Below are 72,089 nucleotides of genomic sequence, written 5' to 3' on the forward strand. Positions count from 1 at the left end.
TTTGGGAATACTGGAGATTGTTTTTTGTTATGAGAGACCACTTGATCTTCGGGTGTATGATGGCTGGTAAGGCACTAGCAAAAGTTAAAGTTTGGGAGGTGCCTCACAGAGGTTGCAGTGAATAGATATTTTTGCCTGTCTCTTATCTGTAAACATGTAAACATGTAACCCAAGTCTCCACGTAGCTACCAATCCTACCTTAATAAGCTTTCTAAAAGTAAAGTTTAAAATGGGGGACTAAAGAAAACCAAAAATATTTACCCCAAAATATACTTCTTTGACATCTTTCAAGATGGCTATCCAGAGGAGCTGCAGACAAGAATAGCCTTGAAAAGCTGCCTTTTGTGGAAGAAACTTATATCTGTAGAGTAAATCTGCATTGGTGAAATGAACAGCCACGCTTTCCCTGAGGCCGCCACTTATTTTATCCAGATCTAGAAAGGACTAACTGAAAATCTGACACTTTTGAATGTCTGGCAGAGAAGCTTTATCAGAGACTACCATCTATTCTTTCTGAAAGCTGCTACCTGTGAGGTTTTATCTATACAACAAGGCTATCTTTGCCCCATGCCCTTCTTTTTCCCTCCCTCCCATAACCTGTTTTACCAAGCTCCAAGCCCCTATTCTTTTTGTTACCTCAACATGATATAAAGGTGTCAGTTACTTGGCCCTTTGAGTTTTCATATTTTGTATGACTGCCATGAACACACATGCATGTTAGTCAATTTTGTATGACTTTACTGCTATTAATCTGCTTCTTGTCCATTGATTTTTAGTGAATCTTTAGAGAAAAAAGGGTAAGTTTTCCATTAGGTCCTACACAATTATCCACCAAACTTAATTGCTTTAAAATGAGAAACTGAATACATAGGTGTATATAACATATTTTGCAAGTTTAGCTGTGTCTGAGGCAGAAAATGGAGCAATACCTAGAAAGACAACAAAAGGACAATTCATTTATTTTCTTTTTTTCTCTTTCTCTTTCTCTCTTTTCCTTTTTCCCTTTCATTCTGTACTGGAGAGACTTAACTTGTGTTGAAGTCTAAATGGAAGCCATTTATGGATATGCAAAGAGGAATAGATAATTGATGAAGCATGGTAACAAAGATTATTTTCATCTGAGTACAAAGATAAAGGTAAGACTGGGTGAAGATTCAGCCATGTTTGAGAATTGAGTGACAGGCAGTCACAGGCAAGAAGATTCTGGAACAATACAGAAGTAGAGGCAAAAACTATAACTACTCATAACTACTCATATCTTTTGCCCCTGTAGACTATAACTAATATAACTAATAAAGCCTTAGAATTTCAAATTACCAAAACACAGGCCTCTTTTCCTTACTAGGTAAAATTTAGACTTTTTTTTTTTTTTTTTTTTTTTTTGAGATAGCATCTCACTTTGTCGCCCAGGCTGGAGTACAGTGGTGTGATCTTGGCTCACTGCAGCCTCTGCCTCCTGGGTTCAAGTAATTGTCCCACCTCAGCCTCCCAAGTGGCTGGGACTGCAGGTTGGTGCCACCATACTGGCTAATTTTTGTACTTTTGGTAGAAAAAGTTGCCATGTTGCCCAGATTGGTCTCAAACTCCTGGGCTCCAGTGGTCCCCCTGCTTCAGCCTCCAAAAATGTTACAATTACAGGTGTGAGCCACTGCACCCAGCCAATTTAGACTGTTTTTAAGGAAATATTGGTTTATTACTTTATTATCCTGTGTATAGAAAGCCTGAGAAATTAGAAAATGCACTCACTGAATAGGCAGAGGTGTAAACCATGAAGCAAGTCACTAAATTTCACTGAATTTTATTGGAATTCCTCTGAATTTTATTAGAAAAATATGAAAGAGGATAGTCAGTAAAAGCCTGGAAAGAGGCTACTGGAAGACAATAAAACTTAAAGATAGATAGAGTAAATAAAGCCAGACTAGGGGTTTTAGGTTTTTGAGGCAGTAGGGTGCAGCAAAGAGGGTAGAGTCAGAATATGGGATGTGATTGAAGATACTTGATCAGAGAAAGGTTGTGATAAAATGTTATGATACTCTGTGTGTGTGTGTGTGTGTGTGTGTGTGTGTATTTTAATAGGACAAAGGCGGTGGTTATTAGTGGATGATGAATTATGTATGGATTATCTGGAGATGGATATAGGTAGGTAACTATTGCAAGGGTCTGAGCAAGAAATTATAATTGCCTAGACTTACTCCAGATACCTAATCAAGCAATATTTACAAGGACCTTAATATTGATTACATGGTGCATATAAGATAAAGAGTCAAGTATTTCTTTTACATTTCTTACATTAAGATAAAATAGGTAGTTAAAATATAGTCAGAATATAGAAGAGGAAATTGCAAATTGGACACATTTTTGAAAAAAACAAATCTATGCTTACAATATTATCTTAAGATTATTTTAAAAAGTCATGTAGTCTGTTAATATACTTAAAAGATATGCATGTATTTTGCAGGTTTTACTTGTTTTTTTAAGTATTATCAATACACGGAAAATCCTATATTTAACTTCATGCAAAGATGAGCACTGAGTTTCTCAACAGGCACCACATAAGGGCTCAGATACACTAAACTAACCTTAAATTTTTCTCTTTCGTGCATAACTTGGTCCTTTTTGTTATTTCAGATTTTATTTGACTTTATCTTTTATTTATTTTATCAAACAATATGTCTGTAATATCATTTCCACAGAGCCATTTTATTTTGAAAGTGGCAAAAAGAGGGGCACATCCATTCTAGTGCTAATATTTTCTTATTAATTACTCTCTTCAAATAAGTTTCACGGGGGTTGATTCACTTGAATTTAAAACAGAAAATAAAAACTTCCCAGAAAACATACCACGTCCCTCCCTCCAGCTTGAGTGCTGCTTAGAAAATTGCTGAAGTACTTGGATAGAATGGAATACATGGTATTATTTCTCAGAAATTTAAAAATAAATTTGACAGTTAAAGTATTTGTGCCATTATGTTGACCTTTATAATCTAAACATTGGGAAATAGAATGTGTGATTATGTTTCAATTAGTTTATTGACAATTTACGTTACAGAAGAGGACAAAAATGCTTTTAAGAAGAGATAATGCAAAGGAGAGGGCTGACTATTTTGTTTTTAAAATCTTGTACTCTTTGTAACAGCCTAAAGAAATTCATATTTTACTCTCCTAGGTTATCAGGAGAACCACAATTAGAGAATTTTACTTTAATGGGTTCACAAATGATTCATAATACCCAGTATAATGAGGAGTTCAAAATAACATTACACAATCACAACTATACCTCTTATTACATTGACAATATTTATTTTACATTATAAAGAAACTCCAGACTTCCATAGTTTTTTGAATGGCTCTTAGATCTAATGGGGAAAACATGCCCCATTTCTACATGTGCTATATACCTACCAGAGCACCTCAAGTGTATCTTACCAATAAAATTGAAAAGTCAGGTGAAATGGAGATGTTTTTGCTTATTTTGTTTTGTTTTGTTTTTAATGCTTTGAAGATGTTTAGTCTACAATTCTGTTTTCTTTATGAGCATTTAAGTTGAATGGAAATGTAAACCCAAATTAGAGGCTGGTCATTTCATAGGGGTTATATGTAGGCTGCTACTAACACGAAACCTAGGGAGTTTGCTTTTAATTCCCAGATGCATAACAGAAGCTGGAGCTAAAGATATATCATATATATATACAAAGACAAATTTCAAAGGAGTAAAAAGCATAATAATAATATTAATCATAATAATATAAGGACCTATGAAGAAAACAAAGGAATTTCTTTTTATCTAAATCAAGGAAAGTACTCCCATTAAGTAGCATTTGGAATACAGAAGCAATGAAAGAGGAAAAAAAAAAGGATAAAATCATTTACAAGGCAAAGTCATCATAAATAAAGTAAAAAAGAAATAAAAATAAAATTAAACTAAAACATTTGCAATTAATGTCACAGACAAAGGATAATAGTCCAAGTTTAAAGAGTTTTTAATGCTTGAGAATAAAAGAATCAAAATCTTAATGAGATACACATCTGAGAAAGCAATTCAGAGAATTTTAAAGAAAACTACAAATGCCCTTTACATTTATAAAAAGATACATCTCAGTCAAAACAAGATACATATAAATTGAAACAAAAACAAGATATTAAATGTAACTTATTTTTTGCAAAACTCCAAAGTTTCATAGCATACTCTGCTGTGGGTGTGGGGAAACATGTATGCTTCTATTCTGGCAATATGAAATGATTATGCAAAATCTTGTTTTATAGTGGCATTATTTGTCATAACAAAAATTAGAAACAATCCATAAATCCATTAATAGAAACCTGAGTAAGTTATGGAGTATAACCACATATTAAACATGCAGTTGTAAAAAGTAATGAGAAGATTTCTTCTTGTCGTATGGATATATGGTTAAGTTTTAAAAGCAAGGTACAAAATAGTATACAAAGAGTTGTATTTACACATATACATATTTTTAACTGCAAAAATAAACATTACATTAACATTTGCAGAAAAGCATTTGCCGATAGCCAACACACTTTCTTGATCAAAACTCTCAGCAAACTAGGAATACAAGGTAACTTCCTAAATCTGAAAAAAAGTATCTACAAAAAACTCAGTGCTAACATCCAACTTAATGGTGGAAGACTGAATATTCTCTTTAAAAGATCAGAAATGAGGAAGTCTAGTCTCACAACTTCTATTCAATATTGTACTGGAGGTTCTAGTCAGTAAAATAAGGCAAGAAAAAAGAGGTACCAGAATAGAATTAGCAATTTTGTGGGATATAAAATCAAAATACACATTTTTATTTTTATACTAGCAGCAAACATTAAAAATTTTAAAATGCCATTTACAAGAGCATCAAAAATATGAAATACTTATAAATAAAAATGGCAAATTTAAAAGTCCAGTACATACATATATATGTGTGTGTGTATATATATATACACACATATACATATACATATATATACTATATATACATATATATACATATACATATATATACTATATATACATATATATACATATACATATAAAACATTGCTTAGAGAATTTAAAGAAGACCTAAGTAAATGAAGAAATAGACCATCTTGATGGGTATAAAGACCGAATATCACCAAGATGTCAATTTAACCCAAATTGATCTACAAATTTGATGCAATCCCAATAAAAAACCCAGCAGGGCTTTTTAAAAATAGAAAGTGACAAACTGATTTTACAATGTCTATACAAATTCAAAGGACCTAGAACAGTCTAACCAATATTGAAAAAGAAGAAAACATTTGGAAAACTAACACTACTTAATTTCTTTCTTTTTTTTTTTTTCTTTGAGACGAAGTCTTGCACTGTTGCCCAGGCTGGGGTGCTGTGGCGCGATCTTGGCTCACTGCATCCCCCACCTCCCGGGTTCAAGCGATTCTCCTGTCTCAGCCTCTCAAGTAGCTGGGACTACAGGTGCCTGCCACCACGTCTGGCTAATTTTTTGTATTTTTAGTAGGGACGGGGTATCACCATATTGGTCAAGCTGGTCTTGAACTCCTGACCTCAAGTGATCTGCCCGCCTAGGCCTCCCAAAGTGCTGGAATTATAGGCGTGAGCCACCACGCCTGGCAACACTACTTAATTTCAAAACTTACAGTATAGCTACCGTAATCAAGACAAAAATCAAGACAGTGTGATACTGGTATAAAGGCAGATGAGTAGAAAAATAGAATGCAGTAGGGCCCAAGAGAGATTTGCATGTATATCGATAACTAACATATTATTGTCAAAACTCTAACTCTACAGTATATATGGGAAAACATGCATTCTTCTACTCTGGCAGTATGAAATGATTATGCAAAATGTTGTTTCATAGTGGCATTATTCGTCATAACAAAAATTGTTATGACATCAACAAAAGAAATGATACCGGAAAATATGCAAGAAAACAACCTTCAACCCGTGATTTGCACTATATACAAAACATTAATTAAAAATGGATAATAGACCTAAATGTAAAATCTAAAATTATAAAACACCTAGAAGAAAACATAGGAGTAAAAACTCTGTCATCTTGGGTTATGAAATATTTATTTAATATAATAGTAAAACATGATTTATAAGAAAGACACCTTTTTTGTTTGTTTGTTTTTAGATGGAGTTTTACTCTGTTGTCCAGGCTGGAGTGCAGTGGCGCGATCTCAGCTCACTGCAACCTCCGCCTCCCTGCAACCTCCGCCTCCCAGGTTCAAGTGATTCTCCTGCCTCAGCTTCCCAAGTAGCTGGGACTATACCGGGCTAATTTTTGTACTTTTTTAGTAGAGATGGGGTTTCACTATGTTGGCCAGGCTAGTCTCAAACACCTGACCTCGAGTGATCCACCCTCCTCGGCCTCCCAAAGTGCTGATATTATAGGCTTGAGCCACCATACCTGGCCAAAAGACACTTTTAAGTGAGAGAAAAGGCTATCCACAAATAGCAGGGATATATTTGCAATGTATATATCTAATAAATTCTTGTATCCAAAACATGAAGAATTCTCAAAACACAATAATAAGAAAATCAGCAACACAATAAAAATGGGCTGAGTATTTGAACACTTTCTCAGAAAGATATGCAGATAGAAAATAAGCACATGAAAATGCTAAAATGCAATAGTCAAGCACATACCTATTAGAATGTCTAAAAGTTGAGAAAACATAATTTTTCTATACTGCTGTTGGGAATTTAAAATACTACAATCACTTTGTATAACAGTTTCACCGTTATTGAAAAAATTAAACGTACACCTATCATCAAATCTAGCAATTCTACTCCAATATTTGCCCAAAAGTAACGAAAGCATACATACATGCAAAATTCTGTACATAAATATTCTTTGCAACTTTATTTGTAATAGCCATAAACTGAAAATAATTTAAATGTCCATCTGCTGATGAATGGATAAAGAAATGTGATTCATCCTTCCTATGGAATACTACTCAGCAATAAGGTGCAGTAAGACATATTAATACAAACAGTATTGATCCATCTCAAAATCATTATGCCAAGTATCAGAACTCAAACACAAAAGACATGTACTATAAAATTTCAATTATATGCAGTTCTCTAAAAGGCAAAACTGTAGAGACAGAAAGCAGATCAGCAGTTGCCTAGCGAATGGGCATAGAATGGAGAAGGAGCTGGTGGCAGGAGTGTGGAGGGGAGAATTATACAGGCTTAAGGAAATTTGGGGGGATGATGTTTATGTTCGTTTTCTTGATTGTGGGGATGATTTCATGGGTGTATAGATGTGTTGAAACTTATCTAATTGTACACTTTCAAAATGTGTAGTTTGCCAAATGTTAACACCTCAATAAAGCCGAGAAAATAAAATAACAAGGAAAATGACACAGGAACTCACAAAAACCAGCTTCCAGTGGCCAGATATAGAACAATCTGATCATTGGAAAGAGTAATAGCTACAGTGGATTGACCCATATTGAAATAGAAAAACTCCTAATTTCAAAATGATACTCATAAAAGAGACAATGGGAAAAAAGGCAAGAAAAGTTGTTAATATTTATCCCATATTTTTTCTATGCAAACTATTTCAGGATAACCAAATAGATCAATCTGAGTATAAACAGTTATTACATATAGAAAGAAAATTTTCAGCTAATAAATGATAAATGTGAAATAACTGTTTCAGGCAAAGTTCATTAATGAATAAAATGTTAGATAAATGATCTCTGACAATCACTCCATGACTAACCAATCTAACTTCCCAATAAAGTAGAGGGCATGAGGATTCTAAAAAGATAATTTATAAAAGAACTTCTACTGCTCAAAATATCTATTTATGTTCTTTACTGAATAGAGTTGCTTTCAGCTTTCTTACTATTATATTTGTGTGTGTTAGTATTTACTAAATTGCTATACACATTTCTATCTTATATGCTGTAGAAATATATTTTACATGTCTTTCTAATATATGAAGAAATATTAAGTAAAATTTATAATTCAATTTAAAATAGAGTTTTGGAATAGAAGTGATTCTCCAAAAGATGATCTACTTGTTTTTCAAGAAAGTGAAAACTTTAAAATTTAGATGCATAAAAGACACTAAAACTGTGATTTGTTTTCAGGGAATTAACGAAGCATAGAGCAAATGTAATTAATTATTAAATTCAGTAGGAAATTAGATGAAAATATGACTCGTAATCTAAAAAGTAAAAGTCTGCTAATTAACACTCAAACTCAGAAGACACCTGAAATAGTTTCTTACAAATATGTCTTTATTGTATACACAATGAAGAAAATCCCATTTTTGTCAGGTTTGCCCTCATTTCTGGTAAATTATTTATATGTATTCAAATACACCAATTTAAATATTTCTATTAAAAGAGCCTGGGAAAATAATTTTTCATTACATAGAATCATAAAAGTGAAAGAATGTGTTCTTCTGCCTTGTTCGTTTATTTCCCCCATGAAACCTCATTTGATACTGTACTTTAAGTGGAAATGAATATCCCCAAACTAAGGAAAATAGGTCATTTGCAAGGCTTTTCTTCCAGTTTCATAAAAATCTGTAGTAATGGGCTCTGGTACAAAGGCTTCACAAACCTAGTGGTTAGAATATTTTTCTTTATTCTTCAAAAATACTTCCTTTTGCTTCATTTTGTGTGAAAATTGTGAAAGGAAAATAAATCTTAGGGCTCCCAAATCACTAAGCTAAACGGAAAAGTCAAGCTAGGAACTGCTTAGGGCAAACCTGCCTCTTGTTCTATACAAAGTCACCCCTCTGCTCACTGAGATAAATGCAGATTTGATTGCCTCCTTTGGAGAGGCTTATTAAAGAATGCAACCCTTTGTCTCTTATCTACCTATGACCCGGATGCCCTCTCACTGCTTCGAGTCTTCTGATCTTTGCTTCGAGTTGTCCCGCCTTTCCAGACCAAACCAGTGTTCATCTGACATATGCTGATTGATGTCTCAGGTCTCCCTAAAATGTGTAAAACCAAACTCTGCTCTGACTGCCGTGGGCACATGTCGTCAGGACCTCCTGAGGCAGTGTCACTGGTGCGTGTCCTCAACCTTGGCAAAATAAACTTTCTAAATTAGCTGAGACCTGTCTCAGATACTCAGAGTTCATAAAATCCAAAGTGTTTTTATATTCTCCTCAGTAGAGTTCAACAAATAAATACGGAATATCATAAGAATAATGAATACCGTTTGTCAATTATTTAATTTGTGACACACATATGCACGATATGCTCACCTTACAACAACCTCAGATGGACTTACCATCTCCATTTTATAGTGGGGGAGACTATACAGAAAGTCTGAGTAGACCCCCCCCTCCAAAATACAAAATCCAACCCCAACAGGGTTAGGAAACACTCTTCAATACAATTTTCAGCCACCATCGGGCCCTCACTCCTGGGTGGCAAAATTAATGTCTGTTCTTGACGAGACAACAATGAATAACAATACAGGTTTCGCTCCCTACACAGGTGGAATGAGGGAGCAGGCAGGTGACATATTATTCAAAAATTCCTCATCTCACTTAGGCTCCATTTCCTCTCCTATTAAATGCAATTAACAAGATAGCAGGGTTACTAGAAGAATAACCTTAGACGATGTGTGTGAAACGTCTGGCACATAGTAGGCACTCATGAAATTTCTGTTCTCCTCTATTCCATAAGTCTGTAAAAAGGAAGAGATTTAGAACAAAGGAAAGAATTCTGAAGGCAAGTTAATTTTTAAAAACATCCAGTGATGTTTATTTATGACCAAATTTCAGTTTAAAGAGTACAATACTTCACATTCTCAATAAAAAGTCTAAAAAATCACTAGTACACAAAATTCACTCTTAACAAAATTACTTTAATGACTGGTGGTAAATGCGCTCTTGAATATTGGATGATTTGAGAGTAGCAAAGTGCTTATTCTTACAAGGATCATTTGTTCTGTATTTGACAAAAACGATGAACATTTCATTCTGTTTTACTTTTAAATGGGTATTATTGTCTTTGATATTTGGCACTGTCAAGTAAAATGTCACACCAATCAGAAAAGCCCATTCATACTTAATAGGTAGACTGCAGAACAGAATGTACCTTTGACTGATTTACGGCTTGAAAATCCTACATAAACAATGTTGATATTTCCACTTTTACCAAGTATCAGCATAAGACATTTCACAACTGTTGTTTAAGCAAAACACAACTGTTCATCGCTATAAAAAACAGTAGCAAGTAACAGAATGTTAGTTTAAAAAAATACTGCGTATTTACTAAAAATGAGTAGTTGTTACAGTAGTATGTTTTAACCTTTAACTTGGTAAACTTTATGTTCATTAACCATCAAAACATACTGTTTGAATTTGAAGTTGTTGGAACTGAGGGCTATGATTTAGAATATTTTTGGGCAATGTTTACTAGTTGTATTTTTATGGGTGAAACTGATCATTAGAATATGAACCTTGTAAGTATAGATCCTAAATGCTCTTTCTTTGTCAGAGCCTTGATAGCATCTTCTCCTCAACTTGAATTCTGAATATATTGATGTTGCTTGTTCTCATTTAAATGTTAATATGGTCGATAAGTTTAATTGCATAACAACTTTCATATCAAGCTTATTTCTAATTAAGTACTTTAAAATAAAGAACAAACTTTCTAAACATTTTACAGGTATAATGTTGCTTTACAATCATGTGAAGAGATTTCAAATACCCAGAGACAAGTTCATGAGAAGAAATTGCCCTTATTCTCTCACCTTTAGATTGATGGGTTAGAAATTACACCTCTTTCTCTATGCTAGGACTGCTTTTTATGAGGGGAGTGTGTGTGTGTGTGTGTGTGTGTGTGTGTGTGTGTGTGTGTTGCTGATCAGGTTATCGGGACAGGAATTCAAGAGGAAATGCATTACCCTTGAGTTCTGAGGAACTTAGACAGATTTATGGAATATATTTGTGTGCTCAAGCATATCAAGACCTGCATAAAAACCAGTGCATTCCTGAAACTCAAAATCATTTAGTAATCTCTCTTACATCCCATCTCCTTATCAAGGAGAACCACCCCACAACCATCACTAAAGCTTCAAAAGCCTATCATTTAAAACAAATCTCTAAGCAATCCCTTGTTTTTAATATCAGAGGCTTATTACTTGTGCTTTAAATATAGACACTAATATGGAAATTTGGATTTTAAAAACCTTATGTTTATATGCACATATACAACTGAAGCAAAGGCTATTAAACATCTTTGGCTTTTTAATTGCAATCTCTCTGGGCTTTATGTCTTTTTTAAAGAAAATCTGGTAAAGCCAGCAAACAGGAGTGTCAAACTAAAGGTCAGACTAATACCTGGGAAGGTGCAGCAATGGATTTAATGAGGGCAAACTGATTAAACTAAGTCAGCTTAATTCAAAGCAGCAGGAGCAACAGATGCTGTTGCCTTTGTTTATTTTCCCTTGTTGCCAGATGGAAAAGGAAAAATAAATAGTAGAACAGAGAAGAAAGCTGCTGAGTTGTGTTTCTACTCCATCTTAGCTTGCTGCAAAATTTCAATATGCAAAGTGCTCCAGTGATCTAAGCAAAGTGGTTTGTTTTGGAGTGGACTTTCCATCCCTGGTAACTATCTCTACCTTAGAAATAGAAGTAGCAATAGGATGCAAATCACCTGTATAAAGCTCAGTTGTTTTATCTCATGCAAAATGAGGTAATTATAATATATTCAATTTTCTGAAAAGTCTTAAGGCAATTATGAATGTATGCATGCCAACACTAGACTGTATGCTTTTTGAAGGCAAAGATTCTCTCTTGTTATTACTATACTTTGAGCAACCTGCATTACACAAGCAGTAGATACTAGTGAGTAAATGGCTAGGATACAACATGGAATCAATTTTGTTTTCCCAATATTATTGAAGAATTCTTGAGTACTCATTTTATACTTGTCATAAGAGTCCTCTTATGCACTTCTTTTTGTAATAGTACTGCTGAGGCCATGTAACCTAAAGTGGAGTCTATAAATTATGAATTTAATAATTATTTATCCAGGAGCTGGCATAAGCCAGGAAGGTTTAGGCAATGGAGATATAGTAGTAAAGAAAACACTAAAACTCATGGAACTTATCTTAAAAGCAACGAACACAATAAACAAACAAGATAGTGTTTATCTTAGCTTGGACTCCCTAGGAAATGAAGTCAAAGAGTAATTACTGACTCTTCAGTGAGATGTGTAATACTACGGAAGAAGGAGTGAAGGAAAAGTTCAGTGTGTTGGGAGAGAATGGGAGCAAATACATGATGATGTGTTATCCAGCTAGCCACTGCTTCACTGTCACGATCATTCGTCTAGGAAGGATCGTTCTGGAGAGGATTGAGGGAATACTAGGAGCAGTCATTGGGAGATAGGAAGGGAAATTATCTGCCTATCTTTAGCTCCCTTACTGTTTCTAGCTTTCACTGGAGAAAGTTCCCCCAAGGGAGTTGTGAGAGTGGTACAGATTGTTAAATCCCAATTTCAGTACTTCTGGAATACCTGGCCCCTTGGAGCAGCTGCTGGGGAAGCCAGATCCCATGTCTCATGGTATGGAGCTTCTTTGGGGTTTGGTAATGACCATAATCTCTGTAGGTCATATTGGGAGGACATAGGTGCCATTATAAACACTTTATAAATGCAGTATTTGATCCAGCACTGAGCATGTAGCCCAAATCAGTGGGCTGATTCATTCCCTGGATATGTTATTCTCACCTAAGAGGGAGAAGTTTCATTTCTGAGGTTACTCAGGGTCAATGATGTAATCTTTGTGTTGCTATTGTGGGCTTTGATTTGTGAAATTTAGTATAGTAAATTTAGTATACTAAATTTTATGAAATTTAGTATAGATCTGGCAATAAATCAAATAAATAATTATAAATAAAGTATAAACACATCATATACCAAATAATGTCTCTCTGTCTGTGTTGTAGGCATTAACTGAAATAAAATCTTGGGATAAGTACTTAATAGCTTACCTTAGTTTAGTTTTGCACCAAAGCATTCTATAAACTCTAAATATTCAAATTCTGTTTTAAAAGTATTTCCTTAAATGTATGTAAACCACATACAATATATTAGTGCTGAAAGAAAAGAGGAAACTGAGATTTTCATCATATATCAGTGCAGAGCTAATAAATTAACATACACCAGAAGGTCTCCTTTCTTTTCTATGGCATCTAATTACTCTAAATATATTAGTGCATATATTTGCATAATTGTTTCACATATTTCTTAGCACTCTTAAGCATCCACTTAAAAGATGTACATATTATTCTATATCATTTAATTCATTGAAGATTTCAATCCATCCAACATGTAATTGAAAATATATACATTATTTGTATATGCTTAGAAATATATGCATATATATTCAAGCATTAGAAACGCATTGTGTTTGGTAATTTGAATATGCAAATTAGTCTTGATGAATGCTAAGAGGGTTTTCTATCCTGGCCTTGTTTGTTCAGATATTTTAACTCATTCATCTCCCTAAAAATCTCCTAGAAGATTTTATTGAAACTTTCCTCAAATATATTCCAAAGCTTATATGGTGGCCTACAGGACAGAATCCAACAGGAAGAGAGGCATACTGTATCAAAAATTACAAAACCAAAATTAAAATTTAAGCTTACCTTCAGAAATATAGACAAAAATGAAGGAGTAAAAGGAGAAAGAAATAACAATACATGTTAATAGGATACTAACATCTAATCACAAGTTATTCTCTCATACCAATTCAATCAACAAATTGGTACAGAAAATAATACCAGACACTTAGGAATGCTAAATATTTATAAACAAATTCAGTTACATATCTTCAAAAAGTTAAGTTTAACAGTTTAGTATTTTATCAGAGAAAATTGGAGAAATTTGTAGAATTTAACCAATAACAGAAATAATTCAGAAAATATTAAGAAACATTGTAGATTAAACTATGACAAATTACCTTGATATGCCAAATGTAAGAAAAAGCTAAGTATATTCAAGACACATATAAGCAACAACAAAAAAGATGTACGTATATACATAAAAGGCAACTTTTGAGAGTTTGGACCAAAATCCCAGAAGACACAATCCTGTATGCCATAATGCTGAATGTTGAAATCCTGAAAGATAAAAGTCTCTAAAGTCAAAAATCTCAAAAAATATAATCCCAAGAGATCAAAACTGCAAAAATATAATTCTGGAAAAATAATGTTTACAAGTTATTTAAAAGATATTTATTTACATTTTTTAAAGACAGTTTATCTGAAAACATAAAAACATGACAGAAAACTTTATAGGTCACTAAATAGGCAATAACAATGTACATATTTTTGCAAGCATAAACACTCAGGTATACTAAGGATGTTCCATGAGTATAACAGTTATGAGTAGACAAACTGTATTCATAAAGAGGTAGGTCAAAAAGCAAGAGGTATAAACACATATCACTGTGGTTGGTAATTATGTGCACCCAGCCTTATAATTGTGGTCATTTAAATATTCTGATAGATAATCTGAATCTTTTGACAAGATTGATCAAAAATCCAGATGTGTCACCATGACATATGCAATCACCCAAAGAACAAAGATCTCAAAAAATTCTGTTTTTCACAAATACAGATTCACAAAAAAAGAAATATCTCCCTGTGCTTAGAAATTTCGAACAGTTTTATGTACACACACAATGCTTACACACAAACTCAACATTGTGATAATGCACTTTTGTGGAGTCGAATCTGCCAAAAATGTATAAAGTTAATTAGAACTCTCTAAAAGTCTTGACACAACTTATACCTTCAGTATTGGAAATGCTGCAAAGATAAACTATATAGCCTAGCAAATTCGCACTGTGTGTGAATGGGCAGAAGTTGTACACAATTGAATAATTTGGCATGGACAATTTCTTGTATTTTACACCTACATTTTCACTTCTATGATCTTCTAAACACTTGCTGCACTTGTATTTTAGAGAGTGATTGTGGTCTATTTTGTAAGAATATGCTATCCATTTGAAAGTCTGGTTACTGCTCAGCTGTTGCAATTAAGTGATTTTCTGCTTTCACAGCACCAGTAATAATTAGCTTTTAAACTTTTATCTTTCACCATTAAGTAGCCTCATACACTTAACTTATCACCGCTTTTTTTGTGAGGGGGCAATTTCACGGTGTTGTAAGGAATACAATAAGAAGGAATTATATTCGACTTTCCCAGTACCAAATCAGTATTAGTCAGGGTTTTCCAAAGAACCAATAGGGTATGTATACAGATATATAAGGCAGGAAATTTTCAGGGGAATTGGTTCAGACAATTATGGTGGCTGCGAAATCCTATGACTGCAATCTGCAAACTGGAGACCCTGGGATATCAGTAGCATGGCTCAGTCCAAGTCCAAAGACCTCAGAGTCAGGAAAGCTGCTGGTGTAACTGGAAACCTCAGGACCCAGGGGGTCACTGGTATAAATCTTGGAGTCCAATGCTCAATGAGCCTGAAGTTCTGATGTCAAAGGCAGCAAAAGTCAGTCTCAGCTCTCAGAGAGAGAATTCACCTTCTGGATTATTGTCTTCAGGTCCCTGGCCAATTGGATGATGCCCAACAATACTGACAGAATACCTTCAGACTCACACCCTAATCTACCCTGGAAACACCCACACAGATACACCCCAAATAAAGTTTTACCAGGTTTCTATATATTCCTTAGTCAGTCAGGTTGACACCTAAAGGGAAGTCCACAAGTCCACCCCTTGTCAACTTGGCACCTGTATACATCTCCTTAACTCAAACTTAATATCCAAATAAAGACAATAACAAGGCAATAGTTTTGGCTAACATGATGCAATTATCCTGCATACAACCAAAAACACACTAATCCTTTCCCCAGAATTTAGCTTTAATGATTTCAACATTCAGGATTTTAATCTTTCAGCATTGTAATTTTTAGGATTTTAAAAACTAGGGATTTTAGACTTTAAGGATTTTGATTTTTTAGGATTTCAACATTATGGATTATGGCATTAGGAATTGTGTCTTTTGGGATTATGATCAGCACCAACCTTTTGGAACATGAGTTCCTTAAAAACAGCCAAGTTTGTATAGTACTTAATATAAGTATCTGCTATTGATTAAATCTTTGTGTCTTCCCAAAATTGATATGTTAAAACCTAATGCTCAATGTTATTGTATTTGGAGATGGAGCCTTTGCAAGTTGATTAAATCATGAGGGTGGAGCCTTTTTAAGTGGGATTTATTCCGATATAAAAAGAGAATCCAGATAGATCCCTCATCTTTTCTGCCATATGAGGACACAAGAAGAAGGCAGCCATCTGTGAACAAGAAAGTGGGACTTCATTAGACACCAAATAGGTTGGCACCTGGATCTTGGACTTCCCAGTCTCCAGACTGTGAGAAATAATTTTCTGTTGTTTGTAAGCTACCCAGGCTATGGTATTTTGGTATAGCAGCCTAAACCAATAAGACACCTGCAAAGTAATCAAATAAGGTTATATTGAAAACATAACAGAGCACAGAAGATCCTACATGAGTTGTTATTCTGAAAACCAAACTCCCCAAATTTTGAACTTTGGGAAATTTATGGCATAAAATTCAACAGCTATTTTTAAAGTTTGCTATATAATAGATAATTTTTTTTTTTTTAGTAAGAACAACCATATATAAATATATCCTTTTCCTTGTAAAAAGAACAAGTCTGTATATGTGAGTATACACACACATATATATAATATACACATACACACATATGTACACACACATATATATAATATATGCACATGCACATATGTACACACAAACATATATATATATATAAAATAACTTTAACGTTTTAATTTTGGTAGCCTGTGAAATCTCAATAATCTATACTGAGTTTTGCTAAAACTCAGAGTTAAAAAGAGCACAAGAAATTAGTCTGTAGAATTGTATTATTTACACTGATGTCCATGGTGACAAATCTTTAATATCCCAACAGATGGCTCTCCACAATTCCACCGTGAATGTGTGACTTTTCTAGTCACATCGATCCCCAGCTGTTGAAGTCATTTGTGTCTTACATTATTTTTATTAACCTACCCTGAATCTAGCCTGTTATGTGTTCCCCAAAACAACCGTACTGTTTTGGTTGCATATGTTCTTTTATTGGAAGTATCTAGGAAAATTTCCCCCCTACATTTTCCTTCCTCTTTTTTTCAATATTTTTAACCAACTGTAATGAATACTGTAGTTTCACGCAGAACCGTTTTTAAAAGTCTATCACTCTTACCCCAAATTCTGGAAATATAAACTGGTAACAGATGATAGCTCTGCCCCATGTTGAGGATTGTCTTTGGCCACGAGGAACCCCCTTGCTCAGAGGCCACTCACAGCCAATGACAGACTGATATAAAGAAACAAAAGGTTAGCCTCTGTGTTACAAATTGGTACAAATAAGTTTTTAAAAATTATCCCATATCCAGGACTCTGAATAATAACTAAACGTTCAGTCACAACTGCATTGAGGGTCAACTTCACCTTCTGTGCAGTCCAGTGTTCCTCACTTTCTTACAAATATGTTACACAAGACCAATCACTCCTCAATGAATATTCTTCATGAAACTTCTTATCTCAGAAGCCATTTCCAGAAAATCCACTCTAAGAACTTAATGTTCTAAGATATATGAAAAGCAGAGAAGGAGCATACTTTCTTACAAGTAAGGATTTTGCCTTAACCATGGCATAGAACTCTAATGAATCAAACTTGATTTCTTTTACTTATATCAGTGGTAGGTCTAATACTTCGAATTGACCCTAAAGTTGGTAGACTCTATTGCTCCATTCCTTTTAAGACCAAACTCAAATCTTATTTCTGTCTACTTTGCGGAATGGAAAAGCCTGTAGTAGGTAGAACAGACCAGTCATTAAGAGGCCTGACCTTGGCTGACTACTCCAAATCTTCATATGGATAGCATAACAGGCCTTATCACCTCTGAGTTGTTCTTACAATTCCAAGTATATAGAACAAAATAATCTTAAAGAAAGGGTGACAACACATTCGACCATGTCAGACGTATTACCCTGCTATTAATGTTTGGACCTCCAGAAATCTAGCCCACTCAATAAATATGTTTGGATTGCATAAAAAATCAGCACCACTTCTCTTTGGTAAAGTGGAGAGAAAATATGAAATGTTCCTAGCAACTATTGCTGATTGTAAAGTCTATTGCCTAGTGATTTACTTATAGGAACTGATATATTTTAGTTAGTATTATTTTTACTATTAAGGTAGATTTTCAGCCAGGCTGTAAGCACCTTTGGAAAAGGACCATGTCCTTCAACTTTGTTTCTCAGATTCAATAATAGCTGTGACATGCTGTAGGTGTTCAAGACACTGGTTTTTTTTTTTTAAGACCAAATAGTTAAATAAATAAGACATTTTGATAAAATATGCTTTTACCATGACAATTGATAATATTTCAGAAAAATCTAAAAATTGATCCATTTGTATGCTACTACTGACCTCCTAGCTCTGTACAGCTCTATTCATCAACATAGAGTCTAATCAGCTATAGATACAGCTATTTCTCCATTGTGTTTATAAGAATATTACTTAGAATCTTTATTAAATGTACGCTTAAAGTCAAGATAAATTATTACACATATCTGCATGTACAGGTCCACTATGAATGACCAAGATAATTGTGCGCTACATAGTTTCTTGGAACACCATGTAAATGGCACCTGTAAAGTTGTTCAAACAGGCAACCCTCTAAATACTCCCTTGAAATGTATTTGAAAAGACATTATGTTATTTTTTCTTATTATTCACAACGAATTCATGAACAATTCATGTTGACTAATAGTGACAAATGATGTCATTTCTAAATACTCTCATTATACATCAAATTTACCAGAATGAATACTTTGTCTTCTCAAAAATAGAACATGTGCTCATTATCAATATTAGGTAATCTTTTGTATTTCCCAAATTTCTCAAAGATTATTTAAAGTGATTTTATGGTTAAAATTACAATATATTTTTAAGCATCATGTAATAGAATTCTTCCACTTCTGGAGATGTAAAAGCATTTAAATGAATTATTTTCTCTTTCATGATACTTTAAAACAGACATTGTTAGTGTTTGCTTATAGCCTCTCAAGTCCTTTTGTCATTTTCATGCATTACTGGCTCTCAATGTGCTTTCAACCCCAAAAGCCAGTTCCTTCAGTCCTTTACTAGAGTCTTGGCATTAGAGTACTAGGTCTAGATTTGGAAGTGCCTGGAAACGTATGCCTACCCAGGGCAATCACTAACCAAAGCATGATGGTGCAGTGGAATAAATACTTCCATTTTCTTGTTCCTGGACAGGTAACCCCAAAATGCAGGCTAGAATTTCTGCAGAGTTCCTGGGGAATTGTGCCAAATTATCTAATATGGAATTTAGCTAGACATTACACTCTTGTTTGGCTTCCCATCTTGTTATGGGTTTAATTGTGTCCCTCAAAAAGGATACATTGAAGTCCTAATTCTCAAACTTTAGAAGACAACCTTATTTTGAAATAGGGTGTTTACAATGGTAAGCAAACTAAAATGATGCTGTTAGGGTGATCCCTAATAACTGACTGATAGCCTTATAAAAAAAGAGGAGTTTGGAAACAGACACACATACAGGGAGAATGCCATGTGAAGATGAAGGCAGAGATGGGGTGATGAATCTACAAGTTGAGGAAATTCCAAGATTGTCAGCAAATCACCAGAAGCTAGGAGAAATGTCTGGAACAGATTTACCTTCTCAGCCCTCAGAAGAAACCAACCCTGCCAACACACAATCTTATACATCAAATATCCAAAACTGAGACAATACATTTCTGTTGTTTAAGCCACCCATTTTGTGGCACTTTGTTGCAGCAGCCCTAGGAAGTGAATACACTTCGTTTTCTGCAACACGTTTCTATTCCCACCACTACTCCACCAAGAATCTTTCCTACCAAATCATTTTTATACAAATCTGCATCTCAGTATTTGCTTCTGGGGAACTCAATCTGAGACAACTCCAGGCTTCTATCCTTTATTATTAGTGTGTAAAAAAGATTATTAGGAGATAATTGGTGAAGACCAATCCTCTTACTGAACTAAGCAAAATTATTCAGAAATTGATCATTTAGCTTTGATTCTACCTTCCATAAATATTGCACTTTTCTCTCTAAGATGTGACAGTTACCTTGTTAACATATATTCTTTTTCTGTTCTAACAACAGAATTTAGCATTTTTCTCAGTAACTTCTTTCTGGATTTAACTTATTTCTATTCTTAAAATCTCTTGGTTTTATTTTGCATTTGTCTTGGTTTTGTGCCCTGCTTTTCATCTTTGGAAAGCCGCTTTAGATTCAAGCTTATTGTAGATTCCCCCAAACTATCCTATAGGATCCACTTGCTGTCTCCTACTGTTCTTAAGCACAATAGTTATCCAGAAATGTTTCATAAAAATGCATTTCAGAACATTTCAACACTCTTGCCACATGCTTTAGAGTTACCTAGGAAAATTGTAGGGTCACATTCAACTTTTTCAGCTTTCATAAGAATAGTCGAGAGTATGTCTTTGAGTCTGCTATGCAACTCTGTCCTTCTCCATTCTAAATAGACACAACCACTTTAATTGAAAGGTTTCCATCACTCTTACAACCTCGGCCAATTTTCTTTCCCTATCTGAATGAAATCCAGCAATTGCCTATTTGCTTCCTCATGCAAGATGAAATTGTCAGCAAGGTAAATAACAAATTTATTAGATGCCATCCTTTTAGCAGAATTAGATTTCAAACAGATGCTCAGACAGTTCAAGTTCTCCATTATTTGCATACAGATGGTTTTGTGTTAAGTTAGAAATCTTTTACAAGTTTTTAACCATAATCTTCATTTTGTTTGTGTGTGTGTGTGTATATATATATATATAAAATATATGAGCCATTCTTTCAAATCATACTTATTTTGTATTTATGTTGTATTTCCTAACAGCCAGATTTTGGTACAACATGAATCCACAATAATATTAATTCTCTTTATTTTTCTTATTTGTACTCCTGCTCATAGACTCTCTACTTGGCTTCACAAATCATGCATGTAACAATAAAGCATAAAATTATAAATGTTCTCAATATGTTCCTCCTCTGTTACTCCTTTTCATTGAATAAGTTAGAGACATGTATGTTAGTCAGCTTGGACAGCCACAGCAAAATAAGACGGAATGAATGGCTTAAACAACAAAAAATTATTTTCTCACAGTTCTGGAGACCAGAAGTCCAAGACTGGGTTGTCAGCCTGCTTGGGTTCTGGTGAAGGTTGTTTTCTTGGCTTTCAGACTGCCACTTTCTTGCTGTGTCCTCACATGGAGAGGCTAGAGAGAGCAAACACTCAGATGTTATCTTCTTATAAGGATAATAATCCCACTCTAAACCGAATAATCTCCCAAACACTATCGCATTGTGGTTTAGAGCTTCACCATATGAATTTTGGGGAAACACAAACATTCAATCCATTACGTAATGCATTTCTCTTCACATTTCTCTGCTCACCAAGTCATATTAATACTTACGCTATTAATATGCTATTGCTATGGTTTGAATATATGTGTCCCTCAAAATTCATAGGAGCTTAAGACCCAATGAAGTGGTATTGAGAAGTGGGGGTCTGTCCTCACAAATGGGATTAAGACACTTGTAAAAGGGTTTGAAGAAACTGTCTCAGTCATTTTTGCCCTTTAGCCTTCCACCATGTGAGGAAGCAGCAACCAGTCTCCTTGCCCATTGCTTTGTCATAACTAGAGTACCAGAAAACTGATATCCTCAACTATGAATAAAACAGCCAGCTTCCATTTCTTCATTCTTTCCCAAAGTTTTAGCTATCAGTCTGGAAAAATAATTAGTCCACAGATACTCTTAAGTCTTTCAGTTTGAGTTTTTGTTTTGTTTTGTTTTGTTTTTCTCCCAGGTCTTCAAAGGCAATAGAGATACATCAAGTTTCTCCCAAACAATTTGCTTATTTCAGGCATGGAGCAGCACATTTGGATAATGTAGAATATTGCCAGCCTGTCAGCCATATCTCAAGTTTATGTTTCTGAGGTCTTAGATATACACATAACCATACTTTTTTCCTATTTAATAAAGACCATCAATTACATTTATATACAGGTTGCATTTTTAAAAATTATTTCATTATGTTGTCTTGCCAATTAGATTGCAAACTCATTTGTATTATATCTAGCTAATCTTTTAAACCATAATAGGCACTTGCTAGATACCTGATTACTTAACAATACATGCATTTGAAAAACATACATTAATTCAGTGTACTATAAAACAAAGTTTCTGCGTCAATTGTGGTGGTACACATTTGAAATGGGATCTCTCATATAAAAAGTGAAAGAATGTGTTTCACTCACCATGGTTCTTTGCAAAAAGCAATCACTTTATAAAAGTTAACCATTGATATTCATAATAATGGTGCTTACCAAAATTAATAATTATTGAATAATAAATTTCTTTCAGCATAATTATTATTACTATTTTGTGATCAGTTGTTAAAATTTTGACAATTTAGTAAAGAGTAACTGCCACTTTGACTCTATATTTATCAGAATCCTTAAAGTGACTGAGGAAGGGAAGTGATATGCTCCCAGTAGCAGATGAGACAGACTATAAGGCAGAGATTGAAGGCAGGTAGTTTGTAAAGGACTTCACTTTTAAATGTGGATTTTACTCTAATACAAATGTCAATAATGCAGTGTGAAAGAGGAAATGCTTGAGGAATTCTGAATTCATAATGAAGCATCATCTTTCAACGAATCCACTGTGGTTAGACACATAAAACATCTGCTCTCTTTATAGATTCTATGCAGTGCCTGGACTGGCTGAATGTCTTGATTCTATGGTGCTTAAAGCAGAAAATGTCACTATGATTTCAAAGGGACTTAATGGTTAGAAATTGCTATAAATGATAAATTTCCACGTCACCTTAAAATTTCCTGCTTTGTTAGTTCAAGCCATGTCCTTAATGTAGTTTAATGCTGTTGTTATTATTATTATTTAATATAGTCAAGGTATGGACTGAACAAAACATACTTGCAAGTTTAGCATTTTCCAATCAATATTTTAAATTTACTTGATTAAGAAAAAAAGTGTGCTCTTCAATTATAAGAATTCTCTCAGTGCTTCCCGAGATGACTTTAATGTAACACATTTATCTGTATGTAAAAATAGATTCTCTGGTTACCAGAAATAAATTGCAGTATATCACTGGATTAATTGACATCAGTTTCTCAAGGTAAGATATGACATCTTGCTGACACAATATGAGTAAAAATTCTCAAAACAATTAGACAACATTATAGGAGGTGAAATATAGAAAGGTTTATTTATCATACATATTATGAATCAACATTGTATTTTCAGTTTATTTTTACAATAAAGTATATATTATATTTCTCTTCTTGTAAAATTGTGTTATATTAACATACACAAATAGATTCACATTTGAATGTCTTATAGGGTTCTCAAATATATCAAAAGAAAGAAATAAAGGAATGCCATAAGGTTATATCTCCCAGGTAAAATTTTCAATACTTGTCTGATAAATATGCATAAACATGTACATTGCTAATAATATATATAGTTCCATATACTTACAAGCCATGTGCTATAACTGAGAAGAAAATGTCTTCTTATGAGAATTATTTTGTTAAAATCAGTGGTTTCATTTTCTTCAAATCCAGGTTAAAATACAAAATTATAATTACAAAAGCACAGATTTAAAAATTACTTTTAATATTACATAATCTAATCACCTATCATCACAAAAATTAAAAAACTTGAAGCTCTGTGTTTTGGAGCTTTATATTTTATATCTTGACTCAAGATATCCAAGGTCACAGAGCTAGTTTATGATGGAATCATGCAGTAGCACCAAGTTTTCTATTTATTTCATTTTACTTCAAATACCATATTTTTTTCTTACAGGAAATGCTGTCTCTCTAAAACCTGTGTGTGTTGGCCAAACATGTGTCATCTGCCCATTTAAACATGTATTCCCTAATTTCATGCAAATATTTGTTTAAAAATTGTGAATATAATAGAAGTTCTTAATTTAACAAATATTCTGCATTGTGCGAGGCACTAATAATGTTGGAAAAAATGAAGGTGATCTTTGTGGTCTTAACACTTTCTACCTGAAGTAATGATAGCCTGTGCTATGTGATTTAGTTCATATGACCTTATTTTATTGATGAAGTGAAATAAGTACAGTTTTTCCCTTTTTATATGTAGGGATATACAACCAAAAATGGTTTCAACTTGTCCAAATTCGTATAGTTTATAAGTGGTGGACTGAGAATTCATCCTTCCTACACCTGCCTAGCCTTCCAAGGTTCATTGACATTAGAGTTCTTGATCTTCTTCACTGAGAACTTCAGGCCCTTACCAGCTGAAACAGAATAATAGAACTATTATGTATAACCATGTCTTCTACCCAGTTCTTTCTCACTTAATTGAATATAATTTCAAGCAAAACTACAAGCCCAGGGAGGATTATGCAATTCTTAGCTGCTTGGTCCATAGTACTTCTTTATGTCTCCTTCCCGGCTTGAAAGCTAGCACATAAAGATGAGAGGTGGGTTCCTGGATGATCACAAATTAATAAATTAATAAGTGCTATTGAGCTCCATCTTCATGTTGGTCCAGTCCAAAGGATCAGGTTTCTGGCAAGAATCATGTTTAGTAGTTACTTTGATTAGTACTCCAAATATGCTGCTCTAAGTTTAAAGTTCTGATGGGAAACCCAGATTGCTGTTAGTAGTGATCCTGGTAAGCTATTGCTGCTACTACTTTCTACTTCTATGCTTTCTACTACTACCATTAATTTAATAAGAGTAAAGTCCTCTTGCTTCTTGCCAGTATCCCTTTCCAGGAAATTTCTGAAAAAAATGGCTACAAGCCTATGCAAATTAAATGATATTTTTCTGTCTTTTGCATCTTAAATATCAACTAGAGTTTGTAACCCCTAATATGTGATCGGAAAGCCTCATTGACTAAAAGGCCATTGACAGTTTCTTGGATTATGGCAGGTTGCCATAGCCGTTGGAGATCACACCATGACTTGCTTCCCGACCACCTGGATTTTATGTGAAGTCACGTGTTCTTAGAAAAACAGACTTTTAAGACACTCTTCTGCGATCTGGCATTTTCAAGGTAAGCCTTAGATGACACAGCCTTATCCTGTGTCTATGTAAAGTTTATCCTCTCTTCACCAGCTCTGTGTTAGTGTGCTTACTCTGAAAGGACGGCAAGGTTGGCTTTCAGAGATGTGGTTGGGCACCTTGGTGTCTCTGCTTCCACAGACTCTGTTCCACTGTTTTGCACTGGTGGTTGTGGCTTTGTCTTCCTCATTCTAACTGATAAGGCATAGCTGTTCAGAATGGCTTAAGGCTAACTGCAGCATGGCTGGTTTACTTGCAGCTTTGTCTGAATCACATTTTATTTTCTGTTAACTAGATTGAACCACCAACCCACATCATACTACAATTAATGTTTTATTCTTTATTTCAAGACATTATGCAAAAGTATTCATAAAAAATGTTTTTCCGAAATTTAGATACAGTATATTTTTAGATTTATCCTGATCTTTAGCCTTGCTAGCCTGCCAAAGGTAGAAATTAAAGAAAAAAAAAATAAACACCTTTATTTTTACCAGGTACACCCAATCAAGACATATTCATTGCCCTGAAAGGAGATTACAAAACTCATTTTCCACATTTCATTCTCAGTGACTCCATGCTGGTTTTGAATAGTTGTTACTTTCCATAACAAAATTGGTTCTGAATTTGGTCTGAGATCAACATCACTCAGTAATCAGTCATCATAAGGAAATTTATTTCTCTTCCCTTTCTCCTCTTATTTCATAAATTATTGTTGCTATTGTTGTTAGTTTAAGAAACATCCTGTAATATATAGCTCCTTTTTTTCTCTTTAAAATTCTAGGTATCAATTACAGTAGCCTGACTGTCTCATGGGCAACCTCCTTCCTTGTTTTGGGATGTATTTCATCTGAGCCAGAATTACTAAACTTATTCAGAGCAGCTATTACAATCTTTTCACCTGCTTTAAACTTAAATTTCTCTCAACAACATTCATTCTATCCTTTCTAGTTCATAGATCACTCACAATGACAAGCAAAGAGAAGTAAAACAGAGTTGAGTGTCTTTGCCTTCTCTTTGTCACTTATCAACATTCAATCATTATACCTATCCCTCCCTTCTTTTCTTGATTACATTTTTAAAGCCCCTACATTTTATTACTTTTTTCTCAAAATATCTTGCAAAACTTTCTGCCTTGAAATTTTCACCCTCTTAGTACTTTTTTCTGTGGGCTTGTCCTGTCTCATATTCTACATATTCTATGTTGGCTATTTACCCCTCTTTACCATTTTCCTACATGACCTTTTATCATTGGAAAATTGTAAATTCTGGTATCTGATTTCCATAAGCACACAAAATGTCATATTTTAAAGTTAAATTGTGAATGCAGAGTTACATTTGGAAAAGATTGTCTGATTCTCTAATATAGCCCAGAGTAGCACTGACCCTTCAGGAGGCTCAGTTTTTAGCAGTGAGGGTGGGGGAAAGTAGGAAAGAGAATAGAGGTGAGGAGGGTGTGAAACAGAAGTTTTGGGGGTTTTTTTGTTTTGTTTTTCAATTTTTGGCTTTTTGTTGTTGTTGTTGTCATTGTTGTTTTTTGGGACAGAGTCTTGCTCTGTCACCCAGGCTGGGATACAATGGCGCGGTCTCAGCTCACTGCAACCTCTGCCTCCTGGGTTCAAGCGATTTTTCTGCCTCAGCCTCCCAAGTAGCTGGGACTACAGGCACCTGCCACCGCGCCGGGCTAATTTTTGTATTTTTAGTAGAGGCGGGGTTTCACTATGTTGGCCAGACTTGTCTCGAACTGCTGACTTCATGTTCTGCCTGCCTCGGCCTCCCAGAGTGCTGGGGTTACAGGCATGAAGATGCTTTAAGGAATATGCATTTAATAAAAGCTATAAGTGAGAAATACGAAAAAAATTTTCAAGCTATGAGATTTACATATATATGTGTATATATATACATATAAATTCTATATATCCATCTAGTGAATATCTTGATACATCGATCTTTATTAACCAAGAGGAATTATCTTCCCTTTTAAATTGTCCCAGTTACTAGAGTCATTTTTAAATAAAGATATTTTCATTTTCTTGCAATATTAGCTGCTAGTAAATAAAATATCTTTCGATTACTTTCCTACTACTACCAAACAGCTTCTTTTTTCGTGAAAGTAAACATAGGGATAAAAAGTTTTATCCTTCATGTTGTAAGTTTTGCCTTAGATATTCCATTGTAATGTGTTCTAAAATCGTTAGTGAAGATATTTTGGTAGACATTGGAAACTTATTTTCATTTCACCCCATAAATATATAACTATAAGTAAATATTTTATGCATGTTATATTTTAACTATGAATATAAATCAATGGATTATAAATAAAATATCTAAGCATATGATGAGACCATATGCATAGTTTTGCTTGTATATTTTATGTTTCTTCTTAGTTTACCATCAGTCATGACTGCTGAATACATATTAAGCTAAAGTTTCCTAAGTTTGCTCACAGGGTGTTTTATTTTTTAAAAGAAAATTTAATATTTAGCAGTCAGTTAAAATATTGATATTTTCTAAAGTTGAACCACATTTTGGTTAAAACACTTATTTTTCAATAAAATACAAATGAATATTTTTGTTAATTCTGAAAGTCGTGTAACCCAAGTTTTTGATTAGAGCACTTAAGCATGTTAAAATACACATTGTATTGTCATGGCTATTGGTTTCCATCATAGGGAAGAACTCAGTGGCATTTGCCTAGGGTGCATTCCATTGACCTACCTATCACTAAATTCTAGTTTAGAGCTGCAAACTGAAGTGTTCCCTGGTTTGGTAAAATTGAAACTGCATGTTTGAGCCATTTCAATGATTAGCCTACAAGAAATCTATCAGTCCTGAAATAAAAATGTACTCAGGCAGTACACTTACTGGAATACTAGACTCTAGGTTCCTTGAGCAATCATAACTCTCAAGTGGAAAGTTAATCTCTAGAAGTATTTTGTTCTGTTTTTGTTAGTTTTTAAAACAATTGTTGGAAAGCCATATCCTCTTTCCTGCCTTGAAGATGTTTCCTGGCTACAAGTCTAATCTTTTGCAATGGTGTTTTTGAGGGCATGCAAGGAAATGTGGAATCTTTATGGACCATTGTCCAGTCTGAATTGGCCATTCACTGTAGGAATATTACAGATTTGGATTATAGGAGCTCTAAGATCTAAGAGTCTATGTAACTGTGATGTTCTTCAACAGGTGTAAAAAATAAGTGGTCAGTATATGTGTGGAAATTCAAAGATATATAAGAAGCTAAGAGTAGAGATTATTCAATTTAATAATGATCATCATTATGCACCCCATACCAGTTTAGTTGTTGAGGCTGGCTTTGTCAGGAGCCCAGTTCTTTTCTCAATCAGATTCTAGCAGGGGTGAGAAAGAAAGTAGAATTTCTAAAGCCTGTGTGCCCAATAAGCCATACTGCCTCAGCTTTCTTGTTGGAGAGTCAAGAATCCGAGTGAGTGAAACTGTTTTATTATTTTTTCATTCCAAACTCTTTTACTAGAAACCAAACTTTAGAAAAATATGATTAAACTCAATGACTGTGAGGATATCTAACCTAATATGATTCTAAAAATTCTTTCTTATTCCCAAGTTTAAATCTATGCACCCTGTGGTGGAAAGAATTAAGCTCATTATGTTGTTTATTCCAGGTAACTATAAAAAATGGAAACTTCTAAATTTCACACCCAACAATTAGCTACTTTTCTATTCTTTACTACTGTGAGTATAATTGGATTTGAATGAATAGGATAAATATAAGAGCAATCTCTTTATGTGGTGGCAGAGCAAAGTCAATAACCTGAATCTAACATAAGCATTATAAATATACACTTTGTTAAAAATAATAAAATTATCAAGGCAAATATAAATAAATCCACATTAAGAGCAACATTTCCTGACTTAATCTCTACATCATTGTTTAACATATACTTTTTTATAATTGCAACATTATTTAATGCTCATTGAAACATTTTCTGTGCCTTTTCTTTTTGGTACTTTTTAAAAAACTTAGTTCATTACTAACATAATAAGCATTCAACACAAGACTATTGGTTGAGGATATTAACAAATATAATAAGTGAAATAGCTGGTACAACTGTAAAATTAAATTTGAACTATATTTTAAATATTTTCTAGCTATTTAAGTAAATCAAAGTTTAAAAATTCAACAAATTACGTCTCAGAGTACTGTGAGACGGTGATTCTTAACCTCCCTACTGTTTAAAGGAAAAGAGGCCCCTTTTCCTGCACGAGGCTAATCCTTCTACTCATACTTGAGATTCCATATCCTCTCACCTGTGTCTAAATTATTTCCACCTCTAATATTTTCTTTTTTTAATGTTTAAAATTGCCTAAGAAGCATCATTTTAACTATAGTATCAAAAACAAAAGCATTTCCCTTCCCTCATCCTTCTGGCCACAATCTATTTTGTCTAATTATTAAACTTTTAATCTAATTCTTCCTTCGTAACACCATTGGAACTGATTTATTAAAAGGCAAACCTGTCACAATGTTGCCAAAAGCAAAGAATACATTTCCATCCTAATCTGACCTAATCTGTCTATGGTCCTCGAAACTGAAGACCACTCTCATTTATTATGCTATTGTCTTTCACCTGGGTCTTTTGGCTGCCATGATATGTTTTTCCTGGGATTTGCCTTTCTTTTTCAGAGTCCTTCTTTGATTGTACAGAGTTAGGTTTGTTGGGTTTTGTTTTGTCTAAGATTTATCTATAAGCTTTTCTTCTTTTCTCCATTTTTCTTTTCTCACCGGTCTACTTTAATTTTACACTCCTTTCACTCGTGACTTCAATGAACTAGAAACCAATGATTTCTAAATCTGCAACTCCAAGCAAACCTCCCACTAGACCTTAGAAATTGTATTTTTGTTCTCTTAATAGATATCTCTATATGTGGATGTTACGTGGCTTTGCTCCAAAGTGAACTTATGGCCCTATAACATCTATTATTTTCCTTCTTTCATTCTTTTGCTAATGACAAGTGCTCACCTAAATTTATATTCCTCTCCTCATTCTTAATCACTTAAAATATGTTTCAGCCTCCCTTGTGCTTAGGTGTAGCCATAGGACTGATTTTCAGCTGATTTAATTTGAGAGGAAGTGATGTGTTCTATTCCCACACATGGTCCCAGACATTCCCAATGCATGCTCCTTCATTTGAATTTTCTTTTAGCTGGCAGGAATCTTGCGACAAACTTGATTGCCATAAATTGAAACTTTGGAAATCCCTGTCAACTTAGGAATCTAAATGACTGTTGAACAGAGCTGCCCCACGCAATTACATTTTATGAACAAGGAGTAACCATCTTATTGCACTTAAAGCCATAGTCATATGGGGGAATTAATTTACTTTAAATATTCTGAAACATAGAGATACTTAAGCGCAAAACTTGGATGTCATTACAAATCTTTGAATTTATGTGATCTAATCAATCATGTACATATAGGCACACACATATGTGTGCAAAAATGTAGCTATCTATTTATCAATTAATCATCTATTTATCCCATTTGCCCCCATATATTCCCATCATTATTTAACTCAGGTCCCCATCTTTTCTTACCTTAACACTTTCAATAGATTCTTAATAAGTCTCCCAGAATGTAGCTTTACCCCTGCTTACTCCCCATCTCCTTTCAGTGTTTTATTCAAAATATCATTTCTTAAATATGTGCTTAGTTATTTAGCTCACCTACTCAAAATATTTTTGAGAAATGCTTTGTAATCAGTATATTAAGGAGACATTCATACATTTCAAGAATTGCTTGAATTCTGATATTCAGATTTAAGCATGTGAATATATGATGAAACTTTTAAACATACAATTAAAGTTATTCATTATAATTTGCTATACTACCAACATTAAATTACAGTTACGTTGGAGCGTAAGTGAAAAGGTTTAAAGTAAGCCTGTAACATACCAAAGGAACACTTTCTTATATTATACATGAAAATTAATTGTCCATGTCAAGGTCTTTTTACTCTAACTTCTAAGTTACCCATCTCTGGAAGTTACTACTTAGGGACATATTATGGTTCAAAGAGAAAGGATTAAAAATAACTAGGACTGATCCAATTATATATATGGATATATATGCGTGTGTGTGTGTGTGGGTGTGGGTGTGTGTGCAGAAGGGAAAACAATCCTAGAAGTTCAAGCCCTCAAGAAGCAGCATGTTATGAAAAATTCATTCTTTAGAAAGGTATCCTTTGTATCACTGGTACCACAGCCTAAATTATATTATGCCATCTTCAAGTAACAGTTGAGGCAACAGAATAAATGCAGAGGAATCACAATGGAACTTATGTAATACAAATAACTATACAAACCAACACTTCTCTACAAATTACGTTTATTTTTTTCTAATTGCCGGTTAAATACAGTTTTAATTTTATGGATTAAGAATGAAAGATCATACACTGCAGCCTAGACATATACCTAGCATTTCAGTCCTAGTTTGTTCATGGACACAGATGAAATCAATAACGAGGTTTGGCCTAACAAATGCTAATGGAACTTCTTTTTAAAGTAGTTTTTACAGATATTAAACTCCATCTTGCACACTGAAGTCATCATACATACAGTGCAGAGTCAGAGATTTTATATTTGCCTTTATTCTTCATTTAACTTTTGATATGGGTTGGCTGTGCCTCCACCCAAATCTCAGTTTGAATTGTATCTCCCAGAATTCTCATGTGTTGTGGGAGGGACCCAGGGGGAGGTAACTGAATCATGGGGGCTGGTCTTTCCTGTGCTATTCTCATGATAGTGAATAAGTCTCATGAGATCTGATGGGTTTATCAGGGGTTTCTGCTTATGCTTCTTCCTCATTTTTCTCTTGGCACTGCCATGTAAGAAGTGCCTTTTGCCTCCTGCCGTGATTCTGAGGCCTCTCCAGCCATGTGGAATTGTAAGTCCAATTAAACCCCTTTTTCTTCCCAGTCTCAGTTATGTCTTTATCAGCAGCATGAAAACAGTCTAATACAACTTTTAAAACACTACTATAGTTGACTATTGAAACAAAAACAATAGCAAGCAGTAAGCATATTATGATTACAGTCCTCCACTCATTCACTGCTGCACATAAAATGCCAACTGTGAGTGTTATTCACTGGCCCCATTGAGAGGTTTGACACTGAACACCACCTCTAGCATGATGTTTATAATCCTCATATGCTTCTCCATTGTTATGGTATCATCTTTTCTCATTTGGATCAAAGTCCACCAGTTCTATCTGATCCATTTCATCAGTCTCTTCTACTTTCTTCCTCTAAGGTAGGAGTTTTTTCAGCAAAGAGAGTTCATCAGCTGAGAGAAAGCCATTCTCAGGAAAAGTTTACCTTCGATTAGATAATTTGGCAACTCTTCATATGGGCTACATAAATTGGCATTCCTTCATTGAGCACACCCAAGATATCTCCATGCTGACAATCTGACCTGGATGAGAGGTGATGACTATAGTTCAGTCATTAAGAGTGGAAGCTACAAAATGCTTCAACCAGCTGTATGTCCATACACATGAAAAGTTCTCCTCCTCATTGAATAAAAACAGTGTGCTCCTTCTGATCTAACACAATAATAATATCTCCTAGCTCCAATCCTGGTTCTTTGGTCTGCTTCACCATGGAATGTTACCTTCTGGCCATCTTTCACACCTTTGTCAATATGGACTTGCACAATCTTCTTTTTCTCTGTCTTTCTTCCATTGCAGCTTTTATATCTATCTTCAGGACTGATTTGTTCTCCATGGCCCTAGCACTCTATGCCCACAGATTAAATTTGCTAAACCATTCCAGGTCCTATCTGATGAATTCTTATTTGCATTCCAGTAACTATGCAATTGGGACAGCCCTCTACTGTTCCTTTCTTACCACTTCTACCTTCACATTTGTCACAAATCACATTTTTTTTTTGTTTTATTTGCAGAGCCAGTTTTCTTGCCACACCTCTATATAAATCTTCTAAGGTTATTGACAGCTGACACACATTTTTACCTTTCCTTTCCCTCTGCATACTTTCTCCTTCTCCTCCAAAAATCATATCAAAGATGTCCACAAGAGAGCCAAAAGCGCTACCTGCTCCACCCTCTTTAATTACCTGGCTTTCCTCCTTTGACATACAATTCGCTTTTCTTTGCATCAGAGAGAACTTGATAAGCTGGAGAAATCTGCCTAAATTTATCTCCTTCATTCAGGTTCTTATCAGAGTGGTACTTCAATGCCAGTTTCTGATAAACCTTTTTCTTATAATATTTTTGAGCAGCATTGGGTTTTACCCAAAGCATCATAGAAACTTGGTTCTTTCACCATTTTTTACTGGCAGTGAGTGGGCTGAGGTTGATGTGGAGGGTGTGCAAAGGAATGCACCTAGTAGTTGTGCTCAGAAGCAGCAGCCACCACTCCACCTCTCGCCAAGCGTTCTGGAAAGTTCCCTCAAAATATTTTAAATATTGTCACATTTTTTGATCCATCTATCTAGCGTGTATTGAGTATTATTACTTATACGTTTATACTTAGATTGACACATAAATAAGCACAATCCGTCATTTCAAGAAATGTACATTTTAATGGAAAAAAACCACATAACTATAAAACAACTGTAAAAACATAGATCCTTCCCTTTTTGTACATAACATAAAATCCAAACTTCTTGGCACGGCATGAAAGGACCTAGTGAAATTCTAGAAGTTATTAAACAGATGTTTTGGGAGCATTTGGAAGAGAAAGCGATGATCGTTAGGAGCCAGCATGGGCTCACAAAGAATAACTTCTTTTTTGATAGAGTTGCTAGACCGGCAAATTAGGTGAATTTTATAGACAAACTTTGTTGATTTCAACAAGCCATGTTTGTCCTTAGTAAAGCTCTTTCATTGATATCCTTAAAAGAAAATGGGAAAATATTAATTGGAAGGCAAAATATTAGAATATTAATTGATAATACATGATAATCAAAGGTCTTTGTTTGTTACCAAGTTCTTCCCACCTGATCTTATTGAAATTTTTAACAAGTTTTTGAAGTCATAAAAGGAAAGCTAAAACAATTTTAAGTAAAATGAAACTGATGAAAATTATTTTATTCTGCTTTTTCTAGCTCATATCTGTGGTAGTATAATCATTACTAGACACCACTATTTAAAAGGACATCTGCCTCAGTGAGGCTTGTGGCAATTCCACCAAGTGCTAAGAAACACTAAAGACAAATAATCTGAAGACAAAATGACAGATAGAAAACACTAAAAATTATTTTCAAATATTTGAATAATGTGGAAAGGCATAAAATGCAGGAAATGAAATGCAAATCATTTAAAAATAAATATATAAGTAAGCATTTTAATATTATGAGCATTTTTATAGATATATAAACATATATAAAACACAATTTTTGAAACTTAGTTATTATTTCATAATGATATTTTTTGACCCTTATAGTATGCAACCATTTTTTTCCATGTAACTATATATTTTTAAGAATATGCTTTTGACCAGAGAGGTTTTTAGCATGAGAATAGTGTGATCAAAATTTTTCATTATTAATATTAAACCAGGAGAATTCTGTGGAATGGAACTGATTGTAGAGAAATTGGTGTCAGGTGGACCAGTTGTAACTGTGCCATCCAAAATGGTAGACAATAGTTGCATGTGACTACTGAGAACTTGAAATGTGGCTAGCATGAGTAAAGAACAAATTTTTAATTTTGTTTAATTTAATTTAAATATCTACATGTGGTTAGCAGTTAGAATATTGGACAACAGAAATCTAGAACATCTTCATCAACACAGAAAATTCTACTGGACAGTGCTGGTTTGATACACATAAGATATACATGGAAAACAATGATGGGTTAGTGATAGAAAAGAAAGGGACAATTCATATATTAAAAAGAAATATTTAAATGGCTTATCGATGGGCCTTTATATTGATTCAAAATTGGGGTTTTAGTGAGCCGAAGAGTCCCCATCTAGAGTGCTGAACTAATAATGCTTGTGAAGAATATCTTTACAATATGCACTTTTAAATTACTTACTAAAAGTTAAGATTAAAAAAGCATTTCAGATATACAGTAGCAATAGGTAAATTTAGGCCTGTAATTGTAAAATTATTTAATATTTGGTCAATGTTTATTGCATTTGGGCTACTATAGAAGCACTTAATATATTGTTTTATTGAATTTTCACTTGCAATTCTATGCTACAGTATTATTTCAGTGCACAATATTACTATTGTTTCCATTTCAAATACGTAGAAACAAAGAAAAAGTGAAGTATCATATGGAAATGTGTAGAAACAATTAAAATGTTAAATATCGTGTGGAAAATTTTGAAACTAGATAACAACAAAGCAGGGATTTCAACTCTCATCTTTTTGACACTAGCATCCAAATTTGTAATTGCTAATCTCTTCTTCACGGTCCATAGGGTGCTGCTTGAATAGTCTGATCTAAAACACTCTTTTTTAGGCAAAGGCTAGTGTGATGAGCAGCCACCCAAAGATATGTGATGTGATCAGTTGATATAGACATTTCAAATGCTCAATAAACCTAAATTGATTAATTTTCTCAACATATAGTGTAAGAACTTACTTGCATTTTCATTATAAATATTCAGCATAAATCTATTGAAGCAAAAATATGTAATTAATATAAACTATACAGTAAGACATATAATATTAGTGTAATACTAATTACTTTAAAATAAAAATGAGCATTTTAAGTCACATTGTAACAACTTTATTTTTGTAAGTTCTGAGAACTCTAAACCTTGTGCATCAATAAAGGTTTCATCATGAATATACTATTTAAATTATTATTTTTAATTGAAAAATAATTGTATATATTATATATTTTTGAAGTACACTGTGATATTTTGATATATGTTTGCATTGCAGAATGATTAAATTAAGCTAATAACAAATCTATCACCTTGCATATTTATCATTTTTTGTGGTGAAAATAGTTAAAACCTACAACTTTGAAACATGCAATGAGTTATTATTTATTATAGTTACTATTCTGCGTGACAGATTACTAAATCTTATTTCTCCTGTCCAACTGAAATTTTTTTATCCTTTGATCAACATCTCCCTTTTTCCTGTTCAACCCCTCTATCCCTCTGATAAACACCATTCTACTCTCTATTTCTATATATTGAAGTTTTTAATTTCCACATATGAGTGAGACCATGCAGTATGTCTTTCTGTGCCAGGCTTATTTTATTTAGCACAATGTTTATATATGTTGTTGTAAATGACAGAATTTTCTTCTTTTATAAGGCTAAATAGTATTCCATTTTATGCATATGACATATTTTCTTTAATTATTTATCCAATGAGGTACACTGAGGTTGCTTCCACATCTTAGCTACTGTGAATAATGATGCAGTGGACATGGAAAGGCAGATATCTCTTTGGCAAACTTATTTCACTTCTCTTCAATATATACTTGGAAGTGAGATTACTGGGTCATATGGTAATTCTATTTTTAGTTTTCTGAGGAAATTCCATACTAGTTTCCACAATGGCTATATTACTTTACATTCCCACCAATGTAGCACAAGAGTTCCCTTTTCTCCACACCCTTGCCAACACTCGTTATATCTCATCTTTTCGATAACAACAATTCTAAAAGGTAAGTGTTTGTATCTTCTGATTTTAATTTGCATCTCCCTCATAATTAGTGATCATGAGCATTTGTATGACTTTTTTGGGAGCTGTCTATATAAGTTCTTTGCCGTTTTTTGATTGGGTTCTTTGTTTTCTTGCTGTTGAGACATTTGAGGGTTGTTTTTAAATATATTTTGGAGATTAGTCCTTTATCAGATGAGGATAAAGGGATGAAATATTTCCTCCCAATCTGTGGGCTGTCTTGTCACTCTATTAATTATTTTCTTTGCTGCATGGATGCATTTTAGTTTGATACAATCCCATTTACTTATTTCTGCTTTTGTTGCTGTGCTTTTAGGGTCTTATCCAAGAAATCTTCACCCAGACCAATGTCCCCCATATTTTCTTCTAGTAGTTTTAGAGTGTCAGGATTTATGTTCAAGTTTTTAATCCATTTTAAGTTGATTATTGTATATGGTAGGAGATAAGGGTCCAATTTCTTTCTTCTGCGTGTGGTTATCCAATATTTCCAATACCATTTATTGAAGAGACTATTCTTTCTCTATTGTATCTTACGGGCACCTTTGTAGAAAATCAACTGAGCATAAATACATAAATATGTGAGTTTATTTCTGGGTTCTCTATCTTGCATTATTGGTCAATGTGTTTGTTTTTATGTCAGTGCCATGCTGTTTAGATAAATATAGCACTGTAGTATATTTTAAAGTCAGGCAGTATGATGCCTCCAGCTTTATTCTTTTTGCTCAAGATTGATTTGGCTATTTGGGGTCTTTTGTGGATCCATATGAGTTTTAGGATTGTTTTTCCTATATCTGTGAAAAAAATGGCATTGGAATTTTGATATGGACTGCCTTAAAACTAAAGAGTGATTTGAAAGTATGAACATTTTAATAATATTTATTCTTCTAATTCATGAACATGGAATATTGTTTCATTTATTTATGTTGTAATCTGTTTATTTCAGCAATGTTTTATAGTTTTAAGTATACAGATCTTTCACCTTCTTGGTTAAATTTACTTCTGAGTATCTTATATTTTGACGCTATTGTGAATGGGATTGATTTCTTAATTTTTTTTCAGATAATTCCTTTTTAGTGTAAAGAAATGTAATTTCTTTTTTGTGTGTTCATTTTGTATCATGCAATTGTACTGAATTCATCAGTTCTAACAGTTTTGGTGGAGTTTTTAGGGTTATCTATGTATAAGATAATATCGTGAGCAAATAGTGGCAATTTCACTTCCTCTCATATTTGGATGGCATTTATTTATTTACTTATTTGTTTATTTTCTTTCTTTCTTTCTTTTTGTCTAATTGCTCTGGCTAGGACTTGTGGTACTATGGGCATCCTTGTCTTGTTTCTGATTGTAGTGAGAAAACTTTCAACTTTTAACCGTTGAATACGATGTTAGCTGTGGGCTTTTCATATATAGGCCTTATTGTGTTAAGGTACATTCCTTCTATGCCTAATTTGTTGAGAGTTTTTTACCATGAAATAATTGTGAATTTCATCACATGTATTTTTCTGCATCTATTGTGATGATCATATGGTTTTTGTCCTTCATTCTGTAAATATGATATGTCACATGTAACAACTTGTGTATGTTGAACCATCCTTTTATTTCAGGGATAAATTCCACTCAACCACGGTGAATAATCCTTTTAGTATGCTGTTTAATTTTTGGTTTACTAGTATTTTGTTGAAGATTTTTGCATTTAGTTCATCAGGGACATTGGCCTGCAAATGTCCTTTTTTGGAGAGTTTTTGTCTGGATTTGGTATCAGAGTAATGCTGGTCTTACAAAAAAATCTTGGAGGTATTCCCTCCTTTTCAATTCTTTGGAAAAGCATGAAAAGGATTGGCATTATTTTTTCTTTATAAGCAGAACTAAATTAGAATTCTTCCATAAAGTCATCTGGACCTAAGCTTTTTTGAATAGGTTTTTTTTATTATTGATTCAATCTCTTTATTCATTATTGGTCTATTTACAGTTACAGTTTTTATTTATTTTTGATTCTATTTTTTTAGGTTCAGTGTTTCTAGGAATTTATCTTTTTTTTTTTTTTTTTTTTTTTTTTTTAACGGAGTCTCCCTCTGTCACCAGGCTGGAGTGCAGTGACGGCGTCTCGGCTCACTGTAACCTCCACCTCCTGGGTTCAAGTAATTCCGTTGCCTCAGCCTCCTGAGTAGCTGAGACTATAGGCACGTGCCACCACGCCCAGCTAATTTTTGTGTTTTTAGTAGAGACAAGGTTTCACCATGTTGGCCAGGGTGGTCTCAATCTCTTGACCTCGTGATCTGCCTGCCTCGGCCTCCCAAAGTACTGGGATGACAGGCATGAGCCACTGCACTCAGGACATTTCTTCTAGGTTATCGGATTTATAGGCATATAGTTGTTCATAGTAGTCTCTTATGATCCTTTGTATTTCTGTAGTGTCAGTTTTTATGTTTGCTCTTTCATCTCTGATTTCATTTTTTTATGTAACTTTTTTTTTTTTTTTGAGGCAGAGTCTACTCTGTTGCCCAGGCTGGAGTGCAGTGGTGTGATCTCGGCTCACTGCGACCTCCGCCTCTGCGGGTTCAAGCAATTCTGCTGCCTCAGCCTCCTATCTGGGATTACAGGCATGCGCCACCATGCCCGGCTAATATTTGTCTTTTTAGTAGAGATGGGGTTTCACCATGTTATTCAGGCTGGTCTGGAACTCCTGAACTTGTGATCCACCCACCTCAGCCTCCCAAAGTGCTGGGATTACAAGTGTGAGTCACCGCACCCGGCTGAAATCTCTTATATTTTAACTTTGTTTCCTCATATACGTTTTTGCCTCAATCATTTAAACTTATCACCACTTTAATCCAACTCCAGAGTGTCCCACACATGTTAATGGATACTTTGAATTAATAATTTATTATACACTTTCCTTGTAAAAAAGGCTAATACATGTTTCAATTACATCAAAAAGAAATTATTAAGGATAAAAATTTTTTTTGAAGGGTGACATCTTTAATGAAATAAATAGGCTTCTTTGTCCTTATTTGCTCTTAACTATTGCATAGAACATACTCTGTAGGATTTGCATCTTTCAGAAAGTCTGTTTCATATGGATCTAATCATTAAAACATACATTTGGTTGGCAGAAACTTCTACTATTTATAGATAAACCCAGAATATAAAAAGCATTCATGTTCAGAAAAAAAGAGGTGAATCAGATGTTTGTTGATGTTATCAAAGATAGTAGTGATACTCTTCTATCCAATATCCACAGAAAAGGAGCTCCCTTTTTCCTATCAGAAATAAAGCTATAGACTATGCAGAGAAAAGAGCATTATAAAATTTGCTAGAATAAAAAGGGGACCAAGGGTTTTAAGATTCCATAGGAAATGATAGTTGGAATTGGTAAGAAGAACACTAGATAGGCAGGTTCTTAAAGTAGGGGAAAGTATTATTAAAATAATACCTAAAATAATTAAAAGAGAGGGGATAAGGACTTATTAACGTGAGGGCACACTCATGTGGGTATCATTCTGTAGACCTATGTCCTTGCCACCTCCAGGTAAACTCAAACAAGGTAAAACAAAGCCTAATTTATTGACTTGCCTTCTCTCAGCATCATGTAATTTTGGTACAATTCCAGCATGCTTAGAGAAATAAATATTTAAAATTGTACTTCTGTTTACTAGTGAAAATTAAAATTATTTTTCCAAACTTAAGAAACAGGCAAGAGTATACAACTTGGTGATTTTTAATATGTTTAGGAATTTTCTGATAGTTACTTGGGGGAAAAATAGGAAGAAAGAAATTTGTAGCTGGAATCTCTAATTAGCCTTATCTAACATTGTTAGAGAATGGAATTTTCTTGCTCACTATATGTGATCAACAGCCACAGATGCATTGTTTATTATTTGGAGTCCACTATATCTGACTAAGAGCCACATGTTCATTGTTTATGATTTCTGATTAATGGTTCACACATGGCATCCTCAGGCACTGGCTCCAAATTGTCATGACCTTGGTTAAGCCATATACCAATAAAGGTAGGATAGTTTTCTACCCCAAAATATAAATCAGTAGTCTGGATTTCATGATCTTATGCAGACAACTTATTTCATGGGTTCTAAAATGATTTTCCTACACTCTGTCAAAACATTTCACACTTTAGTCTTCTTGCTGGTTCCCTTGTTAGCAAAACTTTCACACATGCTTAAGATAAAATTGTCTAAGACATTTGGTTTAATAATGGGTATTGTGCATGGTAGTTTGCAGAACAACTCCTGGATAGTTCTCTAGGGGTCATAGGAAAGGGCATTGGCTGTAACTTCAGTAAATATATTTTGATCACAAAGAATAACCTTCTCCACACTGACCACCTAGTAACACCGTTCCATCTGACAACATAACCAAAAGCCTTGTCCACTTCTGTATATACACTCAACAGGCATAATAGCATTCCCAGATCAAATCTAAGATGCCCAGTTAAATTTGAATTTCAAATGCATTTTTAAGTATATTAGGTGCAAGGGGGCATACTTATATTTTAAAATTATTTATTGATTATCTGAAATTCAAACTTAGCATGCATGCACTGTGACAATACTAGTTGTACAGACAGAGAAGGAAGTAGCCTAGATACAGGTTATATTACTTACTCAACAATCTTTTCAGAGTGGAAGTTCTTTAAGAGATGTATTTAGTTGAAAAGTAGGGATAGGTGGAGCTAAAGATATTAGAACAGAAAGAGAGGCACCGTAAGGATAGAAAGCAGTTTGTAGGGGTTAGAATTGGTGACTTCCTTCGTGGGGAGAGTCAATTCTTACAGAAATTTAAATAGCATATTCAAGCATGGGCCCTGCAGCATTGGTGGTCCACATATTGTCAGAAACTAACAAACACATAATAATCTGCCTATGTTCAACTATATACTAACTGCTACAAATGGAGGCACTTAAATAATTTCACATGGAAATGATGAATTTAAATCAAACTAGACTTGATTCAAATTGCAAATATTTTCTTCGATTAGCTGGGAAAAATAGACTGTATTATCTAACCTTGCCAAACCTCAATTTCTCATTTTAAATCAGGGAAGCACTATTTCTTATCTAAGGGCTGTGAAAAGTTTTCCTATTAGTAATGTACTCACATTAGTGCCTGAGTTAATAAATTGAATACTCAATGCAATTTACCTAGTATTACTAAGTAGATGTCACTATAAAATATAAATAAAATGATATTGTGGCAATATTTTTATCTAAATAAATATTTCCAATGAAACAAGACTTTACCTTAATTTACCACAGTATCCTTTACTCCTAGGACACTGATTTGGGGCAGAGTAAATATTCAAAACCTATTTGTTGAAGAAATGCTTGTACTCAGATAATTCAATTTAAGCATCCGGCTTTCGTCTTGTGAAAACAACTTAGAACCATGTTCTATCATTTTGCCTCAGAAGATCTTTGCCTTTGAGCCTAGAAAAATTGTTTGTATAAAAATGTATTCTAATTTGTATACCTTCTTTAGAGATTTCCACTTCAGCTGGTCTGATTAAACTTCAATTGTTTAATCCACAATAGAAGTTGCAAAAATTCGTCTCTCGTTGTGTGTCAATATATTATGTGGAAAAAAAAATTCTATTTTTAACTTATTTTCCCTTATGGAATTTTGTAGCTACCTTATTCGCAAGCTATTGTGAACACAAAATGATAACTTTTCATTTTCAGATCAATAAAGAAATTATTATGGAAAGAGAAAGAATTTTTACTGCGATTATATAGTAAATTATAACCAAATTATTGCTAAAAACCATTGTTTTAATAGCATAATTATAATTTGCATTACTCATAATAAAAAAAGAAAATATTCATAAAATAAAATTATTTTTTACCTCCTAATTTCCACATTTAATTTGTTCTTGCCAGCATTTATGTATATGTTGACCATAACTCAGTAGCTAAAAAAGGTAAAAGAACTTTCTCTTTCACACCAACAGAAAAAGACTTCTAAATTAAAGCTATTTTTTATTTCCAGTCTTTTCACAATAGGAAATGATGATCTATTATTTCATTGGATTTGGGCTTTTGACAACAAAAGTAAAAAGAGATCTGGTAATTCAGGGAATTAAACTGTGTGGATGGGCAAGATTAAATTCTGTACCAAAAAGAAAAAAAAAGAAACAGCTAGAGAGAAATTCATATTGATATGAGACAAATGTTTTGATGAAGCCTTAGAAAAAAAAGAATAGACAGTAATCAAACTAAGTATCATTCATGCACTACACACAATGCAACCAAAAACAGATGTGAAGGGCTGATGTGACAGTAATACTAGATAATAAAGCTATTCAATGCCAACTCACATTTACCTGATTATTACTGGTTCTTTTATTGAATTATATATAAGAAAAGTATGTTGGTAAAGTACTAAATGTGTTTCAATTATTGAATTTGCTATCAATCCATCACCAAAAATAACCAACTGTCAGCATTTAAGTCACCTATAAAGGTGCTGAGTCAGAAGGGCACACTGTAAAGCAAAATAAATCTACAAGTAACAAAAGCTATATTATTGAAAAATAGTAATAATCACAACAATAGCTGAGCACTTTTTAAACGACTGATCTTATGCCAAATGCTTCCTTTTCATTTTCTTCGTTACTCTTCTCAGAAGCCTTGAGCTAAGTATTATTGTCATTTGTGTTTTTATAGATAAGGAAACTGGGTTAAAGAAGTTAAATAAATTACGAAATCTCACAGGAGCAAAAAGTAGAAGAGGCAAGATCTATATATAGGTTTTCTGACTTCCACACAGCTACACTATAGGCTCTGCTAGTTGGTCAGTATGTGATCATAACCTCACTCAATGTTCTCATCAGTGGAATGGGGTAAATGGTGATGCCCAGGTCTGGGAATTATTGTAGTAACAAATGAGAAGATATCAGAAGCTTGTGAATGTCTAATACCATTACATATATTTTTACTATTAGCAAACAGCAAGTTAAGGCAATGGGTTTGTTGAAAAAAAAATATGATAAGGCTTAGGCTTTATGATGCTTATAGTTGGCAATTTCATAGATAATTAAAATAGATAATAGTATGAAAGCTTTAAAAGAGTTTACAGGAAGGAGAAATTTGATATGAAAGACAGCGTTCAGGAAGAAAAAGAAAAGGCTCAAAGAGCAGGTAAGAAAACTTGCATGGGACAACTTAGGACAGTGTTCCAGGGCTAAGTAGAAATAGTGAAGAGAATTTATGTAACTCAGTGGCTAAGTGCAATATATGACAGCTTCTAATTCCCTGTAGCTTTACTAATATGGTTTAGTTTTCACCAATATAACAGGTGAAAAGTAATAGATAAAATATATTTCTGTAGTTTTCTTAACTTTTTTAGTGATTTTGCACATCTCTTATAGGATTACATTTCGTAATTAATTTTCTGTAAAGATGTCTGTCCATATCTTTGTTCCTTTTTGCTATTGGTTTGTCAAGTATTTCTTCTGCATTAGTGGGAGAAGCTTTATTAGGTGTTAAGATATTACTCCTTTGTGATATGATTGCAAATGTTTTTCTAATTCATACTTGTCTTTTGGCTATGCTTACATTGATTTTGCTACGGAATATAGACACACACACACAGAAACACACACACACACACACACACACACATATATATAATACATATTTTATTTATTCTGAGTTTTGTGTTATGAAGAGAAAAAAACCTCCATTCTGATATTTAAAAATACATACATATATTGTTTTATGACTTCTTCTAGGATTTTTGTGGTTTTATTTTTACATTTAAATATTTGACCCAAATGGAATTTTCCCTGGAATAATAGTATGAAATAGGATTTAAGTTAATTTATTTTCCATGGGTCTACACAATTGTAGAAATAGCACTTATTGTGAAAATAATACTTTATCTTTCACTAAACTCCTGCATGTATTTGGGTATATTTGTAGGTTTTCTCATCTTTTACAGTGATCTGTTAATTTATGCATCAACATCACAGGGTTTTAAAAAGCGTTATAACTTTATAATATGTGTTATAAGGTAGTAGTGCTAGTCTTTCAACGTTATGCTTTATTTTCAGAATTTTTATGGATACTTTTACTTGCTACTTAACCACAAGAACTTTAGATTTCAATTTTGAGATGCCAAAATCTCTTATTTTTATTTGGGAATTCCCTTAAATTTGCTAATCATCTTAGAAAGAGTTTCAGCTTTTTAATTTTGAGCCTTCTGCTTTTCAAATAGCATGTAAAATATGCAAATAGCATACCTAAGTTCTCTGGATATTTTCTCCCTCAATATCTGCATTCAAGACATAGTAAAATAAACTTGATCATCTTGCCTGATCATGGAGGCCCTGAGGTTTACCTTGATTTTGTCACTCTCAGCACCTGTATAACAAAAAGTCACTTTATTCATATTAGCAGTCTGTTGGGCTCAACAAGCAAGAACGAGATCAGCCTACAGTACAGACTGGGATATACCCTCAGATCCCTGAGCTGGAAGGAGAAGGGGCAAGAGAGGATTGGGGTCCAGAGCCAAGGAGGACTGAGGGAGACAAAGGCAGCTGAGACAAAATGACCCATTATCAGAAGCCTTACATAAAACCAAGAAACAAGCCAAACTAAATCCCCAGCAACTGCATTGAAGGAAGCAGAAGAAGTGCAATCAGGTGGCTTGGCAGGAGCAGCATCCACTTGTTCTTGGGCATTCTTCTCACAGTGTAGTTAAATGTACAGCAGCATACCCTAGTCCAATTGTGTTACTTATTTATTGTCTATCTGCCATACTCTAGAATATAAATATAATAATGAAGGAATTTTTTAGTTTGACTGCCCTAAATCTTCAGCAAACAGAACACTACTGAGCACTTAGTGCACACTCCAAAAATATTTTTGAAAGAAAACTTAACAAATACATACTGAATAGATAAATGCATAACAATTGCAGGAATAAAGGGAGTAATGTTCTGCTAAAAGTGTTATCTCTGATTATTGCATTTCATTAGTTTATTAGTGAGATGGACCATGAGAAAACAGAAGAGGAAAGCCCAAAAGGGCAGAGGTGTGGGCAGAGAAGTGTGTAAAAGTTGAAGCCAAACATGCAATTACTCTTTTCATTGAATTGCATTATGTTTAACTATGTGGTCTACGTAAAGCCAAAATTATTACTTGAGTAAATTTTTTTCTAATTTTTTAAGTTGTCTATATGTCCCTGACCATGGTATTTACCTGACAGAAAATTTTACTCCAATTTTACTGGGAGTTTTATGATCACTTAAGACCTTGACCTTTCACCATCTCTCCAAAAAGTGAATTAGAGTCAGCATTGACTTTGCTTGTTATCATTGAAAAAAATATGTTCCAGATAAAACTTTGCTTTCAGAGGCTAATGCAAGTTTCTTATTCATGTGTTCATTATGAGTGAACTTGACCATTGCAATAGTTTCCATAATCGCTTCCCTACCGTTAGAACAATTTTTGATTATATCACCACCCTCATGCTTCACTTGCTTAATTAGACCCTAGTGCATCAATGAGCTTTTTTAACTTTCTTCTGCAGAGGATCTTCTTGCCCAGGGCTAACCCCTGTCTCTAAGTTTTATGCTGTTCTTTTCAGCCAAGGCTTTTTATATTTGAGTACAGTTGCTTTCTAGACAATGTAAGATTTTATTGATAACAAAATGTATCTTTACCCATTTATTTAATACTGTCTGAGTGGGGAAGGGATTTGATGTTTATTGAATGACTACTATGTATAAGGTTGTGTGTCATGCATGTCACATTCGTGGTTTTACTTAAAATTGAGATATTATTTTTCTTATAGTAAACTAATAAATAATTGTTCACTGTAAAAATTTCAGGGATGCAAAAATTTACAATACAGAAAACAAAGTTAACTAAACTTCTATCCCAGCCCAGATTTAGCCATTTTTAATATTTTGAGGTATGATGAGGTAGAAAAATATAGTTTTTCTATAGGCATATTTAACACATGTATACAGTTGTGTTCTTATCATCTCATTTAAAGATGTCTACCATATTTTGAGGATTTTCACATTTTATTAATATATTTTTGAAACATCCTATGTAATGACAAATTCTATTGCAAAACATTTGTGCTCTTTCTAATGGGCAATTGAAATTGCAATTGATGGATTCAAAAGCATGAGTTCAAACAGAGAACACAAAATTGGGGGGATACAATCTAACATGGGCAATATTCTCAGGGTATGGTGCTCATATGTTATGTTTAGTTTACTTTAAAAATGATTTTAAAAGTATGATTTCTTATGCTGTACGAGAATTTTGCAATGCTCTGGCTCTGTGTCCCCACCCAAATCTCATCTAGAATTGTAATCCAAATTGTAATTCCCATGTGTTGAGGGGGGGACCATTTGGGAGGTGATTGGATCATGGGGGCAGTCCCCTCATGCTGTTCTCGTGATAGTAAGTGAGTTCTCATGAGATCTGGAGGTTTTACAAGGGGCTTTCCCCACTTCACTCTGCATCTTTTTTTCTTGCTACCATGTGAAGAAGAATGCGTTTGTTTCCCCTTCTGCCAGGATTGTAAGTTTCCTGAGGACTCCCAAGCCATGCAGAACTGTGAATCAACTAAACCTCTTTTCTTTATATATTACCCAGTCTCAGGTATGTCCTTATAGAAGCATGAGAACAGACGAATAGCATCCACTGTAATAAAGAAAATTATGAATCAAGTTTCATGCTTTAAGTAACTGATTTGTCAGTAACTAACTTACCTTCCATATTCTAACATAGACTATGTGTGTGTTTGTGTATGTGTGCTGGATGTATGTAAGTTTACAAATTATCAGCTAATCCCTTCCATCAGCTTAAGTGGGCAGTGATGAAGTATAGTCTTGTCCAATAGCAATAGATTTATAAACACGGAGCTCAGTTCTGTAGGGTGATTGAAGATGGGCAAGTGTGGAGTCACAAACATATTTAAATCCAGGATTCTTCAAACTCTTGCTTAAATTTCAGCTCTGTTTATTTTCTCAGTGGGACTCAGATACTCTTGGGGAATAGTATTAGCCAAAAGTTACTGTTATAGCAGTCACCAAACATAGAAAAGCCATTTTTTTTCCTCCAAGACTTGCATGGATTACAGCCCAGAGTTAGTAAGCAGGACAGAAAAAGTGTCCTCTGGCCCTTACCACATCTATCTTTTGTACTGTCCTGAGTCCATCCAGTAGAAGGAAAGGATCAGAAAAAAGAAGTAAGAGATCAAGTTGATACAGACCTCAGTGAAGGGTTCATCCCATATGATAATTTTCATTTGTTTATTTAGGTTTTTTATTATTCATAATTTAATTTGTTAAAAAAGAAGTTTAATTTGAAATCAGTGAGATTTGAAAACTTAAAAGACTACATATAGGAAAATGCTCAAGATACAGAAATTATAGATTAGGTGGAAAACTTCTCCACTGAAGAAGACAACTGCAGAATTTATTGGTAGAGGCTTAGGGACCTGGAAGAACAGGGCACATAATTTATGAGTTTGTTTTCTAGGACACTGTTTTGATAGTGGTGGCAGTAAAACTTTCTTTGAGATAAATTGGTAAAGCAGAAGGTTAGCTTCAATGTAATGCTGAATAAGACTTAGTAGACATGTTCTTAGCAACCTCAGAATGAGACTATCATTTGTAAAGCTTTATGTGTGACCTGCCTCAGAGAGGCCAGTATTTCCTAGAGTTTATTCTGAGGTAATTATTAGGAAAATTCTAAATTACTCTTGAGTAAATTATGAGCATAAACCTTTAAATTGGATAATTGTTTCAAAAGGCCAGGTTTTTTTTTCTCTAGTAGTTTTTAAAACTTGTCTCTCTTCATCACTATTATTTTCTTTAATATTTATAAGTAGATGCTGTGCTTGATAAGTCAGGCAGTTCTCAGGAATAATCCAGGTTGATAAAAAAAAATCCAGAATGAAGACATTACAATTACAATGAAGTGCACACAGAGTTATTTGGCAGCATTTTGGAAAATCTGACTCTGACACTTGAGGTTTCTCCCCTGCCGACTCTCTGTATCTACTGAATAGAAACAGAAGGAATTAAGAGAAATTGTCAGGAAAAATAGAAGCTGTTTGATATGACAGATTTAATTAGCTGACATGAGTACTATATACACTAGCACTTTTAATAACATGACCTTCACTTGTTCCTCAGGGGACACAACATAACAAAGAGAAAGATCTTTCCTCTAAAGTGACAGCTGTTGATAATGTTCTGTATTTACACATTTTTCTTCCCTCTAAAAAGCACAACATCTCCTTAACTTTGTGATATTCCTCTAAGGTTAATGGGTCTGAATTCACATTCCTAATAATTCAGCTTTTGCAGAGTAGGCCAAGTTCATTGCAAAGTCAGGGGAATTGGGATTTTTTCCAAATCTAGGGCTTGGAAAGGCCACAGAAGAGGAATAGAGTGAAAAGCCACTGAGTTAAAAGATTAACGTTGATCCTAGATTACCACAAAAGTCACCTAAATATTCTCCTAGTGTCTGTGCTACCTCCAGATTCTCAATTTACCTTGGCCTTTCTTTATTCTTTCTTAAAAGCATCTTTGATCACACTTGAGCCACATGTAGGGTTCCATAGCTTTCTATAACTAAAGGATAAATGCCACCTCCTTCTCCCCCTAGCCACTGCCTATCTTGCCACACTTCCACACTCCTCAATTATGGAAAGTCCCCACTTCAGCCAGGCTGCTCTATGATCTCTCAGTCTGACATTACAGCCTCCCCATTCTTTCTCATAAAACCACTCTCAAACACACCCATGAAATGCTTATCTGCTTCTTCATACACATACTTTTCACTGATATCTTCCCCAAATAGTCTAGGAAAAGTGATTACTTTTCACTCTGAATTTCTGCAACACTCTGTATTTATAGTTAATAACGTGTTTTACATGTCATAACCTGTTTTCTGAAGTCAGGGACAATTCCTAGTGCTTGAACTCTTGTTATTTAGTAATCCTCCAGTGGTTATATAAACAATCACTGGCATATTTACCACTGTCTTAGTCCATTTGAGCTGCTATGGCAAAATGCTGTAAACTGGGTACTAATAGAGTACATGAGCCATGGCAAGAAAAATGACAGAAATTTATTTCTCACAAATTCTGGAATTTAGGAAGTTCAACATCAAATCACTGGCAGATTCAGTGTCAGGTGAGGGTCTGTTTTTTGGTTCATACATGGCGCCTTCTTGCTGTGTCCTCACAAGGTAAGAAGTGAGCAAGGCAGCTCTCTGGCACCTCTTTGATAAAGGGACTAACTTCATTCATAAAGGCTCTACACTCATGACTTAATCACCTCCCAAAGGCCTCATCTCCCAACACCATCACATTAGTGAATTGGTTTCAGGATATGAATTTTGAGGGTACACAAACATTCAGACCATAGCAACTACCAAGTGTGAATAGTTATATGAAATTTGAGCTACAGATAATATAAACAACATGGGGAATTTATTCTAATTATCTACAAATTTGTACCCAACAAAGTCATGAAAGTCACTCAAAAATCATGATGTTGGTGCTTCCCTACTGACTTGCCAGTGTCCTTGCCTTCTTCTTGGGTCTTCCCTGTGTCTTGTTTCCTAGGACAGTAGCTGGACACTGTTCTCCATAATAACCATATCATCAGATCTTATAGAATCTACCTAATGTCCAGTCAGATATGCCTGGTATAGACCTTTCTGCTTAATGATTTTTTAGCACCTGAAACTTTAAATAGCTGGATAAAATAATTTAGAAAGAATAAATCTACATTGTGGATTGATTTTTTTTTCTTTCTTTCTTTTTTTGTTTTAGAGATGGGGCTTCACCATGCTGCCCAGTCTGGTCTTGGACTCCTGGGCTCAAGCAACCCACCCGCCTCAGCCTCCCAAAGTGCTGGGATTACAGGCATGAGCCACTGCAGCTGGCCTGGATTGAATGATTTAGAGCCCAATGAACAATTAACATATAAAGAAAAGTAATTAACACTCTCTGAGTATCAGTGTATTCTAGGTGATAAGCAAGGCTCTTTATGAATAGTTATCATTTACTCCCAATTTTTAACAATGAGGAAATTAAAACTCAGAATGATTAATCAACCTACCCAGTCACACAAAGTAGCAAGGCTCAGATTTCTGCTTGATATGCTTCTTTTAAAATAAGTTTCTGATTCTTTTGTGTAAATATCTAGGTGATGTGTGGCTGAGTCGTATGATAGATATGTGTTCAATTATTTTAGGAACTCTGGAACAATTTTCCTAGTGGTTTTATAATTTTACAGTATCACCAGCAGTTTATGAGTTTTCCAGTGCCATCATATTTTGCCAGAACTTTGTATTTTCAATAATTTAAAATTTTGGCCACTCTACTAGGCATCAACCTAAATAATAGACAAAGAGAGATTCTCCAAAGATAATCAGTTTATTTACGAAGGAGCAGAAGCATTGCCATGCAGAGTACATAAGCCATGGCAACTATAGGCACAATTGAGGAGATTGAGGCACAAGGAGGCTTTTAAAGGCAAAAGGAGGAGTCCATGTCAATTATTTTGCAACAAAGAGAGCAATGGTTAGAAGGGTTTATTGCAGGAGTTGACTGTCAGCTCATGAGTGGAGACTGTATCAGTCACAGGTTCTTATACTTATGGTTAAATGTCCTTGTGACTCATGTAGCAAGCTGCAGTTTGGAAAATCTTTGACAAAAGTTTTTGTTACAGGCTTATGTGCATAAGAACCTTCAGAGAGTCTTTACAATAGTTCTTATCACAGGCATGTTTGCATGAGGGTTTTCCCTTTCTAATCTCCTGACTTTGAGTTTAACACAAGTGACTCCACGTTTATATTGATAACTTTCACATCGGTGTGGATTAGTATTTTAATGATGTTTTAAAGTGCATTCTTCTAGTGACAAATAATATTGATCATTTTCTCATATGCTTATTAGCCATTCATGTATTTTCTTTCATGAAATGCCTGCTCAAATCTCTTGGCCATTTTTATTGGATTGTTTGTCATATGTCCTCACAAAGACTTCAAGATGAATGTTTTCGCTATTTTATTTATAATTCCAAAAAACAATAAACAAACCAGATGTTCAATAACAGTTGAATTTTGAATGGACAAATAACATATAAGCTATATCCAGGCAATGAATATTAGACAATAACAAGAAACTAGTGATACATACAGCAAAAAATGAATGAATCTCAATATCATTGCACAGGGTGAAAGAAGTGATACCCAAAGAGAATATACTGTAGGATTCCACCTATATAAAAACAGAAGAACAAACAGCCAGATACAGATATATAAATACATAATTTCAAAAAGTGCTAATTAATTTATAGTGACACAAAGCAAATTAGCAACTGAGTGAAGTCCTAGTTAGCGGACATCTCGAGGGTGATGAACATGTTTTGTTATTTCATTGTAGCAATGATATTGAAGAAGTATACATCTGTCAAAACTCATCAAATTGTACACTTTAAGCAGTAGCAGGAATTATACCTCAGGTTAAAAATAAAGAAAAAGATAGATAAATAGACACATAGGTAGATAGATTAATACATACATACATGCATACATATCAGAGACAGATCAAACAAAATAAGATTCTAGTGTTATCATTCTCACTGTGTCGAAAGAGACTAAAGTGTGTCTATCCAGAAATAGCTCTACCCTGAATTTGATCTTATCTGTTGCTGCGTTTTGTATCCTGTTATTTCAATGCCATGTACTTATTTTCCTGTAATTCCCATAAACTAACTTATTAAAATTCTGTTTATGATTGCTCATGTTTAGGACATTAAGTTCAGTGTCAACATTGTTTTTAAAGTTGTAAGGTATTCTTTCTCTTTTTGTACTATATACTAAAAATACTCTATTTTAAGAATAGTATTTAAATGGTATTTAAATACTCCATTTTAAGAATGATATTCTCTGCTAATGTGTACATATAATACTCCTGAGAATTATCAGGAAATGGATTTTCTCTGCCATTTACAGTTCCAGGATGAGCAATTCTATATTCACAATGACTTCAACAGGAAAAGGACAACTTTTAGTTTCAGCATTATCTTAAAAAAAAAAGAAAGTCGTCCCTATCATGCAGTGATTATTGATAAGTTGACAAAGGAATAAAAACAGTAAAACACTAACCCACCTGCAGCCTCCTGAGCCTTAACAGTCTTATGTTCTTTTGCAGATATACTGGCACCATAAAAAGAATATTTTTAATGTAAAAATGTTTTTAGATTCCAAAGGCAAGAGTTTCTGATGATGAGATTCTTGTATCACTCAAATAATTTCATTTCTGTTCCATCTTCTACTCAAGGGCCAAGTTCTGCTCACAGACTGTATCCATCTTCAGAATGCAAAATACATTGCCAGAATTTTCTAAAGAAACTATGCAAAACATTAATATTAAACCAGTAACTCCAAACTAAAGACAGTCTTTGTCACCTCAATGAGATTGATTTTATGGTTATTATGACAGAAAATATGGAAACAAAAAAAAAACTACCAATAGCTCTCTTCACACTGTGAGAGATACCAACACTTTTTAACATATACAAAAAAAATCTGAAAAATAGTTATCTTTAGAATTGTTAATTTGCTTCAGAATCAGAAATAAACTGCAATACATTACAGAGGCCCGTATTAATGCCCCAGCATCATCACAACAGATACATCTCTCATTCCTATAAAGTTCTAATACCTGAAGGAAAAACATATTCAAGAAGAAATTTAACTGCAACTGAGGGGGGACTCTAGCTTAATCATGACATTTTGAAAATGAGTGTTCAACCTAATTCTTAATTAAATGAGACTGGGTGATTTCCACATTTTCACATGTAGCCATGGGTCAGCAAATCATTTGGAGGACCACCTCTAATAAATTAGTACAATACAAATATAAAAATTTCCACAAGTTAAACTTGGGTTCTTGTATTTTATGATCCTAATACTTCAGCCATCCTCATATGAGCTTTCTAATTAAAGAAAAAAAAAAAAGATGTGGCCAGGCGCAGTGGCTCTCACCTGTAATCCCAGCACTTTGGGAGGCCAAGGTGGGCGGATCATGAGGTCAAGAGATCAAGACCACCCTGGCTAACACGGTGAAACCCCGTCTCCGCTAAAAATACAAAAAAAAAAAAAAAAAAAAAAAGTAGCCAGGCGTGGTGGCAGGCACCTGTAATCCCAGCACTTTGGAAGGCCAAGGCTGGCAGATCATGACGTCAGGAGATCAAGTCCATCCTAGCTAACACGGTGAAACCCTGTCTCTACTAAAAATACAAAAAATTAGCCGGGTGTGGTGGTGGGTGCTGTAGTCCCAGCTACTCGAATGGCGTGAACCGGGGAGGCAGAGCTTGCAGTAAGCTGAGATGGCACCACTGCACTCCAGGCTGGGCGACAGAGCAAGACTCCATCTTAAAAAAAAAAAAAAAAAAAAAGATTCCATTTATCTGCTCTACCTCTGAATAGAGTGACAGTATCTTTTTTCTTTTGAAGGAGATCCATAAATTTCTGCATTTTATGGTTAACAAGTTGCAAGTTACCTCCTCCTTAAAATGACCCGTCTGTCTAGACCATAACATTTTTACTGGAGAAAATATTATCTTCAAAGGTGCTAATGAGAGGTGACAGCATGCTGGCAGCCCTCACAGCCCTCACTCGCTCTCGGTGCCTCCTCTGCCTGGGCTCCCACTTTGGCGGCACTTGAGGAGCTCTTCAGCCCGCCACTGCACTGTGGGAGCCCCTTTCTGGGCTGGCCAAGGACGGAGCCGGCTCCCTCAGCTTGCAGGAAGTGTGGAGGGAGAGGCATGGGCGGGAACCGGGGCTGCGCCCGGTGCTTGCAGGACAGCGTGAGTTCCAGGTGGGCGTGGGCTCTGCGAACCCCACACTCGGAGAGGTAGGCCGGCCCCACCGGCCTGGGCAGTGACGGGCTTAGCACCTGGGCCAGCAGCTGCTGTACTCAATTTCTCATGGGGCCTTAGCTGCCTTCCCCCGGGACAGGGCTCCTGACACACAGCCCGCCATGGCTAAGCCTCCCCCTCCTCCTCCCCCCTCCTCCTCCCCCCTCCCCCTCCCCCTTCCCCTCCCCCCCTCCTCCTCCTCCCCGTCCCCTCCCCCTCCCCCCTCTCCCCCCTCTCCCATGGGCTCCTGTGCAGCCCGAGCCTCCCTAACTAGTGCTGCCCCCTGCTCCACAGTGCCCAGTCCCATTGACCACCCAAGGGCTGAGGAGTGAGGGCGCACGGCGCGGGACTGGCAGGCAGCTCCACCTGCAGCCCCTGTGCAGGATCCACTGGGTGAAGCCAGCTGGGCTCCTGAGTCTGGTGGGGACTTGGAGAACCTTTATGTCTAGCTCAGGGATTGTAAATACACCAATCAGCACTCTGTATCTAGCTCAAGGTTTGTAAACACACCAATCAGCACCCTGTGTCTAGCTCAGGGTTTGTGAATGCACCAATCAACACTCTGTATCTAGCTACTCAGGTGGGAACTTGGAGAACCTTTGTGTCCACACTCTGTATCTAGCTAATCTGGTGGGGATGTGGAGAACCTTTGCGTCTAGCTCAGGGATTGTAAACGCACCAATCAGTGCCCTGTCAAAACAGACCACTCGGCTCTACCAATCAGCAGGATGTGGGTGGGGACAGATAAGAGAATAAAAGCAGGCTGCCCGAGCCAGCAGTGGCAACCCGCTCGGGTCACCTTCCACACTGTGGAAGCTTTGTTCTTTCGCTCTTTGCAATAAATCTTGCTGCTGCTCACTCTTTGGGTCCACACTGCCTTTATGAGCTGTAACACTCACTGCAAAGGTCTGCAGCTTCACTCCTGAAGGAGCGAGACCACAAACCCACCAGAAGGAAGAAACTCCGAACACATCCAAACATCAGAAGGGACAAACTCCAGACGCGCCACCTTAAGAGCTATAACACTCACCGTGAGGGTCCACGGCTTCATTCTTGAAGTCAGCGAGACCCAAGAACCCACCAATTCTGGATGCACTGAGGTACCTGGTAAGAGCAAATTAAATTCTGTAAAATGAAACATATTCTCATTACTTTATAGCATTTATACTGAAATATATAAATATTTCAGTTTACACTTTTTTTCAAAAGGCTCTTTGCCTCCATTCAAAATATCTTGCTTTAATGTTTCATAAGAGTATGCACATAAGTTTCGACTTATGATGACTTTTTTCCTAAATTTAAATGATGCAAAATGGTAGACTTCATCAATTTTGTTTCATTTTAACAAAAATATACATTTATTCAATTAAAATGGTTTTTATTCTTAACTTGAAGAGTTCAGAGAAAAATGGATGTGATTTACTTTTTAATAGTTACAGGCTATTTGTAATTCATTATGACAAAAAGTATACAGCTCCATTTATGATGATGAAATAAATTTCTCTTTTAAAATAAACTTAAGATTGTTTATCAATTCTAGTAGCCTTTTGGCAGAGTCTTTCATAGTGTTCTAAGAATAGAATCATATTGTCAGTGAAGAAATATAGTGTTACTTCTTATTTTGCTATTGAGTGTCTTTTATTTCTTTCTCTTGCTTGATTGTTCTAACCAGGACTTCCAGTACTGTGATGAATAAGAGTAGTAAGAAGGGGCATCTTTGTCTTTTTCCAGTTTGATAAACAGTTCTAGCGAGGTTTCAGGGCACAAAATTAATGTACAATAATCAATAGTATTTCTAGAATGCACATTTATGCACATAATGTCCAGGCTGAAAGTCAAATCAAAAACACAATTCCATTTACAATAGCCACAAAGAAAATGAAATACCTTCTAATACATCTAACCAAAACACTGCTAAAACAGATAAATGGTAAACACTGCTAAAACTGCTAAACAAATAAATGGAAATATATTCCATGTTCATAATTGGAAGAATCAGTATCATTAAAATGGTCATACTGCCCAAAGCAATTTAAAGATTGGACGCTAGTCTTATCAATCTACCAATGTCATTCTTCACAGAATTAGAAAAAAACAACTCTAAAACTCACATGGAAACAAAAAACAGTCCAAATAGCCATGGTAAGCCTAAGTAAAAAGAACAAAGCCAGAGACATCATACTACCCAACTTCAAATTACACTATAAGGCTACAGTAACCAAAACAGCATGGTACTGGTACAAAAAATGACACAGACCAATGAAACAGAATACAAAACTTAGAAATAAAGCCATACATCTGATCTTTGACAAAGTTAACAAAAACAAACAAGAGGGAAAAAACTCTCTATTCAATAAACAGTGCTGGGATAACTGGCTAGTCATATGCAAAAGAATGAAACTAGACCTTTACCTTTCACTGTATACAAAAATTAACTCAAGATAGATAGATTAAAGATTTAAATGTAAGACCTCAAAATCCTAGAAGAGAACCTAGAAATTACCCTTCTTGACATTGGCCTTGGCAAAGAGTTTTTTGCTAAGTTTCCAAAGGCAATTGTAACAAAAACAAAAATTGACAAGTGGAACCTAATTAAACTAAAGAGCTTTTGCACAGCAAAAGAAATTATCAATAAAGTAAAGAGAAAACCTACAGATTGGGAGAAAATATTAGCAAACTATGTGGCCAATAAAGGTGTAATATCCAGAATCTATAAGAAACTTAAACAAATTAACAAGCAAAAAATAAATAACCCCATTAAAAAGTAGGCAAAGGACATGAACAGACACTTCTTAAAAGATTTACAAGTAGCCAACAAACATTTGAAAAAATGCTCCTCACCACGAATCATCAGAGAAATGCAAATCAAAACCACAATGAGATACCATTTCACACCATTCAGAAAGGCTATTATTAAAAAGTCAAAAAATAACGGATGCTGGTGAGGCTACAGAGAAAAGGGAATGCTTATGCACTCCTGGTGAGAAGGTAAATTAATTTAGCAACTGTGGGAAGCAGCTTGATGATTTTTCAAAGAACTTAAAATAGAGTTACCATTTGACCCAGCAATCTCATTACTGAGTATATTCCCAAAGGAAAATAGATCATTATATCAAAAAGACACATCCACTCAAATGTTCATTACAGCACTATTTGCAGTAGCAAAGACATGGAATCTGCCTAGGCACCCATCAATGGTGGTTTGGATAAAGAGACTGTGGTATATATATACCATGGAATACTACACAGCTATGAAAAAGAATAAAATCTTATTCTTTGCAGCAATGAATAGAGCTGTAGGCCATAATCCTGAGTCAATTAATGCAGGAGCAGAAAAGCAAATACTGTATGTTCTTACTTACAAGTGGGAGCTAAAAACTGAGCAAACATGGACATAAATATGGGAATAATAGACATTGTGGACTACTACAGTGTGGAGAGAGGGAGAGAGCTCTGGTTTGAAAAGCTACCTCTTGAGTACTATGCTTACTACCTGGGTGCAATATACCCATGTAACAAACCTGCATATGTACCCCTGTATCTAATAGTTGAAATTAAAAAACAGTTAAATAAAAAATGTATTCAAGTTGAAAATAGTGGATTTAATATATTGCATGAATAATTGTAAATTATAATTTAATTGAGCAAATTACAGCCAGAGCTGTGACATGGTACAAAAATGATGGGAGTTTAAAAAACAGGGTTTAATAAAAGTCTCAATTTTAAAAGAAAACATATATATATATGCCCTATCAAAAGATTTCTCCCACATGTGAAGATATTCCAAATAATATTGTAGACTTTCAGAATTAAGTTTTAAACTCTACTTGCACTAGCATAATCATAATTTAAAATTTAATTCATGTTTCCTCCTTTGCTTTTTTTATTTTTTATTTTTTTGAGATGGAGTTTTGCTCTTGTTGCCCAGGCTGGAATGCAATGGAGAGATCTTGGCTCACTGCAACCTCTGCCTCCTGGGTTCAAGCAATTCTCCCATCTCAGCCTCCAAAGTAGCTGGGATTACAGGTACCCACCACCATGCCCAGTTAATTTTTTTTTATTATTTTAGTAGAGACAGGGTTTCACCATGTTGGCCAGCTGGTCTCAAACTCCTGACCTCAGGTGATCCAGCCGCCTCAACCTCCCAAAGTGCTGGGATTACAGGAATGAGTTATCACTCCCAGACCCTCCTTTGCTTTTACAGGAGTAGGTTTCAGTATCTTCCAGTTTGCAATACTAGTTTCAATAACTAAAATACACTAATGTTTCAAAACAGAAGTTTTTAGTGTTTCATTTGTGGAATATTTTGATGCAAAATATTTTAATTTATGTATTTATTTTTTAAAAACTCGTGAGATTTATTCATTTTTGTTGCTGTTAGAAATGCACTGAGCACTATGGTAGCACAACTGGAAGAGTAGGCAGATGGAGTGGATTTAGGAGAGAACTGATGTGGCTTGGTCCTAGATTCTCCTGCCGCAAACCCTAAGCACATTAACTGGAAAAGACAACACACACACACATGCACACACACACATGCACACACACACACACACACACACACACACACACACAGAAAGCCTCCCTATGGGAGAATAGTTGTTTAAGCCTCAATAAGCAGTGACAAAGTCCCCATTGATGACACATCTACAAGTATATTAACTGGTAGAGATTAGACATATAATTTAGATTTAAAAATTTTTTAACAAAACACAGGTAAAGTTAAAATTATTTGTAAATTTTGACAACCACAGCTTGTTGTGATTGGTGCAATATCATAGCTCATTTAGATACTTGCACCAAAGGCAATTCCAAGTACATCAATGTTTCATAGGTTTCTTAAATTAGTATAGACAATGTGCACCTATGCTATATTCTACTGAACTTGAAATTTGTATTTTCTTCACATATTTTTATTTTCAGTGATGAACTTTTAAAATGAATTTCTAAAAGGATTTACAGTAATGTCAGACATATCACCTTAAATGAAAAAAACATTCAAAAGTTTTGTATCTTTTCTGAGTTGGAAAGGGAAAAAATAAACTATTACTAGAATTAATTTATATTGTTTTTGAAGCTTCTGATGATACATATGAAATTCAACATCTAATTGCTCATGAAAGTTTTCATCTTCTAATGTAGCCAACACAATAACAGCTATCACTTATTTCACTTTTTCTATGTGCATAAAAACATTTGGGAAAAAAATAAATGAAGATGAAAATTGTACTTCCACATACATTTTATTTTATGTAAACAATAGCGTAATTTTAAAAATAAGTGAACTTAATTTAGAAGAATAGTCATTTGATCCCAATGAAAAGTCATCCTCCAGAATATGTCAATAAACCTTTTGCAGCTTCTTGTATTAAATTATCATCAGTGAGCACAGCTTTTTAAAAATAGCTACTAATTTCTGAAGCAGATGTTGACCCTGCTGCAGCAGATTCATGTTACCTGGTCCTAACCCTTGTAGCTTACAGCAAGTTTTAACAAACATTTTGTGCAAGTCATACTTTCGTCTTCATATTTCTTTTGAAAATGAGATAAACAGTAGGAAATAAATTAATTTTTTATTAAACATACATTTTGTTTCTGTGAGCCCATTTCTGCCAAAGAAGTACACAGCAAAAAAGTGAAATAAATAGGCTGAGATCCAGGAAATGCTGGTACATCAGTACTAGTTTCTATATTCTTATGGCAAAGCTGCTCAGCCTCCATTTCCCATACATATTCCCACATATTTGGGTCAATGGGGACCAAGAGGCTTCTTGTACCTAGCAGGCCATTGCATGGGTCAAGGTACAACAAGCTGTTGCACCGAGTGGCCACCAGGGGCAGCAAAGTGGAAGAATGGAAGAAGAAAAGGTTCCCACCCTCCTGTGCTGGAGGACTCTTCCTTTTAATAGATAACACTGTAAACTTTTTTTTGACAGAGATCTGTTAATCATGTTTTATCTGAAAAGGATCGGAAAAAGAAATATGGATTACCACTGGCTGTGTTTCATTCCGATTATATGTTAGAGAATGCTGTTTACACATGCAAGTCTCACAGTAATAGAAACCATTGGCGGGAGGAGCCAAGATGGCCGAATAGGAACAGCTCCGGTGGTCTACAGCTCCCAGCGCGAGCGACGCAGAAGACGGGTGATTTCTGCATTTCCATCTGAGGTACCGTGTTCATCTCACTAGGGAGTGCCAGACAGCGGGCGCAGGTCAGTGGGTGAGTGCACCGTGTGCCAGCCAAAGCAGGGGCGAGGCATTGCCTCACTCGGGAAGCACAAGGGGTCAGGGAGTTCCCTTTCCAGGGGTGACAGACGGCACCTGGAAAATCGGGCCACTCCCACCCGAATACTGTGCTTTTCCGACGGGCTTAGGAAACGGTGCCCCAGGAGAGTATAGCCCGCACCTGGCTCAGAGGGTCCTACGCCCACGGAGTCTCGCTGATTGCTAGCACAGCAGTCTGAGATCAAACAGCAAGTCTGCAGCCAGGCTGGGGGAGGGGCGCCCGCTATTGCCCAGGCTCACTTAGGTAAACAAAGCAGCCGGGAAGCTTGAACTGGGTGGAGCCCACCACAGCTCAAGGAGGCCTGCCTGCCTCTGTAGGCTCCACCTCTGGGGGCAGGGCACAGACAGACAAAAAGACAGCAGTAACCTCTGCAGACTTAAATGTCCCTGTCTGACAGCTGTGAGGAGAGCAGTGGTTCTCCCAGCACGCAGCTGGAGATCTGAGAACGGGCTGACTGCCTCCTCAAGTGGGTCCCTGACCCCTGACCCCCGAGCAGCCTAACTGGGAGGCAACCCCCAGCAGGGGCAGACTGACACCTCACACGGCCGGCCAGGTACTCCAACAGACCTGCAGCTGAGGGTTCTGTCTGTTGGAAGGAAAACTAACAGAAAGGACATCCACACCAAAAACCCATCTGTACATCACCATCATCAAAGACCAAAAGTAGATAAAACCACAAAGATGGGGAAAAAACAGAGCAGAAAAACTGGAAACTCTAAAAAGCAGAGTACCTCTCCTCCTCCAAAGGAACGCAGTTCCTCACCAGCAACGGAACAAAGCTGGACGGAGAATGACTTTGACAAGCTGAGAGAAGAAGGCTTCAGACGATCAAATTACTCCGAGCTACGGGAGGATATTCAAACCAAAGGCAAAGAAGTTGAAAACTTTGAAAAAAAACTTAGAAGAATGTATAACTAGAATAACCAATACAGAGAAGTGCTTAAAGGAGCTGATGGAGCCGAAAACCAAGGCTCGAGAACTACGTGAAGAATGCAGAAGCCTCAGGAGCCGATGCCATCAAATGGAAGAAAGGGTATCAGCCCTGGAAGATGAAATGAATGAAATGAAGCAAGAAGGGAAGTTTAGAGAAAAAAGAATAAAAAGAAACGAGCAAAGCCTCCAAGAAATGTGGGACTATGTGAAAAGACCAAATCTACGTCTGATTGGTGTACCTGAAAGTGACGGGGAGAATGGAAACAAGTTGGAAAACACTCTGCAGGATATAATCCAGGAGAACTTCCCCAATCTAGCAAGGCAGGCCAACATTCAGATTCAGGAAATACAGAGAACACCACAAAGATACTCCTCGAGAAGAGCAACTCCAAGACACATAATTGTCAGATTCACCAAAGTTGAAATGAAGGAAAAAATGTTAAGGGCAGCCAGAGAGAAAGGTCGGGTTACCATCAAAGGGAAGCCCATCAGACTAACAGCGGATCTCTCGGCAGAAACCCTACAAGCCAGAAGAGAGTGGGGGCCAATATTCAACATTCTTAAAGAAAAGAATTTTCAACCCAGAATTTCATATCCTGCCAAACTAAGCTTCATAAGTGAAGGAGAAATAAAATACTTTACAGACAAGCAAATGCTGAGAGATTTTGTCACCACCAGGCCTGCCCTAAAAGAGCTCCTGAAGGAAGCACTAAACATGGAAAGGCACAACCGGTACCAGCCACTGCAAAATCATACCGAAACGTAAAGACCATCGAGACTAGGAAGAGACTGCATCAACTAACGAGCAAAATAACCAGCTAATATCATAATGACAGGATCAGATTCACACATAACAATATTAACTTTAAATGTAAATGGACTAAATGCTCCAATTAAAAGACACAGACTGGCAAATTGGGTAAAGACTCAAGACCCATCAGTGTGCTGTATTCAGGAAACCCATCTCACGTGCAGAGACACACATAGGCTCAGAATAAAAGGATGGAGGAAGATCTACCAAGCAAATGGAAAACAAAAAAAGGCAGGGGTTGCAATCCTAGTCTCTGATAAAACAGACTTTAAACCAACAAAGATCAAAAGAGACAAAGAAGGCCATTACATAATGGTAAAGGGATTAATTCAACAAGAAGAGCTAACTATCCTAAATATATATGCACCCAATACAGGAGCACCCAGATTCATAAAGCAAGTCCTGAGTGACCTACAAAGAGACTTAGACTCCCACACATTAATAATGGGAGACTTTAACACCCCACTGTCAACATTAGACAGATCAACGAGACAGAAAGTCAACAAGGATACCCAGGAATTGAACTCAGCTCTGCACCAAGCGGACCTAATAGACATCTACAGAACTCTCCACCCCAAATCAACAGAATATACATTTTTTTCAGCACCACACCATATCTATTCCAAAATTGACCATATACTTGGAAGTAAAGCTCTCCTCAATAAATGTAAAAGAACAGAAATTATAACAAACTATCTCTCAGATCACAGTGCAATCAAGCTAGAATTCAGGATTAAGAATCTCACTCAAAACCGCTCAACTACGTGGAAACTGAACAACCTGCTCCTGAATGACTACTGGGTACATAACGAAATGAAGGCAGAAATAAAGATGTTCTTTGAAACCAACAAGAACCAAGACACAACATACCAGAATCTCTGGGATGCATTCAAAGCAGTGTGTAGAGGGAAATTTATAGCACTAAATGCCCACAAGAGAAAGCAGGAAAGATCCAAAATTGACACCCTAACATCACAATTAAAAGAACTAGAAAAGCAAGAGCAAACACATTCAAAAGCTAGCAGAAGGCAAGAAATAACTAAAATCAGAGCAGAACTGAAGGAAATAGAGACACAAAAAACCCTTCAAAAAATAAATGAATCCAGGAGCTGGTTTTTTGAAAGGATCAACAAAATTGATAGACCGCTAGCAAGATTAATAAAGACAAAAAGAGAGAAGAATCAAATAGATGCAATAAAAAATGATAAAGGGGATATCACCACCGATCCCACAGAAATACAAACTACCATCAGAGAATATTACAAACACCTCTACGCAAATAAACTAGAAAATCTAGAAGAAATGGATAAATACACCCTCCCAAGACTAAACCAGGAAGAAGTTGAATCTCTGAATAGACCAATAACAGGAGCTGAAATTGTGGCAATAATCAATAGCTTACCAACCAAAAAAAGTCCAGGACCAGATGGGTTCACAGCCGAATTCTACCAGAGGTACAAGGAGGAGCTGGTACCATTCCTTCTGAAACTATTCCAATCAATAGAAAAAGAGGGAATCCTCCCTAACTCATTTTATGAGGCCAGCATCGTCCTGATACCAAAGCCTGGCAGAGACACAACAAAAAAAGAGAATTTTAGACCAATATCCTTGATGAACATTGATGCAAAAATCCTCAATAAAATACTGGCAAACAGAATCCAGCAGCACATCAAAAAGCTTATCCACCATGATCAAGTGGGCTTCATCCCTGGGATGCAAGGCTGGTTCAATATACGCAAATCAATAAATGTAATCCAGCATATAAACAGAACCAAAGACAAAAACCACATGATTATCTCAATAGATGCAGAAAAGGCCTTTGACAAAATTCAACAACCCTTCATGCTAAAAACTCTCAATAAATTAGGTATTGATGGGACATATCTCAAAATAATAAGAGCTATTTATGACAAACCCACAGCCAATATCATACTGAATGGGCAGAAACTGGAAGCATTCCCTTTGAAAACTGGCACAAGACAGGGATGCCCTCTCTCACCACTTCTATTCAACATAGTGTTGGAAGTTCTGGCCAGGGCAATTAGGCAAGAGAAGGAAATCAAGGGTATTCAATTAGGAAAAGAGGAAGTCAAATTGTCCCTGTTTGCAGATGACATGATAGTATATCTAGAAAACCCCATTGTCTCAGCCCAAAATCTCCTTCAGCTGATAAGCAACTTCAGCAAAGTCTCAGGATACAAAATCAATGTACAAAAATCACAAGCATTTTTATACATCAATAACAGACAAACAGAGAGCCAAATCATGAGTGAACTCCCATTCACAATTGCTTCAAAGAAAATAAAATACCTAGGAATCCAACTTACTAGGGATGTGAAGGACCTCTTCAAGGAGAACTACAAACCACTGCTCAAGGAAATAAAAGAGGATACAAACAAATGGAAGAACATTCCATGCTCATGGGTAGGAAGAATCAATATCATGAAAATGGCCATCCTTCCCAAGGTAATTTACAGATTCAATGCCATCCCCGTCAAGTTACCAATGACTTTCTTCACAGAATTGGAAAAAACTACTTTAAAGTTCATATGGAACCAAAAAAGAGCCCGCATCGCCAAGTCAATCCTAAGCCAAAAGAACAAAGCTGGAGGCATCACACTACCTGACTTCAAACTATACTACAAGGCTACAGTAACCAAAACAGCATGGTACTGGTACCAAAACAGAGATATAGATCAATGGAACAGAACAGAGCCCTCAGAAATAATGCCACATATCTACAACTATCTGATCTTTCACAAACCTGAGAAAAACAAGAAATGGGGAAAGGATTCCCTATTTAATAAATGGTGCTGGGAAAACTGGCTAGCCATATGAAGAAAGCTGAAACTGGATCCCTTCCTTACACCTTATACAAAAATCAATTCAAGATGGATTAAAGACTTAAATGTTAGACCTAAAACCATAAAAACCCTAGAAGAAAACCTAGGCATTACCATTCAGGACATAGGCATGGGCAAGGACTTCATGTCTAAAACACCAAAAGCAATGGCAACAAAAGCCAAAATTGACAAATGGGATCTAATTAAACTAAAGAGCTTCTGCACAGCAAAGGAAACTACCATCAGAGTGAACAGGCAACCTACAAAATGGGAGAAAATTTTCGCAACCTACTCATCTGACAAAGGGCTAATATCCAGAATCTACAATGAACTCCAACAAATTTACAAGAAAAAAACAAACAACCCCATCAAAAAGTGGGCGAAGGACATGAACAGACACTTCTCAAAAGAAGACATTTATGCAGCCAAAAGACACATGAAAAAATGCTCACCATCACTGGCCATCAGAGAAATGCAAATCAAAACCACAATGAGATACCATCTCACACCAGTTAGAATGGCAATCGTTAAAAAGTCAGGAAACAACAGGTGCTGGAGAGGATGTGGAGAAATAGGAACACTTTTACACTGTTGGTGGGACTGTAAACTAGTTCAACCCTTGTGGAAGTCAGTGTGGCGATTCCTCAGGGATCTAGAACTAGAAATTCCATTTGACCCAGCCATCCCATTACTGGGTATATACCCAAAGGACTATAAATCATGCTGCTATAAAGACACATGCACACGTATGTTTATTGTGGCATTATTCACAATAGCAAAGACTTGGAACCAACCCAAATGTCCAACAATGATAGACTGGATTAAGAAAATGTGGCACATATACACCATGGAATACTATGCAGCCATAAAAAATGATGAGTTCATGTCCTTTGTAGGGACATGGATGAAATTGGAAATCATCATTCTCAGTAAACTATCGCAAGAACAAAAAACCAAACACCGCATATTCTCACTCATAGGTGGGAATTGAACAATGAGAACACATGGACACAGGAAGGGGAACATCACACTTCGGGGACTGTTGTGGGGTGGGGGGAGGGGGGAGGGATAGCATTGGGAGATATACCTAATGCTAGATGACGAGTTGGTGGGTGCAGCGCACCAGCATGGCACATGTATACATATGTAACTTACCTGCACATTGCGCACATGTACCATAGAGCCTAAAGTATAATAATAATAAAAATAATAATAATAATAATAAATAAAAAAAAAATAGAAACCATTGGCAAAAACAACAAGGAACAATTGGGAGGGGGACTTGGGGGAGCATCAAACAATCTGATATTGTACTTAGTGTATTGCAGCTATTAATAACATTTGGTTATAAAATCCCCCCAAAACACTGCGACAATGTTAAACAAGGTAGGATGAGATACTGGGACAATAGGTATAAGCTGTTTCCATCCTCAGAAAACTGGAATATGGCCACCTTAATAAGACCCAAAGCCTGAATTCTTCTCTAACTAGTTTAGGGTTTGTAATATTTTTTGATAAGCCCCTCCCTTGAAAAAGACTCAGTCTAACCAAATTTCTCCCAACTTACATATTAAATCCAAATCTGAATGGCTTCTCTTATGTATTTTGCCTTGCAAAATTGGCAGCACTTACATTAAATAAAAGTCCATACATTTCCATATATTTCATGTTTCAATTGATCTTGGCCATTAATATAATAAAAAGGAAAATTCCTGAGGATACTTCTCAGGATTTTACATCAATGTTTGGCAAATTTGCATACATTTATGTTAAAGTCTTGGCTGATTATTCAGACATTTTCCATAAATCTCCTTTAGTCTTATTAATAATATACTATACATGCTGCATCTCTAGGGATTATAGAATAAATTTTATGTTTTAATAGAACTTATCTAAAAGGTTAAATTTTAATTAGAGTCAAATACAGCAATTCTCTAGCTATTTGAGAATTCTTCTGGAATGCAATTCCCTTCTGGGATTAGGGACAATAAGAATAAATATGTGTTAACCCATGAGCGGAGATCTGCATTGCTCCTAACATAGTTGCTGTTACATTTTTCTTTGTTCTATGCTATTGTAAACTAGTGGGAATACTGATACTTCTTTCAGTTGCTCGAATTTTATCAATATAGTGAACACTTATTTATAGCCCCACTCTTCTGGCAGCAGCTCTGGTCCCACTCATAGTACAGAAGGTTTTGGGTAAGGATAGAACCACAGAAGCTATACTGTACAGTTTTCTCAAAGTTGATAGGCAGATGAAAGCTAGTTGATAGATACAGATTAGATTCATTAATTGATTTGCTTCAACCAATTTGCAATGGATTTTTTTTTGAGACGGAGTCTTGCTCTGTCGCCCAGGCTCACTGCAAGCTCTGCCCTCCGAGTTCACGCCATTCTCCTGCCTCAGCCTCCTGAGTAGCTGGGACTACAGACGCCCATTACCACGCCCGGCTAATTTTTTTTTTTTTTTTTTTTTTGTATTTTTAGTAGAGACGGGGTTTCACTGTATTAGTCAGGATGGTCTCGATCTCCTAACCTCATGATCCACCCACCTCGGCCTACCAAAGTGCTGGGATTACAGGCGTGAGCCACCGCGCCTGGCCTGCAATGGATTTTTATCACTTGCAACTGATAAAATTCTAATGATAATATGACTATATATTGTGAAATAGTGAATATTTTACCATATAATTCTTATTTTAATGTAATACGACTCTTCCTTGGGAGAAGAGCATAACAATAATGTAAAAAATAATAAACATTGCTTTAATTTCAATTCATGATACTTTAATTCAAAACTTAAACACATTTTGTTTGCATTTTGTCCTCATGTACATTAATTCTCTTATTAGGTAAATAGGAAGAGAAGAAATATTTTCATAGTATACTTCTAGACATTAACACTCAGATTCCTAATGAATCGTTATGACCAGTTCAATGTTTCCTTGGAAATTCAGACTTTACTACCAAACACGTTTTGATCTACACTGTGAACATTGGGCTATTCATGTAGAAACATAACCTGCTGTTTATTTGTTGGCTTCCTTTTGTCATTTCAGAGACAAATTATTACACATGTTATTTCCCATGTCCACAACTCCCTACAAGGTAAATACTTGAGAATTTGGCAGTCATGTTTTTTCCAAATGGACAGAAAACATACAATTGCAGATGGATTGGTTTGAACGCAAGAAGCAGCCATAAACTGCCATTCATGAGGATTGTACACACGTATCTATTGTACAGCCTAAACCAAAGTGTAAGCGTATCCAGTATTTCTGTTATGAAATTGCCCTGATTTCTTTCTTTCTTTTTTTTTTTTTTTTTTTTTGATGCAGGGTCTCGTTCTGTAGCCCAGGCTAGAGTGCAGTGGTGCAATCTCTGCTCACTGCAACATCTGACTCCTGGATTCAAACGATTCTCCTGCCTCAGCCTCCCAAGTAGCTGGGATTACAGGCACGCGCCACGCCCAGCTAATTTTTGTATTTTTTGTAGAGACGGGGTTTCACCATGTTGGCCAGGCTGGTCTCGAACTCCTGACCTCAGGCGATCTGCCCACCTTGGCCTCCCAAAATGCTAGGATTACAGGCGTGAGCCACCGCGTCTGGCTGCCTTGATTTCTTAAGCCCCCAAGAACTGTTAAGTAAGATTTTTGTACCTAGACATAAGTAGAATAAACCATTTGGTTCAGGTGATGGAGCTGTGCCTGGAGAAGGAGCAGCAGCCTTTGCCTTAATTCAGCAGAATTAAGGGTTTATTAATGTACAAGTATTTCACAAAAATAATACTGCTTATAAGACGTGTTGATTGAACTGATTGAAATATCTAGAAGACATGTCACGCAGAGCACACATTATGGAGATTTTGCAACACTGAATGGGAAAGCATTAAAAATGTAAAAGGAAGAAAAGTTGTGGGTTTCAGAAAGAATAGTTCCCATGAAAGGACTGCCCGACAGTACTTAAAAAAAAAAAAAAAAGAAAGAAAAAACAAAAAAACACATTTTGGTGTTTAACATTTTCCTTATGTTGTCAATACGCCTTATATTTGTCTATTGACAGAGTCATCGTCTGCCTCACAATGCAAGCTCTGAAAGCTAAGAACTGTTTCTTTTCTTCCTTTTTTTTTTTTGAGGCGGAGTCTCGCTCTGTCGCCCAGGCTGGACTGCAGTGGCGCGATCTCGGTTCACTGCAAGCTCCGCTTCTCGGGTTCGTGCCATTCTCCTGCCTCAGCCTCCTGCGTAGCTGGGACTACAGGCGCCCGCCACCACGCCCGGCTAATTTATTTTTAGTAGAGAAAGGGTTTCACCGTGTTAGCCAGGATGGTCTCAATCTCCTGACCTGGTGATCCGCCCGCCTCGGCCTCCCAAAATTCTGGGATTACAGGTGTGAATCACCGTGCCCAGCCTGAAAGCTAAGAACTGTTTCTGTAGGGCTTGGCAAGGAGCCACATTGACGTGGATATTTAATAAATGCCTTTTGATCAAAAGGAAAAGAGAAACAGTGGAAAATGGGGGTGAAGAAAACTACATAAGAAAAAACAAAGCAAAAAAATTATTGATTTACTTATTTGTAAAATCAAGGGAATGAGAAATATACTTTTTTTCTATTCTATGAACTAATGTTCAAATAATCTAAAGTGTTACATTTTTAAAGTGTGTATAAACAACTGACATAAGTAATGACTAGGTTGTAAAAAGTCCTTTATCATCTACCTAAGACCTAAGAACTATGCTGCCTCAAATTTAATAACCCAGGAAAATCTTGATGCTGCCAGCAGGTGCTTCCTCCATTTGACCCTGAGACTATCGTGATGGTTTTATGTACCGGAATACGCCTTTGTCAGCCTCCTCAGGTCTGATAATACTATATCAGTTTTGGTTCACAGACAAGCTTGCCATATCATATTTAGCTGCCAATATAGATGACCTGAACTCTAGTTCTTGTCAGGGCACATAATATCAGACTTGCTACTGCCTAATGTCAAAAGTTGGGTTAAGAGAAAATAACATTTAGGAAGGATTGCCTGAAGATTATATAGTCTATTTCTCTAGATACCATAATTCCTATGCCTGTATTTAACTCATCAGATATTTATATAGATGAGGACTATTGTATTGGTTCCCCACAGGACTAGTTTTATTAAATTGTGGTTTAGTATAATTCCGTTAGCGTTACAGTATAAGAAATAGCACTATACAATTCAAACCTGTGTTTACCAGTAGATGTAAATGAGGATTGTTTGTTAGGTTGCAGTGTCCTCCTTGGAAGCAACTTGGAAAACATAGTTTGCTCTCTACAGACGCTATGACTCATATGCTTATCCTATTTTCTCGTCTACTTTTCTACTATAGTATAAGGTTAGAGTCAAACTGTGACTCAAATTTTTGTGTTCTAGCCTCATTTCTAGATTTATTTATACCTCTATCCTGGCCACTTCTTTATAATACATATTACTATTTTGTTGAATTTTATGCATCTTGTGAACTTTCCTAATCTTCTCTGGAATAATAACACACATAAATAAATAAGTAATTTTACGGAGACTTTTCTATATTCTTTGAACACACCATATCCATTGTGCTCAAATATTGGCCAAACATTCTAATATACTGAGAAGGCTAGTATGAAATATGAGGATGACAGCAAACTCTCTCATCTTTTTAAAATGTTTTTTTCTCTCCCATTATGCTCTATTTTAAAAAAAAGAGGTGTCTTACTCCCTCCTAATAAAGGTTAATCTCTATTTTTCTGCCATTGCACCTCCATCATCATCCCCTTTCTCTTCCCAGAAACTCTACTGAGACCTCTTCTATCTCAATTACAATATGCTCAGGTCTCCTTTATATTAATGGTAAGAAACCACAATTACTTTTGCACCAATCTAATACAAAAACAGAAACAAAAACTTTCCTTATCAGGTTTTCTCATATATTTTCCTCTTGCTTCTGGTTATAATCTCAAACAATCATCTACATCCTGTGAATCTACTTCCTACTACCACCCCATTCCTTAATCCCTTACTCTGTAGCTCCAAACTGAACACTGAACCTTTCATGGAAACCTCCTGTAACTTTCTGATGACTTATCAAGCATAATGACTTGTTCTCTGTATTCTTTGTATTTGACATTTTCTGTGGCCATTGATTTTCTCTTACTATGAAAAATCTATATTTTTTCATTTTTTCATTTTGTTATTTTTTAAAACTGGTACTTCCTTTCTTTCTTCTCATTCTTATTTACTCGTCCTTCTTTACTCCTCACTAAATAACAACAATAAACTTAGTAATATTTATTAAGCACCTACATTCTGTCAGACACTGAACTAAATATGTTTTTTTGTTGTTGTTGTTTGTTTTTTGTGGTTAAACTAGAAAGTTTCTTTTTCTTCTCTTCAACTTTTTTTTT

At 35.4% G+C, this 72,089-nt stretch overlaps 1 pseudogene; it reads right to left on the reverse strand.

Annotated features, from left to right (window-relative positions):
- Positions 1–32,304: 32,304 nt before the first annotated feature.
- On the reverse strand, positions 32,305–33,546 carry LOC100454081 (dnaJ homolog subfamily A member 1-like; annotated as a pseudogene).
- Between the last annotated feature and the right edge of the window lie 38,543 nt (positions 33,547–72,089).

This window comes from Pongo abelii, chromosome 14, assembly GCF_028885655.2.
Source record: "Pongo abelii isolate AG06213 chromosome 14, NHGRI_mPonAbe1-v2.0_pri, whole genome shotgun sequence".
Taxonomy (NCBI): domain Eukaryota; kingdom Metazoa; phylum Chordata; class Mammalia; order Primates; family Hominidae; genus Pongo; species Pongo abelii.